The sequence below is a fragment of the Schistocerca americana genome, chromosome 1 (assembly GCF_021461395.2).
Source record: "Schistocerca americana isolate TAMUIC-IGC-003095 chromosome 1, iqSchAmer2.1, whole genome shotgun sequence".
Classification (NCBI taxonomy): Eukaryota; Metazoa; Arthropoda; class Insecta; order Orthoptera; family Acrididae; genus Schistocerca; species Schistocerca americana.
Genome location: NC_060119.1, coordinates 1,238,936,612 through 1,239,002,831, shown reverse-complemented (window position 1 = coordinate 1,239,002,831; position 66,220 = coordinate 1,238,936,612). Strand labels below are relative to the sequence as shown.

Sequence of the window (66,220 nt, the reverse complement as noted above, 5' to 3'; positions counted from 1 at the left end):
AATTGAAAAGATTATGTATTGGGACATTTCATGCAGATGGGTGTGACATTTCGACAGATTTTTTAAAACTATTTTGTCCATAGATTTGTTGTTGTATAATGATGAACTTCAAACGATGAATCACATTGAAGTAAAATTAACTCTTTACATCCAGTGTAGATACTATTACAAAATTATAATTATTTATTATATAAGCTTATTTTAAGATGTTAGGTGTTACAAAATATGCACTTGCATTAAAAACAGGTGATTTGTGTGAAATTAATGAAAAAAAAAGTTCTGAGACTTATTTGACAGATAGCTTTCAGTGTGAGAAAATATTTCCCTCAATAACTATGTTAACTTGAATTTTTCACTTTAAGAAAGCAGTTTAATCACAGAATGGGTGTGATCTAATGGAGTATGCAGTGGCCCTATGTTTCAAACAGTAATGTTTGTGGATACTCTGCAACATAAGAGCAATAAAATTGTTACTCTCTTAATTCTTGTTTTAATACTTCTTAGAATGAACACACTGTTCCAATTGATCGTAAGCATTCTTATTACTTTAGAACCCTTCTAGAATAAGGGGGCCTGATTCAGGCAAGACCTAATTTTCTTAATTTTGTCTTTATTTTGCAAGGAGGTCTTTCTATTATATTTTCCTGTGTTGAGGGAGGGGGAGGGGAAGAGAATGCAAATAATCATATAGAATTATCTATCTAGCACTACGAAGTACTGAATACAGTGATTACAGTTACACTTGGAAATCTAGGAAATTTCAAAAAATGGTTCAAATGGCTCTGAGCACTATGGGACTTAACATCTATGGTCATTAGTCCCCTAGAACTTAGAACTACATAAACCTAACTAACCTAAGGACATCACACAATACCCAATCATCACGAGGCAGAGAAAATCCCTGACCCCGCCGGGAACCGAACCCGGGCGCGGGAAGCGAGAACGTTACCACACGACCACAAGTTGCGGATTAGGAAATTTCAGTATTCATGTTACATGCCTAATTTTCATCAACATTTACCTTAATTATACAGTTACACTTTTTGCTGATTTGAACTGTGTACTACATGTTAAAAAGATTTTGTTTGGTCATAGTAATAAAAGCATTCCTTTTTTTTTCTTCTTTTTTTTTTTTTTTTTTTTTTTTTTTTTTTTTTTTAGGTCATATGTCCCATATGGAACTGAAATTATCAAGATACAATGACAAAGGAAGGAATTAACATTAAGGAATCTTACTTCACAGAAATTATGTAACAATGGTTACACTTTTTGCAAGTTAACTTTAACACAAACCATTTAGTTTTCCATTAAGAGTGAAAGCAGTTGCACGAGTCACGTAAAGAACAAAGTTTCCCATAGGGAACTAAAGTATTTTACGTTTGACTTATTGCAGACCCAAAGTATTGTGATCTTCATATTTCTATTTAAAAAAGTTCATCATCATCATCATCATCATTTAAGACTGATTATGCCTTTCAGCGTTCAGTCTGGAGCATAGCCCCCCTTATACAGTTCCTCCATGATCCCCTATTCAGTGCTAACATTGGTGCCTCTTCTGATGTTAAAGCTATTACTTCAAAATCATTCTTAACCGAATCCAGGTACCTTCTCCTCGGTCTGCCTCGACTCCTCCTACCCTCTACTGCTGAATCCATGAGTCTCTTGGGTAACCTTGCTTCTCCCATGCGTGTAACATGACCCCACCATCTAAGCCTGTTCGCCCTGACTGCTACATCTATAGCGTTCATTCCCAGTTTTTCTTTGATTTCCTCATTGTGGACACCCTCCTGCCATTGTTCCCATCTACTAGTACCTGCAATCATCCTAGCTACTTTCATATCCGTAACCTCAACCTTGTTGATAAGGTAACCTGAATCCACCCAGCTTTCACTCCCGTACAACAAAATTGGTCGAAAGATTGAACGGTGCACAGATAACTTAGTCTTGGTACTGACTTCCTTCTTGCAGAAGAGAGTAGATCGTAGCTGAGCGCTCACTGCATTAGCTTTGCTACACCTCGCTTCCAGTTCTTTCACTATGTTGCCATCCTGTGAGAATATGCATCCTAAGTACTTGAAACCGTCCACCTGTTCTAACTTTGTTCCTCCTATTTGGCACTCAATCCGTTTATATTTCTTTCCCACTGACATTACTTTCGTTTTGGAGATGCTAATCTTCATACCACAGTCCTTAGATTTCTGACATAGCTCTGAAATATTACTTTGCAAACTTTCAATCGAATCTGCCATCACAACTAAGTCATCCGCATATGCAAGACTGCTTATTTTGTGTTCACATATCTTAATCTCACCCAGCCAGTCTATTGTTTTCAACATATGATCCATAAATAATATGAACAACAGTGGAGACAGGTTACAGCCTTGTCTTACCCCTGAAACTACTCTGAACCATGAACTCAATTTACTTTCAACTCTAACTGCTGCCTGACTATCCATGTAAAGACCTTTAATTGCTTGCAAAAGTTTGCCTCCTATTCCATAATCACGTAGAACAGACAATAACTTCCTCCTAGGAACCCGGCCATATGCCTTTTCTAGATCTATAAAGCATAGATACAATTCCCTGTTCCACTCATAACACTTCTCCATTATTTGCCGTAAGCTAAAGATCTGGTCCTGACAACCTCTAAGAGGCCTAAACCCTCACTGATTTTCATCCAATTGGTCCTCAACTAATACTCGCACTTTCCTTTCAACAATACCTGAGAAGATTTTACCCACAACGCTGATTAAAGAGATACCTCTGTAGTTGTTACAATCCTTTCTGTTTCCATGTTTAAAGATTGGTGTGATTACTGCTTTTGTCCAGTCTGATGGAACCTGTCCCGACTCCCAGGCCATTTCAATTATCCTGTGTAGCCATTTAAGACCTGACATTCCACTGTATTTGATGAGTTCCGACTTAATTTCATCCACCCCAGCCGCTTTATTGCACTGCAATCTATTGACCATTTTTTCCACTTCCTCAAATGTGATCCTATTTCCATCATCATTCCTATCCGATTCTACCTCGAAATCTGAAACATTACTGATCGCATTTTCACCTACATTGAGCAACTCTTCAAAATATTCCCTCCATCTGCCCAAGGCATCCACAGGATTCACCAGCAGTTTTCCTGTCCAAAATACTTGTCATTTCCTTCTTACCTCCCTTTCGAAGACTGATAATTACACTCCAGAATGGTTTTCCAGCAGCTTGACCCATAGTCTCCAACCTGTTTCCAAAGTCTTCTCACGATTTCTTCTTGGATGCTGCAATTATCTGTTTGGCTTTGTTTCTTTCTTCAACATAACTTTCTCTGTCTACCTGGGTTCTGGCATGTAGCCATTTTTGATACGCCTTCTTTTTCCTTTTACAGGCTGCCTTGACTGTATCATTCCACCAAGCTGTTTGCTTCATCCTACTTTTACACACTACTGTTCCAAGACATTCTTTAGCCACTTCTAGTACTGTGTCCCTGTACCTTGTCCACTCCTTTTCCAGTGACTGTAATTGACTACCTTCAACTAACTGGTACCTTTCTGAGATCGCTGTTATGTACTTGTGCCTGATTTCCTTATCCTGAAGTTTCTCCACTCTTATCCTCCTACATATGGCCCTGACCTCCTGCACTTTCGGCCTCACAATCCCAATTTCACTGCCGATTAAATAATGATCAGTGTCATCAACGAATCCCCTGAATACATGTGTGTCCCTCACAGCCTTCCCGAATTCCTGATCTGTTATTATATAGTCAATGACAGATCTGGTTACCCTGCCTTCCCAAGTACACCGGTGAACGTTCCTATGTTTAAAAAAGGAGTTTGTGATTACTAAGCCCATACTGGCACAGAAATCCAAGAGTTGTTTCCCGTTCATGTTGGCCTCCATATCCTCTCCAAATTTACCCATAACCTTTTCATACCCTTCTGTTCGATTTCCAATCCTGGCGTTAAAATCACCCATGAGCAGAACACTGTCCTTGTCCTTTACTCTAACGACTACATCACTGAGTGCGTCATAAAAACTATCCATCTTATCTTGATCTGCCCCTTCACAATGCGAATATACTGACACAATCCTAATTTTCTTGCTAGACACTATCAAATCTATCCACATCAGTCGTTCTTTTATATACCTTATTGCAACTACGCTGGGTTCCATTTCTTTCCTGATGTAAAGCCCTACACCCCATTGTGCTATTCCTGCTTTGACTCCTGACAGGTAGACCTTGTATTCTCCCACTTCCTCTTCTTTCTCACCCCTTACCCGAATGTCACTAACAGCTAAAACGTCCAGCCCCATCTTACTTGCAGCCTCTGCCAGCTCTACCTTCTTCCCAGGGTAATCTCCATTGATATTAATAGCTCCCCATCTCATTACCATTTGTTTGCCAAGTCGTATCTTAGGAGTCCCTGGTTTGTCAGTTAGAGGTGGGACTCCGTCACCTCCAAAGGTCCGAGGCATTTTGCTCTGATTGTTGCCAGCATCATATTTAAAGTACCAGGGAAGCAGGTTGCTAGCCTTACTTGCCCCGAGTCCCATTGGGTTTTACCCCTAACGGCTGAGGGACTAGCCGGTGGATTTGGTAGTCTTTGCCGTATGAGCACAAAGGTGACCACGACTCAGAATATGTCCGAGATGCCCAGCCTTATTCCAAAGTAACTGGTATCCCGACTGTCGGGACCACTTACTTGGCCACTCATACGTTGCCCGTGGTTCATGAACTAGGACATGACTACAGGAACCCACACCATGAACCACAAGTTTGTAACTCAAATTCACAGACATTTTGGAATCTGTACATACATGTGTGTAACAAGGTACTTTTCATGTGTCATGTGGAACCTTTAATTTTCTGGTTTAAATATAATTTATTTCATGAATTACCTTTAATACTGACAATGTCTGAATGCAATATTTACCATTTAGAAGAAGAAATATTAGTGTACAGAATAACAAACCTCATGAAAAATGCGAGAGATTGTAATGTACCGAACTTGGAATGGCTCTTTATCAATAGCAGGTAAAATAAAGGCTTCTATTAAATGATCAACGAAACCAGTCAGTACCTCTTAATTCACCATAGAGGTGATACAGTAATAAAAGAATTTACTTTTTTCAGAATTTCTGCTAAGTATTAAAAGTGTGAAGACCTATTCAATAAGTATTTGCTTTACCAATAACCTGTAGTACAAGCACATGTATAAGCAGGTAATTAAGGGAGTCAAGACTTATGTTAAAATTAAAGATACTGACTGGTATTACTTGCTCACAAAACATTGTAGTTGCTGTACAGTTTATGCTGTAAGTGGTGTACCCAATGTGATTCCTGGAGGACATAATATTCTGTTATCCTATGAGAGTGCACTGCTACCACACCTGTTGAAAGTAAGTTTTGCTGTGGAATAGTTGTATCAGACGTCTGTATCAGAAAACAAATCTCCACTGTGACACCCTCATGTTCTTGGTATGCTATTAGCTATAATTACAGGAATACTCTTCACAGGGAGGGGGGGGGGAGGGGGGGGGGGGAGAGGGAGAGAGAGAGAGAGAGAGAGAGAGAGAGAGAGAGAGAGAGAGAGAGAGAGAGAGAGGAGGGGGGGGGGGGATGAGAGAGAGAGAGAGAGAGAGAGAGAGAGAGAGAGAGAGAGATGGGAGAAAATCATGTTCTTAGGAGGAGCAAGCTTTACAGCAGCATATGCTGTTAAAAGCATAGTGAGATTTTCTTTTTCATCATTTCCAACATTGTACACAACTTTCTTGCACTTTTATCACATTTTTCCCTTGAGAATGGAGAAGAGAGAGGAAGAAGAAAAAAAAGAAAAAGTAAGCGAGCTTTCATAAGAACTGAAAACTCTACTTGTGTCATTTGTTATTTTCAAAATGTTACTCTCTTTCCAAATGCTGTTCTATTTCTTCAAACCAATTCTGAATGTCTCAGGTTATTACATGTTATTTACTGTACATTGTCCAGCAATACTTCTGTTGTTACTGGATAGTTTGTAATTTGGCACTACCTTTGTACCACTGGTATTGTCTAGTGTACTTTTGCAGATAAGAAAATCCTGTCAGTATAGGACAAATTCAGACAATATGGAACTTTTTACACTAAATTTGCTATATAATGTCACCCTTGTCTAACACAGATTGTAGCAGCTATTGGGGTGCCTGTCGGGCCAGCTTCTACAGCTTTCGCTTTCAGGTTTGTCTTTTGCTTGGGCCATATCATGACAACCAGTCATTCCAGTGATTGACACCATGTCAAAGACTGGAACCAAGATTCACAGAAATAAAGTTCCATGGTTGTAATTCATAGTCTAATTAATTTTGCTCACTGACATGTTTTGAATTCAGTTTTAAAATAAAACCATGGTACCAGCCATTATTTGGGTGTCAGACTGAAAAATTACAGTTTTAAGACACCCCAACCTTAAAATTAACAGCTGTGATCGACATTATTTTCAACAAGTTCCTTCACTTCCTACATCATCATGGATCAGTCCAATATAATATTATTACTACACTTAACTTCCAAATGATAAGAGTTATGCATTTAAGAGGAGCCTTAACGTTGGCTTTGTGTTTGTCTCATTTAAATGTATTTCTTGTCTCGTATCGAAACCTAAGCACTGTCAAAAACTGGTGCTTCTACCTTATCACTCAGTTAAAATACACTGTCATGTACAGGCGTTAATAAAATTATGGCATTTAAATTTCTGATCAAAGTGAGAGCCAAATTCGTAAGTGAATGTTGCAATTACAGTGTCAGCATATATGCAGATCGGTAATGCATCACTTCAGATAAAGAAAAATAAGTTTTTCCGTTTATAACTAAGTAATACTTTAATAGTTCAGTTGTAATTTCTGTTGTCAGTAAAGATACCCCTAAGCAAACGATGTCAACTTTTTTTCAAGACACGTCTTCACTGTTTTCCACACTTGATTTTCCGAATTATACCTGTAGTTAAAAGCTTTGGCAACCAAGGTAGTTTGTTGAGCTCCATTGAATCTTAAATAGTATTTTAAAACGGGCAAATAAGTAAAGAACTCACAAAATTAATAGTTAACAATTTATAGGTCAGCTTGTCAAACTTCCAAAACACACTCGAATTTAGGAATTTCATAGCAGAACTGTCACTGTTTTTTCTCACTAGATTAGAAACACTTCATTATGTTGATGTGTAGATATCTAGAACATCCAATATAAAAGACTTATCAGGGTGCAGAACGAAAAACATTTTCATCCGTGTTTTGACACTTCGTTTTTCGCCAAATTCAGATATGGCGGACACTCAATGATATAATCTTTGGCCGGCACGCGCTAGAGCCATCTATCGGCAGGTCCGGTAGTTGAGCATCCCTCATTTCGCTAGCTTTAGACGCCTGCCAGAGTGCTTACCAAAGTCTCCAGATATTTCAGTCGCGACTGACAACAGAACAGAGTGCTTAGTAATGATGTTGTTTTGAGTTACGAGTAAACATTGTTATGAGAAGTTGAATGTTGAAAGGAAGTATCTAAACCTGATACTCGGAACATCAAGCATTGGAAATGGTTAGTTGTGCAGTAATGACAGCTAACTATGCGTGTCTTGTATATAGTTTAGTTGTTAAACGTAAAACTACAATAGTAAGAAGTACAATGCGAAATAATAAACTATTAGTATTATGGCACATTCATAATACTGTGCCTACAAACATATTCGTCAAATTATTACACTCGCCTAAAGAGCGACTGTTAGGCTAGACCTAGTTTACACATAGTTTGCTATGTTTGAGCTTGTGGAATCTTAGTAAGGCGTGTAGTATTGTTTGCGTAGAAGTTTATTCTGTGATCGTCGTCCTTTTTTTCCCTACACTGTACAATCATTTGCTGTCAGTTGATTGCCATGCTGCAGGAACAGTAAATGGAAGTTAATGAAAAATTACGTCTTTCACGGTAATGTTTATTTGCACATCGCAGTGTGATCAATTACGCAGATGTTATAAGTTTACTGCGACGTTGATAACCTCACCGTTGAGCGCATTTTTTGTATCTCTGCTTATCAGTGTCTTCGCTGCGGGATATTACCAAAGTGTCTCGCAGCCGTGGGTCTTTTAAATTGGCGAAATGAAAAATGATTGTGATTTTGCATGGTATACTAGTTGTTTCATGCTGCATCATTATTGGCTTTGCTTACGTATGACCAAATTACCATCTTTCAATATAACAAACACTATGTGCCATGCAACTGATCAGTTTCTCGCTACAAATTTCATACCACAAAATAGTAAAAAATGGGTCGACGGAAGCGTCCGATCCCACCCGAATCATCTCATTTTTTGGATTTAAGAAACGAAAACTGAATCTAATCTAATCTCTAATCATACAGATCCTATTGATGGTTTATTAGAGAATAATTATTACACTCAGCATGACAAATTAGTACTGAATTGCTCAGTACTGGTTGTCAGCTTTGCCATTCACCATAATCAAATTATCAGATATAATCAACTCACATAAATTAGAAGTGGCAAACATAAGATATTTACAAGTATGGTACCACAGATTTCTATACATGGAAATACTTGAAATAGCCAAAAAACTATCTTGACTATCCATCATAGTGGATACATACATGAACAGCAATTATAAAAAAAACAGCCTCCTACTGTGATATGGTTTTATAACTGTTATTATGTGAGCAACTTTGAGGATTCCATTCCCATCTCCAGATGCACTTGTGCATGTAACAAAAGTTACATGAATGCACACACAAGTTAACGTTTTTCATAAAGTATATGTTACAAGATGTCAGTTATACATAGGATCAGATAGTAAGCTCTTATAGTCAACTCAGAATAGGCTATATGCAGGATCACAATTACTCATAGCCCACACCAGTTATTAACACAGTGATATTTTCTGTCTCTGGAAAGTTAGTACTGTTACATATTATTGATAACCACTGTACATTTGAATTAAAACCTGTCATAGTGGAAGTTGAAACAACTCTCCACAAACAATAAACATTAGTTGATGGTGTTGACAACACACTTCTATACTGAACCTGAGTGAATTTTGTCATAAGACACTCTTAGGCATAAATGTTAACCTGAATTCGTGCTTTGATTGTGTAGACTGTGAGGCATAAAATAGTATTTCGTTACATCTCTGGGTCCAGTCACACTTGTTCATTCGCTCATGACCATAAATGTTTATTGATTGTGTAGTGTGGTTACACACTCCCACCATAACTGATGTTAATTCAGTTATAAAGTGGCTATGAAAAATATGTAATGGTATTAACATTTCAGATACAGAAAATGTCATTGGCTTAATATTTGATGTGGGCTATGAGTAACAATAATTCTGTGTATATTCTGACCTAAGTATAAGAACCTTAACTTGATCTTATGTATGGTAGGCTCCATATCGTGTAATTTAAGCTTTACAAGAAATGCTGTTTTATTGTATATGCATTGATGTAATTTTTGGAAAGTTTTTGTTGTGTGCAAGGTGTATCTGAAGATAATTCCAGAAATCAACCATGGAAAAAAAAGTCATAAAATGATCCCATATCTGGAAGATATTTTATTTATAGTAGATTATCAAAAAAATATAATGCAGCTAATGGAGCCCTACAGAAATTAGAGATGTTGGGTATGAACGAGCCACTAAAATTCACTGATCATTATGGAAAACTGATAAACTTAAATAAACTGGACCTCTTAAAAAATGCCGAAATACAGCAATAATTGGTGTTTATCATGACCGTACCATACGATGTCCACAAACCTTCAAATTATAATGTTAGCAATGAACGCAGTGTATACATGTTTCAAAATAACACTGGTATTGATACTTACACTTGACCTGTGTAGCTAATCTGAACTTCAAATATCCACAGAACATTTAATTATACATTAATAAATCACATTCAGAAACAATAAAAAGCCTAGAATAAACATCATTACCAAAAAAGGTCAAGACTTCTGGAAACAAAACAAAATGTAAACATCTTTCAATAGCTAATAACACAAAAAATAAATATCAAATAAAATACCTACTCCACCCCCTTTCCCAACAAACTTCCCTTAATTGCCGTGTTCCCTTCGTCCCACACACTAAAAACCAATTTCATCTTTCCTCCCTCAATCCAGTTGCTATATTTTTTAAAAAAAGTATAAAATAAGTCAATAGAAACAGAAACCCCATTTTGAAATAATTCACAGGCCTAACCATCAGAAAATACTTAAATAAAAAATTTTCTGCTGTTTCCCTGCCATCCTTAACAAACACTGCTGCCCCCAACCACTACAAAAAGAAATTATACCACCACTCCAAATTCCTAATGACAAATGAAACAGTGTTCCAAATAAAAATTCACAGATGCACGCGCGCGCGTACACACACACACACACACACACACACACACACACACACACACACACACACACACACACACACAAAAATTCAATTGACATACTTCGACCTATATGTCTTTGCCCCAAGCTTTATAAAATACTGGGAAATCTAAAAGTCTCAGGCAAATGCTTCCACTAACAGTACTCACCTCCCATCTAAACAATAGTGTAAGGAGAAGCTTGTCTCCGTCCTTCCCTAAAACAGATTTAACAGCCTGCTATATTGTCAATGTAAGCCCCTGTCCCATTATTTTTAAACTGTACTTTGTGATTAACTACTAAACCTCTTTTCCCCATTTTCCTGGTTGTTGGAATGAATCAGAAACTGTGATAGAACCCCCCCCCCCCCCCCCCCTCAAACTATTCTGTTAACTCGTCAAGTACCTACTTAGTTCTAATAATGAAGTAGAACCCTTTCTTGAAACCAAGACGCCAGACAACCAAGTAGACTTCTCTTCTGATCCCATACTTCACCTTCCCAAATGCAGATTCCTATATTTCCACCAACACCATGAAAAGTCTCCTTATCTGCCTCCTATACTTACATCTCCTGTTTTTCTTCATACAGTGTGCTGCTATTAAATTTAACCAAGCTGATCACATTGCAAGCAGTAGAATGATTTGAAAATACATTTTACAAATAACAGTATACTCAAAAGCTTACCAGACTTCGAAATTTAGCTCAGGAGAGTGCCCCGTCCAACAATGCACCTTCCGTGCAGTGCGGTCCTCACAGATGCTGACTTTCAAATACGCCACACTTCTGGAACGTTACACACAATAACTTTGTAATGTCATAATTCAAAGCTGATGCTTGGTACCAAATGCTATAGTTTGAGGTTGGCTTGGTAATATGTTGATGTTTTCATCAAACAACAGTATCGAGAAAATTGGTATCTTAAATTTTGAATTTTGTTTATTGATTTTATGCAGTAATTACGTCTGTCGGTTTATCTTCGCATCATGACATTGCAAGCCTTAATAAGATCTCGCAAGAAATTCTTGACTGCATTGAGCTGGTTTGCAGCCAGTAAACTTGTCTGTAATCCACACAAAACTCAAAAGCTTATGTTATTAAGAAAATAAACATGTCATACTTTTAGGAATGCATATTGATGCCGAACTCAGTTGGGAAGAACATATCAGTCGAGTTTGTGAAAAGATGAGCGTCCTAGCTCATATGGAAACTGAGAGGCATGGTCAGTAATAATTATCTGCGCATGGCGTATTTTTGGCTCTTTCAGTCACACACCTCATATGGCCGTCTCATATGGGGACATTCGCCTTGTATCAACATTTTAAAAGTCCAAAAAAAAAGTTGTCTGCATATTATGCAAGGCTGGTCATTAAGAGCACTGTCTTCCTCTTTTTACCAGGCTTAAGCTGCTAACAGTGGTAAACCTGTACATCTGTGAGCCTGCACTATTTGTCAAGAACATCATTAAGAAATATGTTTTAAGGGAAGCAATACACAAACATGATATCAGAAATAAGGCAAACATTGACATTCTAAGGCACAGGCTAGCTCTAACAGGAAACTCCCATTAGGCAAATGTCCTAAAAATTTTTAGCAAGCTGCCTCTCACTGTTCAATGCCTGCCATTCAAAAAATTCCATACAAATTTGTATGACTGGCTGACAAAACACTGTTTCACAATATGAAAGAGCTCTATGATATGCACAATATATTGTCATGTCTTCTGGTGTATTCTGTATTTGCTAGTATTGTACATCCGCTTGTGATGTGATCTGCTGTTTCTGTTTGTTGTTTGCAAAGTCTGCATTTGTCTGTTGTGGTATTGGGATCTTTAATAATATGCTTGCTGTAATATCTGGTATTTATTGTTTGATCCTGTATTGCAATCATGAATCCTTCCGTCTCGCTGTATATGTTGCTTTTCCTAGGCATGTGTTGGATGCGTCTTGATCAATGTGTGGCTATGTTAGATGATATGGGTGCTTGCCATGTAGTGTTTTCTTTTTCCAATTTACTCTGTTCGTGTCTGTTGATGGTATGTGATCTAAAGGGTTGTAGAAGTGGTTATAAAATTGCAATGGTGTAGCCGATGTATTTATATGAGTGATTGCTTTGTGTATTTTGCTAGTTTCTGCTCGTTGTATAAAGAATTTTCTTAAATTGTCTACCTGTCCATAACGTAGGTTTTTTATGTCAATAAATCCCCTTCCTCCTTCCTTTCTGCTTATTGTGAATCTTTCTGTTGCTGAATGTATGTGATGTATTCTATATTTGTGGTATTGTGATCGTGTAAGTGTATTGAGTGGTTCTAGGTCTGTGTTACTCCATTTCACTACCCCAAATGAGTAGGTCAATATTGGTATAGCGTGAGTATTTATAGCTTTTGTCTTGTTTCTTGCTGTCAATTCTGTTTTCAATATTTTTGTTAGTCTTTGTCTATATTTTTCTTTTAGTTCTTCTTTAACATTTGTATTATCTATTCCTATTTTTTGTCTGTATCCTAGATATTTATAGGCATCTGTTTTTTCCATCGCTTCTATGCAGTCGCTGTGGTTGTCCAATATGTAATCTTCTTGTTTAGTGTGTTTTCCCTTGACTATGCTATTTTTCTTACATTTGTCTGTTCCAAAGCCATATTTATATCATTGCTTGAATACTTATGTTATCTTTAGTAATTGGTTGAGTTGTTGATTCATTGCTGCCAGTAGTTTTAGATCATCCATGTATAGCAAATGTGTGATTTTGTGTTGGTATGTTTCACTAATATTATATACATAATTTGATATGAATATAATAGAGGGAAACATTCCACGTGGGAAAAATATATCTAAAAACAAAGATGATGTGACTTACCAAACGAAAGCACTGGCACGTCGATAGACACACAAACAAACACAAACATACACACAAAATCCTAGCTTTCGCAACCAACGGTTGCTTCGTCAGGAAAGAGGGAAGGAGAGGGAAAGACGAAAGGATGTGGGTTTTAAGGGAGAGGGTAAGGAGTCATTCCAATCCCGGGAGTGGAAAGACTTACCTTACGGGGAAAAGGACGGGTATACACTTGCACACACACACATATCCATCCACACATATATAGACACAAGCAGACATATTCAAAGGCCTTTGAATATATTTTATTCTCCATCCAGGTAAGTTATGTCAGTTCTTATCCCTTACGTAAGAGGCATTCAAAAAGAAACAAGCCAGAGGCATAATTACAGAAACGAGTACCTGTATGTTAGATGTATTGACCTGGCTGTTGACACACTTGTCCCACTGTGACACAAGGCGGTGAATGGCTGTCTCAAGAAATTCCTGGGGCTGCGATGTGAACCATTTCCGCTCATACAGCTGGATGTTGTCATCCAAGGGGCATTGTTTGCCCCTCAGAGCCTTTTTAACGGGACCAAAAACAGCGTAATCACAGGGAGAGAAGTCCGGAGTATATGGAGGGTGGTCGAGAACGTCACATTTGAATTTCTGCATGAGTCCTGCGACTGTGTTGGCCATTATGAGGCTTTGCATTGTCGTGGAGCAGAATGACTCCATGGGTGAGATTGCCTGGTTGTTTTGATTTGATCGCTTGGTGAAGGGTGGTCAAGGTTTGCGAGTAACGCAGGGCATTCATTGTTGTCCCGTGCTGCAGAAAGTGAATCAGAAGGGGTCCATCTTGGTTAAAGAAGAACATCAGCATAACCTTTCCTGCACTCATGCGGTTGACGACATCCGGCTGTACGTGCGCAATTGGTTCATATTGCAGCTCCGGGAATTTTATGAGACAGCCATTCACCGCCTTATGTCACAGTGGGACAAGTGTCTCAATAGCCAAGGTCAATACTTCTAACATACAGGTACAGGTTTCTGTAATTATGTCTCTGGCTCATTTCTTTTTGAGTACCCCTTATAATTTGTGTATTCATAAATAACTGTTGGTTATTGATGCAGAACTAACTGTTTCTTCGTATAACTGGTTATCAACTATGTGTCTTGAAAAAGGGAGTACTGTAACTCTGGATAAGTGTAATGTGCTGCGAATACATAGAAAGATAGATCCCTTATCATTTAGCTACAAAATAGCAGGTCAGCAACTGGAAGCAGTTAATTCCATAAATTATCTGGGAGTACGCATTAGGAGTGATTTAAAATGGAATGATCATGGAAAGTTGATCGTCGGTAAGGCAGATGCCAGACTGAGATTCATTGGAAGAATCCTAAGGAAATTCAATCCAAAAACAAAGAAAGTAGGTTACAGTACGCTTGTTCGCTCACTGCTTGAATACTGCTCAGCAGTGTGGGATCCGTACCAGATAGGGTTGATAGAAGAGATAGAGAAGATCCAACGGAGAGCAGCGCGCTTCGTTACAGGATCATTTAGCAATTGCGAAAGCGTTACGGAGATGATAGATAAAGTCCAGTGGAAGACTGCGGGAGAGACGCTCAGTAGCTCGGTACGGGCTTTTGTTAAAGTTTCGAGAACATACCTTCACCGATGAGTCAAGCAGTATATTGCTCCCTCCTACGTATATCTCGCGAAGAGACCATGAGGATAAAATCAGAGAGATTAGAGCCCACACAGAAGCATACCGACAATCCTTCTTTCCACGAACGATACAAGACTGGAATAGAAGGGAGAACCGATAGAGGTACTCAGGGTACCCTCCGCCGCACACCGTCATCTACATCTACATCTATACTCCGCGAGCCACCTTACGGTGTGTGGCGGAGGGTACTTATTGTACCACTATCTGATCCCCCCTTCCCTGTTCCATTCACGAATTGTGCGTGGGAAGAACGACTGCTTGTAAGTCTCCGTATTTGCTCTAATTTCTCGGATCTTTTCGTTGTGATCATTACGCGAGATATATGTGGGCGGTAGTAATATGTTGCCCATCTCTTCCCGGAATGTGCTCTCTCGTAATTTCGATAATAAACCTCTCCGTATTGCGTAACGCCTTTCTTGAAGTGTCCGCCACTGGAGCTTGTTCAGCATCTCCGTAACGCTTTCGCGCTGACTAAATGTCCCCATGACGAATCGCGCTGCTTTTCGCTGGATCATGTCTATCTCTTCTATTAATCCAACCTGGTAAGGGTCCCATACTGATGAGCAATACTCAAGAATCGGACAAACAAGCGTTTTGTAAGCTACTTCTTTCGTCGATGAGTCACATTTTCTTAGAATTCTTCCTATGAATCTCAACCTGGCGCCTGCTTTTCCCACTATTTGTTTTATGTGATCATTCCACTTCAGATCGCTCCGGATAGTAACTCCTAAGTATTTTACGGTCGTTACCGCTTCCAATGATTTACCACCTATGGCATAATCGTACTGGAATGGATTTCTGCCCCTATGTATGCGCATTATATTACATTTATCTACGTTTAGGGAAAGCTGCCAGCTGTCGCACCATGCATTAATCCTCTGCAGGTCCTCCTGGAGTACGTACGAGTCTTCTGATGTTGCTACTTTCTTGTAGACAACCGTGTCATCTGCAAATAGCCTCACGGAGCTACCGATGTTGTCAACTAAGTCATTTATGTATATTGTAAACAATAAAGGTCCTATCACGCTTCCCTGCGGTACTCCCGAAATTACCTCTACATCTGCAGATTTTGAACCGTTAAGAATGACATGTTGTGTTCTTTCTTCTAGGAAATCCTGAATCCAATCACAAACCTGGTCCGATATTCCGTAAGCTTGTATTTTTTTCACTAAACGTAAGTGCGGAACCGTATCAAATGCCTTCCTGAAGTCCAGGAATACGGCATCAATCTGCTCGCCAGTGTCTACGGCACTGTGAATTTCTTGGGCAAATAGGGCGAGCTGAGTTTCACATGATCTCTGTTTGCGGAATCCATGTTGGTTATGATGAAGGAGATTTGTATTATCTAAGAACGTCATAATATGAGAACACAAAACATGTTCCATTATTCTACAACAGATTGACGTAAGCGAAATAGGCCTATAATTATTCGCATCTGATTTATGACTCTTCTTGAAAATGGGAACGACCTGCGCTTTCTTCCAGTCGCTAGGTACTTTACGTTCTTCCAGCGATCTACGATAAATTGCTGATAGAAAGGGGGCAAGTTCTTTAGCATAATCACTGTAGAATCTTAAGGGTATCTCGTCTGGTCCGGATGCTTTTCCGCTACTAAGTGATAGCAGTTGTTTTTCAATTCCGATATCGTTTATTTCAATATTTTCCATTTTGGCGTCCGTGCGACGGCTGAAGTCAGGGACCGTGTTACGATTTTCCGCAGTGAAACAGTTTCGGAACACTGAATTCAGTATTTCTGCCTTTCTTCGGTCGTCCTCTGTTTCGGTGCCATCGTGGTCAACGAGTGACTGAATAGGGGATTTAGATCCGCTTACCGATTTTACATATGACCAAAACTTTTTAGGGTTCTTGTTTAGATTGTTTGCCAATGTTTTATGTTCGAATTCGTTGAATGCTTCTCTCATTGCTCTCTTTACGCTCTTTTTCGCTTCGTTCAGCTTTTCCTTATCAGCTATGATTCGACTACTCTTAAACCTATGATGAAGCTTTCTTTGTTTCCGTAGTACCTTTCGTACATGATTGTTATACCACGGTGGATCTTTCCCCTCGCTTTGGACCTTAGTCGGTACGAACTTATCTAAGGCATACTGGACGATGTTTCTGAATTTTTTCCATTTTTGTTCCACATCCTCTTCCTCAGAAATGAACGTTTGATGGTGGTCACTCAGATATTCTGCGATTTGTGCCCTATCACTCTTGTTAAGCAAATATATTTTCCTTCCTTTCTTGGCATTTCTTATTACACTTGTAGTCATTGATGCAACCACTGACTTATGATCACTGATACCCTCTTCTACATTCACGGAGTCGAAAAGTTCCGGTCTATTTGTTGCTATGAGGTCTAAAACGTTAGCTTCACGAGTTGGTTCTCTAACTATCTGCTCGAAGTAATTCTCGGACAAGGCAGTCAGGATAATGTCACAAGAGTCTCTGTCCCTGGCTCCAGTTCTGATTGTGTGACTATCCCATTCTATACCTGGTAGATTGAAGTCTCCCCCTATTACAATAGTATGATCACGAAACTTCTTCACGACGTTCTGCAGGTTCTCTCTGAGGCGCTCAACTACTACGGTTGCTTATGCAGGTGGTCTATAGAAGCATCCGACTATCATATCTGACCCACCTTTGATACTTAACTTAACCCAGATTATTTCACATTCGCATTCGCTAATAACTTCACTGGATATTATTGAATTCTTTACTGCTATAAATACTCCTCCACCATTGGCGTTTATCCTATCCTTGCGGTATATATTCCATTCTGTGTCTAGGATTTCGTTACTGTTCACTTCCGGTTTTAACCAACTTTCCGTTCCTAATACTATATGCGCACTATTTCCTTCAATAAGAGATACTAATTCAGGAACCTTGCCCTGGATACTCCTGCAGTTTACCAATATTACGTTAACTTTTCCTGTTTTTGGTCTCTGAGGACGGACGTTCTTTATCAACGATGATAATGTCCTCTCTGGTAAGCCGTCAGGTATTTTATCGTTTCGCCCAAGGGGGGGTCCCTCTAACCTAAAAAACCCCCGTGTGCACGCCACACGTACTCTGCTACCCTAGTAGCTGCTTCCGGTGTGTAGTGCACGCCTGACCTGTCTAGGGGGGCCCTACAGTTCTCCACCCAATAACGGAGGTCGATGAATTTGCAACCATTATAGTCGCAGAGTCGTCTGAGCCTCTGGTTTAGACCCTCCACACGGCTCCAAACCAGAGGACCGCGATCGACTCTGGGCACTATGCTGCAGATATTAAGCTCAGCTTGCACTCCGCGTGCGATGCTGGTTGTCTTCACCAAATCAGCCAGCCGCCGGAAGGAACCAAGGATGGCCTCAGAACCCAAGCGGCAGGCGTCATTCGTTCCGACATGTGCTACTATCTGCAGCCGGTCACACCCAGTGCGTTCAATAGCTGCCGGAAGGGCCTCCTCCACATTACGGACGAGACCCCCCAGCAAGCACACCGAGTGCACACTGGCATTCTTCCCCGACCTACCCGCTATTTTCCTGAGGGGCTCCATAACCCGCCTAACGTTGGAGCTCCCTATAACTAATAGGCCCGCCCTCTGTGACTGTCGGGACCTTGCCGGAGAATCGGCCACTGGCCCAACAGGCGAGGCATCCTGTGGTGGCTCGGAAACGATGTCATCACCACTAGGAAGCACCCCGTACCTGTTGGAAAGGGGTAAGGCAGCTGCCACGCGGCCAGATCCCACCTTCGCCTTTCGGCCAGGCACGCGCGAGCCCACCACTGTCCGCCATTCACCCTGGAGTGATGGCTGACCGGTAAGATGCTCACTGCCGGAAGACGCAGCGACATCAGGGGTTCCATGTGATTCCAAGGCCACCGAAGTAGGCATAGGTCTCACCACAGTTGCCCCAACGCCACTACGAGCCGACGCCTGCGCCTCGAGCTCGATGAGCCTAACAGACAAAGCCTCCACCTGCCCCCGAAGAGTGGCCAATTCTCCTTGCGTCCGCTCACAACAACCACAGTCCCTACACATGACTATGTTTACCCTACTCTATACGGTGACAAATTCCCAAGATAATTTTCTAATGAGCTACTCTGATAATCAAGAAACACTCACTGAAATACGAGACGCGAAAACTACGCTAGGTTTTCCCAGAAAAACTATTTAAAAGCTAAGCGCAGCAAATAAGTACAAAAACGCTTTATACAAACAGTACTCGCTGCTGCTGGTGCTCTCGCTCTGGGTGTCACAAGACAACTGCTGATTCAAGTGACTAGTGGCTAACGGCCGCGAAACAAACAAAAGACGGTTTTAGGGCGCTTTCTGTTCTAAACGATCAAGAAAACACTAAGAAATCTAACACGAAAACTACGTAAAGTTTTATCAAGAACTGTTAGTTACTATGCAGAGCAGATAAACACAAATAGAATCCCTTCCTTAGTGGAAGGTCGTAAACAAAATGCAAAATAAACGCTTTATACAAATAGTACTCGCTGCTGCTGGTGCTCTCGCTCTGGCTGTCACAAGACAGGTGGCTTGCGGAGTATGGATGTAGATGTAGATAAGCTTACAGCTCAAGGAAGGTGAAAAATTTGTTTATTTATTTATTCTCAGTAGATAAAAACAGGATTAATTTTGGATTGTGAACTTACTTTACACTTTCTGTCATAACTTCGTGAGAACAACTACAAACAGTAAACTAACATCATATAACTTGGTTGTTAGTACTTACAGATACAGGAAACTCCAGGTTAGAATGTCAATAATATTAGGAAAAGTATAAATTGCTACTCATCATAAAGATATGTTGAGTTGCAGAGTGACACAACGGCAAGACTTAGAAGCCCACCTCATGCCCACATGATCGAGACCATCAGCTGCTCTGACCAATATCGGAACTGCTGGTGGTAGCGGTCATGTGTGCATGAGGTGTGCTTGCTAATATTGTTGATATTCTACACTTCTGAAAGGAATTCCATAATACTATGAAACATTTATTGTTAAAAAACTCCTTCAAGGCCATTTCAAAGAAGCTTCCACTTGAGCTTTTTTCAACTCTTTACAATGCAGACCAACAGTGCATTAGCTGGAGGTAATGAAGGCCTTCAAAAAGAAAGCTTTGCAGACTAGAATGGAACTGGTATAACACCAGTAGAAAAGAAGGAAATCATCCACTCAAACACCAAGTTTCGAATATTCCATAATAGGAGAGTCAACAGAGATGTAAACAGATTAAAATTTGTGTGATGCTATCATGAACTGATTATGTTAATTACATTAACAACAGTAATTAAATACAGGAAGCTTTTATTGCTTTTTTAAGGCAGTTGTACACTATTAATCTTCAATTCTGAATTATGGAAATATTGAAATATGCAGTATAACCAATCAGCTTTGACTATGTGTGCCATCCACCAGTATGGTGTTTGATGTAGTACCATCACAGGTATTATAACTATGAAACTATCAGGGCCCTGCAGGCTTGTAGGGATTGTGGCAGGGAATTTTCTTTTTATTAAAAGCTTGAAACTATCAGACCACAGCAGGGTAATAGATGTCTTCATTTTGATGTAAATAAAATTATAAACAATGGATGGGGGCGGGACATTATCATGGCCCTTCATCACCTTTGCCAACTTGCAACTTAATGCAGACCTAGGGCTACGTTACAGAGCAGTCTCTCCACACTCTCAAAAAAATAAATAAAAATAAAAAAGTTGACGATTATGGCACTGGTAAAAGCAGAATTGCCATATCAGTGTCTTCAGTACACTTATTAAAGGTATCTAGGAATATTAGTAGAAATTCTGTACTTTCAAAGAAGCTGTGGCTTTTTTGAGTAGAGTAATAAATTGCCGTTGCACAGCTGCTAGATGCCTGGCATTTTATTGAGTTTACTCATTACTGCTGAAAAAATAAAATATTTAATGGATGCATCATGAAAAGTTATTTTCAGTTAAATCTGTTGCAATCCAAAAACAGTTTACAGATTCTTGCTCCAAATGTTCATAAAATTTGTAGGGTGGATGATTAATGACATAAGTGTTTGACATTGATTTTGTGTTGACCGTCCATCATCACCACCATCACCTCCAATGTGAAGACTGGTTTGATGCAGCTATCCACACTAGCCTGCCCTGTGAGAGCGTTTTCAGTTCTGCATAACTACTGCAGCCTAAATCCATTTGAACACAAGGTTGGAGGCAGATACCTCTGGAAAACACTCCCCAGAGTTTAAATTTATAATCTGTGTTAATAAATTACTCTTTTTTTGTGTATTTTCTTTTCTGAAGAAGGCTTTAGCCAAAAGCCAAATGTGGAACAGTCTTTTTGTTGTGCCTATTTGCAACTCAATTTGCCATCTTTGTGGTGAGTAGCAATCTATCCTTTCCCTTATATTGTTGATATTTCAACCTGTAGTTTCCATTGTTTGTTTTCTTTTTCAGAAGTGCTTTTCTTGCCTTTAGCAATCTGCCTTTTACATCTCCTCAACATTGCAAGGCCATGATGGCTAATGTTACAAGGTCTGATCGCTCAATCATCCAGCCCAATGCCCCTGCAAATAATGAAATGACTGCTGTCCCTCTTCAAGGGCTGCGTGTTTGTCTGGCCTTTCCTAAGATACCTCTCTGACGTGATTGCACCTACAGTACGGCTGTCTATATCGTTGAGGCACAGAAGCCACCCCATGTCCGCAAGGTCCATGGTTTGTGGTAGCAAATTCTGGATAAATTGACAGCTTAAGATCTCCATATGCTGCACAATACAATACTTGTGTTAAGTGGAAAACCGTCGATTCATCAGCTGTGAGTAGAATGGCAGAAATTCTCAGAAATCCAATAGATATTTATAAATTCTTTCTAGTATTTGATACAGACTAACTAAGAAAAGATTGTGTCAGTTGTTTCTCTAACTCTTTTAGTATTAGAAGTCAGTGGTCCTGCCAGAAGTACTTTTTAATAAGAATGTCATTTGCAGCCGAATGCTTGGTGTTATTGCCTTTGGTGTAGAAGGGCCTGTGTTTGATTCCCAGCACGTCCTAAGACTTTTTTCTGAGGCAGGGACATCGGCAACTGGCTCCACTCAGCCTTGTGAGGCCAGATGAGAAGCTGTGTGAATAAAGAAACAGTGGCATCACCAGGATTCTTCTACTGGCAATAATGGCTAGAGGGATTGCTGAATCACTGATCACATGTCCCACGAACATAAATCACTCCTCATATTGCCTTCTAGGCAGTAGTCATAACAAACCGAGGGCCTAATCTGTGAGTCGTGTTTACATTAATTTCTAACAACCATTGTTGTTTCCTGACACTTTAGTTAATTCCAAAGGACAGAGAATGTATGTGCACAATCATGCAGGAAACCGTACTTACCAGAGATGATGTACCAAGGTTCATGCAAACAGAGAGTAATGTGACTGAACTCAAGATTTCCCGCTGCTGACTAAATCTGGAACAACCAATGTTTCTAAGACAGGCTTAATTGTCAGCTTCACCATAACAGTCATGCATGATTCTATCGAAGCTTCAGTCAAATAAAATAAAAGCTCTTTGAAATCCATACCCCAGTTGCCTATTCCACAAATATGACACATTCTCTTGCTCTATTTATGCCACACATTTTATTTCCAGTTTATTCTTTGTTGTATTTTTCTAGTCTGTGTTTCTAATTATGTTATTCTTACAGGAGACAACATCACAACTACAGAAAAGTTCCGTATGTGGCGTGACTACCATCAAGCAAGAGCCAGTAAGTAATATTCAATTGAATGTAGTATTGTGCTGATGAAAAACTCAGCTTGCCCTTTTCTCACATGATCTATAGCAAACTATGAATGAAGGGCTGTGGGCAGATTCCATATTTCTAGATTTATGGAAAACATTTTACACCCTCGCCCACAGAAAGGTATGAGCATATAAACCAGTTTCAGAGAGATGTGAGTAGCTTGAAGACTTTTTAAGTTATAGAATACAGTATGTTGCCCTCAATGGCAATTGTTTATCAGAGACAGGGTATAGTCTGGAGTGCCCCAGAAAGTGTGATAGGACTGCTATTATTTTCTATATACATAAATGAATGGGCGGACAGGGTGGGCAGCAGTCTGCAGTTGTTTGCTGATGATGGTGTGGTTTACAGTAAGATGTCGAAGTTGAGTGACTGTAGAAGAATACAAGATGACTTACACACACTTTCTAGTTGGTGTGATGAATGGGAACTAGCTCTACATGTAGAAAAACTTTAAGTTCACCTGGATGAGTAGGAAAAATAAACCGGCAATGTTCTGTCACAGCATTAGTAGTGCCCTGCTTGACACAGTTACGTTGTTTAAATATCTGGGCATAATACAATAAAGCAGTATGAAATGGAACATACATGTAAGGACTACGATAGCGAAGGCAAATAGTTGACTTTGGTTTGTTGGGAGAGTTTTAGGAAAGTGTGGTACATCTGTGAAGGAGACTGCAGAATGCATGTACGATGCTCGTGCAACCTGTTCTTGAGTACTGCTTGAGTGTTTGGGATCAGATTAAAGGAAAGCATCGAAGCATTTCAGAGGTGGCCTACTAGATTTCTTACAGGTAGGTTCAAACAACATGAAAGTGTTACGGAGCTGCTTCAGGAACTCGGTGAGAATCGTGAAGCAAAGGCATCATTCTGTTTGAGTAACACTATTGAGAAAATGTAGAGAACCGGCATTTGAAGCTGACTGCTGAACGATTCTACTGCCGCCAACTTACATTGCACGTAAGGACCACCGAAATAAGATACAAGAAATTAGGGCTCATATGAAGGTGTGTAGACAGTTGGTTTTCTCTTGTTCTGTTTGCGAGAGGAACGTGAAAGGAAATGACTAGTAGAGATACAGGGTATCCTCTGCCATGCACCGTATGGTGACTTGTGGAGTATCTACAAGGTCTGTTCAGAAAATTCTGGAACATTCATAATTTCGTGCCAATGGTGTGACTGAGCGAAATGCAGTTGGCATCTCGGCACTGGCCTGTGCGACACAAGCAATACCTTCACTGCGCGATAACAACAGTGAAGTCACTGATGACAGTGCCACTAAAGCAGAGTTATTAAACACGGTTTTCCGAAACTCCTTCACCAAAGTAGCTGAAGTAAATATTCCTGAATTCCAATCAAGAAAAACTACCAAGATGAGAAACATAGAAGTAGATATACTCGGTGTATAAAAGCAGCTTAAATCACTTAATAAAGGCAAGGCCTCTGGACCAGATTGTATACCAGTCAGGTTCCTCTCAGAGTATACTGATAAAATACCTCCATATTTAGCAGTTATATACAACCACTCGCTCACAGAAACATCCGTACCTAAAGGCTGGAAAATTGCTCAAGTCACACCAATACCCAAAAAGGGAAGTAGGAGTAATCTGCTGAATTGCAGGCCTATATCACTAACGTTGATTTGCAGTAGGGTTTTAGAACATATACTGTATTCGAACATTATGAAGTACCTCAAAGAAAACGATTTATTGACATATAGTCAGCACGGATTCAGTTGTGGGTGTTAGAGCTGTACCTTTTTTAGATTGAAGTCAGCTGATAGGTATTCCTGCTTAAGGGAAGTCTCTCTAACAGAGAAACCACTTTTGACAAAGCTTAGATATCCGATTAATGAGGGAATTAGTATATTTCATCAAAATATACAAGGTATTAGAGATAAAGTTAGTGAACTGCTTATAGATGTTGACTCTGAAATTATTGTTATATCTGAACACTTCTTAAATAAGTAGATAATTCAGAGGCTTCCTTTACCAGGATACAGGTTGGCTGGCAGGTTTTCTAGGAGCTCTTTGCGGTGTGGGGGAGTAGCCATGTATGTGAAAAACGGTATCCCACTTGAGTCAATTGATGTTTCAAAGTACTGCACTGAAAAGGTGTTTGAATGTTGTGCAGGTGTGGTTAAATTTAGTGGAGCTAAACTTCTTACTGTTGTTATTTATAGATCCCCAGACTCCGATTTCACAACATTTTTGCTAAAGCTAGAGGAGGTTCTTGGTTCACTTTATAGGAAATACAAAAAGTTCGTTATATGTGGTGACTTCAATATTAATTGTATAAGTGATTGTGCTAGGAAAAGGATGCTGGTAGACCTCCTTAATTCATATAATCTTATGCAGACCGTATTCTTTCCAACGAGAGTGCAAGGGAACAGTAGAACAACCATTGACAATATTTGTGTTCATTGCTCATTACTAGAAGGGCATTCTGTTAGCAAAAAGGTGAACGGCCTTTCAGATCATGATGCACAAATTTTAACTCTAAAAGATTTTTGTGCTGCAACACATGTTAAATATAGTTATCAACTTTTTAGGAAAGCTGATCCAGTTGCTGTAGAGACCTTTGTAAACCTTATCGAGGAACACGAGTGGCAAGATGTTTACAGTGCTGATACATTAGACGATAAATATAATGCTTTCCTCAAAACTTTTCTCGTGCTCTTTGAAAGTTGCTTTCCGTTAGAACGTTCAAAACAGGGTACTAGCACAAACAGGCAGCCTGGGTGGCTGACTAAAGGGATAAGAATATCTTGTAGAACAAAGTGGCAATTATATCAAAACGTTAGAAACAGTCACAATCTAAATGCAGCAGCCCACTACAGACAGTATTGTAAGATGCTTAAAAAAGTTATTAGGAAGGCAAAAAGTATCTGGTGTGCAGATAGAATAGCTAAGTCTCAGGATAAAATTAAAACCATATGGTCAGTCGTAAAGGAAGTGGCTGGTCTGCAGAGACAAGTCGAGGATATAGAATCAGTGCGTAGTGGGAATGTCCGTGTTACTGATAAGTCGCATATATGTACAGTATTTAATAATCACTTTCTGAATATAGCAAGTGAACTAAATAGAAACCTAGTCCCAACAGGGAATCGTATAGCGCTCTTAGAAAAAAGTGTCCTGAGACTGTTACCTGAAATGCTCCTCCATGATACTGACAAGAGGGAGATTGAGTTAATAATTAAATCACTAAAGACCAAGAACTCTCATGGATATGACGGGGTATCTAGCAGAATACTGAAGTATTGTTCTGTGTATGTTAGCCCAGCACTTAGCCACATCTGTAACTTTTCCTTTAGGAGTGGTCGGTTTCCTGACCGATTAAAGTACTCGGTAGTGAAGCCACTTTATAAAAAGGGAGACAGAGATAATGTTGACAATTATAGACCTATTTCTATGCCATCGGTGTTTGCTAAAGTTATCGAGAGGATTGTATATTCAAGGTTACTGGAGCATTTAAATTCACATAATTTGCTGTCAAATGTACAGTTTGGTTTTAGAAATGGCTTAACAACTGAAAATGCTGTATTCTCATTTCTCTGTGAGGTTTTGGACTGATTAAATAAAAGGTTGCGAACGTTAGGTGTTTTCTTTGATTTAACGAAGGCTTTTGACTGTGTTGACCACAAAATATTACTGCAGAAGTTGGACCATTATGGAGTAAGGGGAGTAGCTTACAATTGGTTCGCCTCTTACTTTAAGAACAGAAAGCAGAAGGTAATTCCCCGCAATATTGAGAGTGGTAGTGATGTTCAGTCCCAATGGGGCACTGTTAAGTGGGACATTCCCCAAGGGTCAGTGCTTATTTATATAAATGATATGCCTTCTAGTATTACAGGTGATTCAAAAATATTTCTGTTTGCTGATGACACCAGCTTGGTAGTGAAGGATCTTATGTGTAATATTGAAACATTATCAAATAATGTGGTTCATGGAATAAGTTCTTGGCTTGTGGAAAATAATTTGATGCTAAATCACAGTAAGACTCAGTTTTTACAGTTTCTAACTCACAATTCAACAACAACTGATATTTTGATCAGACTGAATGGGCATATTATAAGTGAGACGGAACAGTTCAAGTTCCTAGGCGTTCGGATAGATAGTAAGCTGTTGTGGAAAGCCCATGTTCAGGATCTTGTTCGAAAACTAAATGCTGCTTTATTTACCATTAGAACAGTAGCTGAAATAAGTGACATTTCAACATGAAAAGTAGTCTACTTCGCATATTTTCATACGCTTATGTCATATGGTATTATTTTTTGGGGTAATACTTCTGATTCAAAAAGGGTATTTTTGGCTCAAAAACGGGCTGTTCGAGCTATGTGTGGTGTAAGTTCGAAAACCTCTTGTCGACACCTGTTCTATTGTCTGGGAATTTTGACATTGCCCTCACAGTATATATTTTCTTTAATGTCGTTTGTTGTTAGCAACATTAGCTTATTCCCAAGAGTTAGCAGCTTTCACTCAGTTCATACTAGGCAGAAATCAAATCTGCGTGTGGAATGCACTTCCTTGATTCTTGTGCAGAAAGGAGTGCAGTATTCTGCTGCATCCATTTTCAATAAGCTACCACAAGAACTCAAAAATCTTAGCAGTAGCCCAAACACTTTTAAGTCTAAACTGAAGAGTTTCCTCATGGCTCACTCCTTCTATTCTGTCGAAGAGCTCCTGGAAGAGATAAAAAATTAAGCAAATTTCAGTGTTACATTGTTGATTTTCTTTATTTAAACTTACGACTTGTCGCCCGAATATGTTTCTTATATTTCATTTTATCTGTTTCTACAATCGTGTTATAATTTCATGTATTGACTCGTTCCATGACCACGGAGACTTCTCCTTAATGTGGTCCCACGGAACAATAAATAAATAAATAAATAAATATCATTCTTGTGAAACCAACTAGCTCTTTATACTCATGAAGTAATAAGTGCTATCGAAAGGGGATGTCAAATTGATTCCATATTTTTAGGTTTTCAGAAGGCTTTTGACACCGTTCCTCACAAGCGTCTTGTAATCAAACTGTGTGCCTACAGAGTATAGCCTCAGTTGTGCAACTGGATTTGTGATTTCCTGTCAGAAAGGTCACAGTTCGTAGTAATAGACGGAAAGTCATCGAGTAAAACAGAAGTAATATCCGGCGTTCCCCAAGGAAGTGTTACAGGCCCTCTATTGTTCCTGATCTATATTAATGACACAGGAGACAATCTGAGTAGCTGTCTTAGATTGTTTGCAGATGATGCTGTCATTTACCGTCTTGTAAAGTCATCAGATGATCAAAACGACTTGCAAAATGATTTAGATGAGATATCTGTATGGTGCAAAAAGTGGCAATTGACCCTGAATAAAGAAAAGTGCGAAGTTATTCACGTGAGTACTAAAAGAAATCAGCTAAATTTCGATTACTCGATAACTCACACTAATCTGAGGGCTGTAAATTCAACTAAATACTTAGGGATTACAATTACAAATAACCTAAATTGGAACGATCACGTAGATAATATTGTGGGTAGAGCAAACCGAAGACTGTGATTCATTGGCAGAACACTTAGGAGGTGCAACAGGTCTACCAAAGAGACTGCTTACACTATGCTTGCCCGCCCTGTTCTGGAGTACTGCTGTGCGGTGTGGGATCCGCATCAGGTGAGACGGACGGATGACATCAAAAAAGTACAAAGAAGGGCAGCTTGAAACTTCCTGGCAGATTAAAACTGTGTGCCCGACCGAGACTCGAACTCGGGACCTTTGCCTTTCGCGGGCAAGTGCTCTACCAACTGAGCTACCGAAGCACGACTCACGCCCGGTACTCACAGCTTTACTTCTGCCAGTACCTCGTCTCCTACCTTCCAAACTTTACAGAAGCTCTTCTGCGAACCTTGCAGAACTAGCACTCCTGAAAGAAAGGATATTGCGGAGACATGGCTTAGCCACAGCCTGGGGGATGTTTCCAGAATGAGATTTTCACTCTGCAGCGGAGTGTGCGCTGATATGAAACTTCCTGGCAGATTAAAACTGTGTGCCCGACCGAGACTCGAACTCGGGACCTTTGCCTTTCGCGGGCAAGTGCTCTACCAACTGAGCTACCGAAGCACGACTCACGCCCGGTACTCACAGCTTTACTTCTGCCAGTACCTCGTCTCCTACCTTCCAAACTTTACAGAAGCTCTTCTGCGAACCTTGCAGAACTAGCACTCCTGAAAGAAAGGATATTGCGGAGACATGGCTTAGCCACAGCCTGGGGGATGTTTCCAGAATGAGATTTTCACTCTGCAGCGGAGTGTGCGCTGATATGAAACTTCCTGGCAGATTAAAACTGTGTGCCCGACCGAGACTCGAACTCGGGACCTTTGCCTTTCGCGGGCAAGTGCTCTACCAACTGAGCTACCGAAGCACGACTCACGCCCGGTACTCACAGCTTTACTTCTGCCAGTACCTCGTCTCCTACCTTCCAAACTTTACAGAAGCTCTTCTGCGAACCTTGCAGAACTAGCACTCCTGAAAGAAAGGATATTGCGGAGACATGGCTTAGCCACAGCCTGGGGGATGTTTCCAGAATGAGATTTTCACTCTGCAGCGGAGTGTGCGCTGATATGAAACTTCCTGGCAGATTAAAACTGTGTGCCCGACCGAGACTCGAACTCGGGACCTTTGCCTTTCGCGGGCAAGTGCTCTACCAACTGAGCTACCGAAGCACGACTCACGCCCGGTACTCACAGCTTTACTTCTGCCAGTACCTCGTCTCCTACCTTCCAAACTTTACAGAAGCTCTTCTGCGAACCTTGCAGAACTAGCACTCCTGAAAGAAAGGATATTGCGGAGACATGGCTTAGCCACAGCCTGGGGGATGTTTCCAGAATGAGATTTTCACTCTGCAGCGGAGTGTGCGCTGATATGAAACTTCCTGGCAGATTAAAACTGTGTGCCCGACCGAGACTCGAACTCGGGACCTTTGCCTTTCGCGGGCAAGTGCTCTACCAACTGAGCTACCGAAGCACGACTCACGCCCGGTACTCACAGCTTTACTTCTGCCAGTACCTCGTCTCCTACCTTCCAAACTTTACAGAAGCTCTTCTGCGAACCTTGCAGAACTAGCACTCCTGAAAGAAAGGATATTGCGGAGACATGGCTTAGCCACAGCCTGGGGGATGTTTCCAGAATGAGATTTTCACTCTGCAGCGGAGTGTGCGCTGATATGAAACTTCCTGGCAGATTAAAACTGTGTGCCCGACCGAGACTCGAACTCGGGACCTTTGCCTTTCGCGGGCAAGTGCTCTACCAACTGAGCTACCGAAGCACGACTCACGCCCGGTACTCACAGCTTTACTTCTGCCAGTACCTCGTCTCCTACCTTCCAAACTTTACAGAAGCTCTTCTGCGAACCTTGCAGAACTAGCACTCCTGAAAGAAAGGATATTGCGGAGACATGGCTTAGCCACAGCCTGGGGGATGTTTCCAGAATGAGATTTTCACTCTGCAGCGGAGTGTGCGCTGATATGAAACTTCCTGGCAGATTAAAACTGTGTGCCCGACCGAGACTCGAACTCGGGACCTTTGCCTTTCGCGGGCAAGTGCTCTACCAACTGAGCTACCGAAGCACGACTCACGCCCGGTACTCACAGCTTTACTTCTGCCAGTACCTCGTCTCCTACCTTCCAAACTTTACAGAAGCTCTTCTGCGAACCTTGCAGAACTAGCACTCCTGAAAGAAAGGATATTGCGGAGACATGGCTTAGCCACAGCCTGGGGGATGTTTCCAGAATGAGATTTTCACTCTGCAGCGGAGTGTGCGCTGATATGAAACTTCCTGGCAGATTAAAACTGTGTGCCCGACCGAGACTCGAACTCGGGACCTTTGCCTTTCGCGGGCAAGTGCTCTACCAACTGAGCTACCGAAGCACGACTCACGCCCGGTACTCACAGCTTTACTTCTGCCAGTACCTCGTCTCCTACCTTCCAAACTTTACAGAAGCTCTTCTGCGAACCTTGCAGAACTAGCACTCCTGAAAGAAAGGATATTGCGGAGACATGGCTTAGCCACAGCCTGGGGGATGTTTCCAGAATGAGATTTTCACTCTGCAGCGGAGTGTGCGCTGATATGAAACTTCCTGGCAGATTAAAACTGTGTGCCCGACCGAGACTCGAACTCGGGACCTTTGCCTTTCGCGGGCAAGTGCTCTACCAACTGAGCTACCGAAGCACGACTCACGCCCGGTACTCACAGCTTTGGAAGGTAGGAGACGAGGTACTGGCAGAAGTAAAGCTGTGAGTACCGGGCGTGAGTCGTGCTTCGGTAGCTCAGTTGGTAGAGCACTTGCCCGCGAAAGGCAAAGGTCCCGAGTTCGAGTCTCGGTCGGGCACACAGTTTTAATCTGCCAGGAAGTTTCATATCAGCGCACACTCCGCTGCAGAGTGAAAATCTCATTCTGGAAACATCCCCCAGGCTGTGGCTAAGCCATGTCTCCGCAATATCCTTTCTTTCAGGAGTGCTAGTTCTGCAAGGTTCGCAGAAGAGCTTCTGTAAAGTTTGGAAGGTAGGAGACGAGGTACTGGCAGAAGTAAAGCTGTGAGTACCGGGCGTGAGTCGTGCTTCGGTAGCTCAGTTGGTAGAGCACTTGCCCGCGAAAGGCAAAGGTCCCGAGTTCGAGTCTCGGTCGGGCACACAGTTTTAATCTGCCAGGAAGTTTCATATCAGCGCACACTCCGCTGCAGAGTGAAAATCTCATTCTGGAAACATCCCCCAGGCTGTGGCTAAGCCATGTCTCCGCAATATCCTTTCTTTCAGGAGTGCTAGTTCTGCAAGGTTCGCAGAAGAGCTTCTGTAAAGTTTGGAAGGTAGGAGACGAGGTACTGGCAGAAGTAAAGCTGTGAGTACCGGGCGTGAGTCGTGCTTCGGTAGCTCAGTTGGTAGAGCACTTGCCCGCGAAAGGCAAAGGTCCCGAGTTCGAGTCTCGGTCGGGCACACAGTTTTAATCTGCCAGGAAGTTTCATATCAGCGCACACTCCGCTGCAGAGTGAAAATCTCATTCTGGAAACATCCCCCAGGCTGTGGCTAAGCCATGTCTCCGCAATATCCTTTCTTTCAGGAGTGCTAGTTCTGCAAGGTTCGCAGAAGAGCTTCTGTAAAGTTTGGAAGGTAGGAGACGAGGTACTGGCAGAAGTAAAGCTGTGAGTACCGGGCGTGAGTCGTGCTTCGGTAGCTCAGTTGGTAGAGCACTTGCCCGCGAAAGGCAAAGGTCCCGAGTTCGAGTCTCGGTCGGGCACACAGTTTTAATCTGCCAGGAAGTTTCATATCAGCGCACACTCCGCTGCAGAGTGAAAATCTCATTCTGGAAACATCCCCCAGGCTGTGGCTAAGCCATGTCTCCGCAATATCCTTTCTTTCAGGAGTGCTAGTTCTGCAAGGTTCGCAGAAGAGCTTCTGTAAAGTTTGGAAGGTAGGAGACGAGGTACTGGCAGAAGTAAAGCTGTGAGTACCGGGCGTGAGTCGTGCTTCGGTAGCTCAGTTGGTAGAGCACTTGCCCGCGAAAGGCAAAGGTCCCGAGTTCGAGTCTCGGTCGGGCACACAGTTTTAATCTGCCAGGAAGTTTCATATCAGCGCACACTCCGCTGCAGAGTGAAAATCTCATTCTGGAAACATCCCCCAGGCTGTGGCTAAGCCATGTCTCCGCAATATCCTTTCTTTCAGGAGTGCTAGTTCTGCAAGGTTCGCAGAAGAGCTTCTGTAAAGTTTGGAAGGTAGGAGACGAGGTACTGGCAGAAGTAAAGCTGTGAGTACCGGGCGTGAGTCGTGCTTCGGTAGCTCAGTTGGTAGAGCACTTGCCCGCGAAAGGCAAAGGTCCCGAGTTCGAGTCTCGGTCGGGCACACAGTTTTAATCTGCCAGGAAGTTTCATATCAGCGCACACTCCGCTGCAGAGTGAAAATCTCATTCTGGAAGGGCAGCTTGTTTCGTATTATCGCGAAATAGGGGAGATAGTGTCACAGACATGATAAGTGAATTGGAGCGGCACAGACATGATACGTGAATTGGAGTGGCAATCATTAAAACAAAGGCATTTTTAGTTGCGATGGGATCTTCTCATGAAATTTCAATCACCAGTTTTCTCCTCCGATTGCGAAAACATTCTGTTGGCACCCACCTACATAGGGAGAAATGATCATCACAATAAAATTAGAGAAATCAGGGCTCACATGGAAAAAATTAAGCGCTGGTTTTTCCCGTGTGCCGTTTGAGAGTGGAACGGTAGAGAGACAGCATGAAGGTGGTTCATTGAACCCTCTGCCAGGTACTTTATTGTGAATAGCAGAGTAATCACGTGGATGTAGAATATTGTGTTGCACGGTTTGTGAATTTTGAGATGGCAGAGTTAGACCAACAATGCGTCTGTATTAAATTTTCCATGAAACTCAAGAAAACCCTTACAGAGAACCAACAAATAATGCAGGAAGCCTATGGTGATGAGTGCTTAAGCCATGCTTGTTATTATGGATGGTTCACATGGTTTAAAAATGGACAGATGGAAGTTAAAGATAACCGTTGGATGCCCTTCAATGTCTACTGATGACGCTCATGTCAGGAATGTCAACAAAATTGTGCGTGCCATTTGAAGATTGATTGTTCGAGAAATTGCAGATGAATGTAACATTTCAGTTGGATCATGTCATGATCACACAAATGAGAACGAGATGTCCCTTAAGAGAATCATAACTGGTGATGAGACGTAGGTGTGTGGTTCTGATATTGAGACCAAGGTTCAACCTTCACAATACCCAGGAAAGGTTCTCCAAGGAAAAAAAAGACTTGTCAGGTCAGGTCAAATGTCAAAGCCATGCTGATAGTTTTCTTTCACTTTGAAGGAGTAATTCATCATGAACCACATTAAATGACAAACTCAAGGAACGGTACAAATACAAAACAGGCAGCCAACCAGCATTAACCAATAGTGATTAGATTAGATTAGATTAGATTAATACTAGTTCCATGGATCATGAATACGATATTTCGTAATGATGTGGAACGAGTCGAATTTTCCAATACATGACATAATTAGGTTAATTTAACAACATACTTAAGTTAATATAACAACTTTATTTTTTTGTGTTTTTTTTATTTTCATTTTTTTTATTTTTTTTATTTTTTTTAAATATTTGTTTTCTTAATTTCTATCTAAAAATTCCTCTATGGAGTAGGAGGAGTTGTCATTCAGAAATTCTTTTAATTTCTTCTTAAATACTTGTTGGTTATCTGTCAGACTTTTGATACTATTTGGTAAGTGACCAAAGACTTTAGTGCCAGTATAATTCACCCCTTTCTGTGCCATAGTTAGATTTAATCTTGAATAGTGAAGATCGTCCTTTCTCCTAGTATTGTAGTTATGCACACTGCTATTACTTTTGAATTGGGTTTGGTTGTTAATAACAAATTTCATAAGAGAGTATATATACTGAGAAGCTACTGTGAATATCCCTAGATCCTTAAATAAATGTCTGCAGGATGATCTTGGGTGGACTCCAGCTATTATTCTGATTACACGCTTCTGTGCAATGAATACTTTATTCCTCAGTGATGAATTACCCCAAAATATGATGCCATATGAAAGCAATGAGTGAAAATAGGCGTAGTAAGCTAATTTACTAAGATGTTTATCACCAAAATTTGCAATGACCCTTATTGCATAAGTAGCTGAACTCAAACGTTTCAGCAGATCATCAATGTGTTTCTTCCAATTTAATCTCTCATCAATGGACATACCTAAAAATTTGGAATATTCTACCTTAGCTATATGCTTCTGATTAAGGTCTATATTTATTAATGGCATCATACCATTCACTGTACGGAACTGAATGTACTGTGTCTTATCAAAATTCAGTGAGAGTCCGTTTACAAGGAACCACTTAGTAATTTTCTGAAAGACAGTATTGACAATTTCATCAGTTAATTCTTGTTTCTCAGGTGTGATTACTATACTTGTATCATCAGCAAAGAGAACTAACTTTGCCTCTTCATGAATATAGAATGGCAAGTCATTAATATATAATAAGAACAACAAAGGACCCAAGACTGACCCTTGTGGAACCCCATTCTTGATAGTTCCCCAGTTTGAGGAATGTGCTGATCTTTGCATGTTACGAGAACTACTTATTTCAACTTTCTGCACTCTTCCAGTTAGGTACGAATTAAACCATTTGTGCACTGTCCCACTCATGCCACAATACTTGAGCTTGTCTAGCAGAATTTCATGATTTACACAATCAAAAGCCTTTGAGAGATCACAAAAAATCCCAATGGGAGGTGTTCGGTTATTCAGATCATTCAAAATTTGACTGGTGAAAGCATATATGGCATTTTCTGTTGAAAAACCTTTCTGGAAACCAAACTGACATTTTGTTAGTACTTCATTTTTACAGATATGTGAAGCTACTCTTGAATACATTACTTTCTCAAAAATTTTGGATAAAGCTGTTAGAAGGGAGATTGGACGGTAATTGTTGACATCAGATCTATCCCCCTTTTTATGCAAAGGTATAACAATAGCATATTTCAGTCTATCAGGGAAAATGCCCTGTTCCAGAGAGCTATTACACAGGTGGCTGAGAATCTTACTTATCTGTCGAGAACAAGCTTTTAGTATTTTGCTGGAAATGCCATCAATTCCATGTGAGTTTTTGCTTTTAAGCAAGTTTATTATTTTCCTAATTTCAGAGGGAGAAGTGGGTGAGATTTCAATTGTATCAAATTGCATAGGTATGGCCTCTTCCATTAACAGCCTAGCATCTTCTAATGAACACCTGGATCCTACTATATCCACAACATTTAGAAAATGATTATTAAAAATATTTTCAACTTCTGACTTTTTGTTTGTAAAGTTTTCATTCAATTTGATGCTAATACTGTCTTCCTCTGCTCTTGGTTGACCTGTTTCTCTTTTAATAATATTCCAAATTGTTTTAATTTTATTATCAGAGTTGCTGATTTCAGACATGATACACATACTCCTGGATTTTTTAATAACTTTTCTTAATATAACACAGTAGTTTTTATAATTTTTGATAGTTTCTGGGTCACTACTCTTTCTTGCTGTCAGATACATTTCCCTTTTCCGGTTACAAGATATTTTTATACCCTTAGTAAGCCATGGTTTGTTACAAGGTTTCTTACGAGTATATTTAACTATTTTCTTGGGGAAGCAGTTTTCAAATGCATTTACAAAAATGTCATGAAATAAATTATATTTTAAATTGGCATCAGGTTCACGGTACACCTCATCCCAGTCTAACTGCTGTAGGCTTTCCCTGAAATTTGCAATTGTTAAATTGTTGACTGAACGTACTACTTTGGAGGACTGTTTAGTATTGCTGAATGGAGCTATGTCATATATTGTAACTAGCTGTGCACCATGATCAGAAAGACCATTCTCAACAGGCTGAGCATTTATCTGGTTAAACTTATCTTGGTCTACAAAGAAGTTATTTATCAGTGAGCTGCTATCCTTTACCACCCGAGTAGGAAAATCAATAACGGGTGTCAAATTGAAAGAACCGAGTAATACTTCAAGGTCATTTTTCCTATTACCCTCTTTCAGAGAATCTACATTGAAGTCCCCACAAATAATAATTTGCTTCCCCCTGTCTGACAGATAGCACAACAAGGAGTCCAAATTTTTCAGAAATAGATGAAAATTTCCTGATGGGGACCTATATACAGTTACAATTATAAATGTGCCTTTATTTAATTTAAGCTCACAGGCACATGCTTCTATATGTTTCTCTACACAAAACTTTTTTGTTTCTATACTTTTTGCACAATGATAACTTTTGACATATATGGCAACTCCTCCTTTCTCCATATTTTCTCTCATTACATGTGCAGAGAGCTTATAACCACTTACATTTACCTTATCCATATCAGTAACAATGTGATGCTCAGACAGGCATAGTATATCTATTTCATTCTCAGCTTCTAAATCTTCTAAACAAACCAGAAGCTCATCTACTTTATTCTTTAAACTCCCAATATTTTGATGAAATATACTTACATTATTTTTAATTATACTTTTATGAGAACCTTTCCTTATTCTAACATTTGCAGTACTCTCCTGTCTGAGTTTCTCATTGTGCTTAGGCCTAGTTCCTATACCAGTGGTCACATGGTGTTCAGAGAGGCAGATTATGTCAACTGGGTTGGGTGACTTTAATTCATCAATGGAATTACCTAGGACTGAGATACAACTTGGTGGAGATAAAATTTCTGGTGATTGGTGAAAATTTATAATTGGTAGCTGTGATTGGTGATCCAATGTGCTAGAATTGTGCTGTTTAATTTCTTTCCTAAACTGAAGATTTGTTTCAATCCTGACCACTCGTAGAACTTGACATCTTTCTGTCTTACCTATCCTAAAAAAGGTGCTGCTCCAACACCTGTAACCACTGGTATTTTACCATTCATGGCAGTGCCTCCCCCCCTTAAATTTCCTGCTATTACCCCAGCCAGTTTCCCCTTCCCTTTCCTGTTGAGATGTAGGCCGTGCCTGGTATAGCCCCACCTACTGAGATAATCAACAGGAACCACACCAATATGAGCCCCCGCACCCGATCCAAGCAGCCGTTCCAACTCCAAATTAACTCTCCCAACAGAAAAAACTTGTTGAAGGATTATTGTGTTCTGCGAAATGGGGGTTGCCTTTGAGAAATAATGATGTTAGGGATGGTGTGCAGGCATATCTCAATTGAGCAGGGAGGACTGAAAAAAGATTTCATGACAATCGACCTGGGCACAAGCGGGTAAAATCTTTTCTGAAAAGAGATAAAGAACCAATGGTTAGAGTAAGGGAAAATGTGAAGAGGGCAAAGGCAGCTGTTACCTGAGAAGCAGTGCTTGATTATTTTAAAAACCTTGAAGTGACCTTCAGTGGTGGCCTTCCCTCCAACATTATAAACTACGATAAGACAACCTTTTTGTGACTATCCTGGACAAGTGAAAGTAATAGTGAAGCGAGGCACAAGACATCCTGGAAGGGTAGTTCTAAGTCAACAGCTCAGTCCTCCCACCATACACAGTTTATAGGGCAAAACACGTCTGTGATACTTGAACTGAAGGGGGCATAACTGGTGCAGGTTATAATAGGAATCGAAGTGGTTGGTTTGACCTAACAATGCTTGAAACATGGTTTTTTGAAGTTGTCTTGCCTTATGCCTAGCAATTAGAGGGACCTAAAGTGATAATAGGTGACAGTCTCTCGGGTCATCTGTCATATAATGTGATTAAACTGTGCCAGAAACAGGACCTTAAATTTGTGCTTCTACCACCTAATTCTACTCATTTGTGTCAGCCACTTGATGTGACCTTTATCAGACCTTTAAAACTTGCTTGGAGAAATGTGTTAGATGATTGGAAAAGGAAGACTAGAGGGAGGAGTGGTGTCAAAATCAGAATTTCCTAGGTTGTAATAAAAAAAAAAAACCACCTCCTTTGAAAATGTAGCTATCACGTCCAAATCAAATGTAATATCTGGGTTCATAAAAGCAGGAATTTTTCCTTTCTGTCCCGATAAAGTAATTTCACAAATTCCAGAAGGAACCGATAACAGTGCACATGGCACCAGTTCATCAGAAGTTTCATGGGCAGCAGAATAATGCAGTTGAAATAGGTTTGCTCTAATGAAACAAAAGAAAAGCCATGCCATGTTTAGCATTAACCCCAGGAAAAGGAATTGTTATCAGCAACTTAAATGAAAATGATAGTGACAGGGCTGAAAGCAGGGAGTCCCTATCGGGAACATCTAACGGTGATCTAGAACAGCACGAGTTAAATGAAAATGAAGAAATGGACAAGGAGAAGGGTAAAGATAGGCATGAATTTAAAGGAAGTGATTTCACCATAGTAAAATTTCCTATGGATAAAAGGTTCAGGTTTTTTAGTGGTAAAATTGAAAGCATCTCTAATGACACCTATGAAATGACATTTCTGGGCAAGAAAGTTCTTGATGCTACTGTTTGTCTTTCCAGAAATTGATGATGCAACTGAGGTAGGAAGAGCCCAAATTATTAAAAATGTTGTTCTGGAACATAGAAAGCAAGGTAAATTTATTTTTGAAGGGATAGATGATTACGACAATGAGTAAATAGCTTCTGTATCGGGTTCTTCGGCTGACGTTCATCTAATGATTTTATAGACGTTTGTCAGCAAGTAGCCACAAAAGCCTTAACAATTTTGTAATGAGTAAATATTTTTCTCATTGATTGTGACATACAATAACTAAAAATTAATATTTCTTTGTCAAATTTTGTGAATGCGAGTGTTTTTACAGCAAAAATCTCAAGTTTAATGTGTTTGTAAAAATTTGTTTAGTCTAGAAAGTGTAAAATTTTGCTGCAGACTTAGCAGTACATTTTTTAAAAATCAAAATAATGATTTGATTCAATCCACTGGAAGTCTGATTTTGTCCCTACATACAAAATACAATGGTGATCGGATTCACCCCAACTGAGGAGGTGAAACCGATCAACAATTAACTTAAAATAATAACTGCAATTATAAGATAGAAATAGCCTAGTACATGAATATATCATTATCCAGGTTGTGAAATTAACATACAGAATTATTATTCGAATATCATAACAGTAAATGGCCAAAATTTAAAAAAAAAATGCTGTTTTTGATTGGATTCACCTCATTTTGTGGTAATTTGTTGTAATTGGATGGGAGACGAACAGTTGAGCAGCTTACCTGTGTTAATGTTGCACTTTCTTTTTGTTGAGCCACATGCCATCTGTGAATTCCAACTTTCTCTGCAGAATTTGTTTGTCCTGCCTCCAGAAATTCAGCCTGCAGATGACATGCTGCTCTCCAAGATACAAAGTAAATCAGTTACTGAACATTTCTCGTATTGCAGAAATAATAAAGATTTTCTGTAAATTGGTTTCTTCTGGATTTCATATTGATTCTGTACCTATTCATTTTCTTTTATTCAGGTGGAAACTGATGCAGTCGACACTCCTGAATTTGAATTTGTATTCATTGAGGAAGAAATTCTGGTAAGTTCTAAATGTTATCTATCTTTACATCTATATGCAGTCTCTGTAAGCCACAGTACACAGCATGATGGAAGGCAGTTTATATGTCTAGTAACTACACTTCTCCCATTTCACTCATAAATAATGCAGAAGAAAGTGATTGGTTCTGTATCAATCGTCATCTCTTGCCTCATTTGTAATGTTCGTGTGTGCCATATATAATGGAACAACAAGAATTGTATTCTAGTGTGCCTTAATTACTAGTTTTCTGAATTGATGTTCTGGGTAGAGTTGACATCTCGTAGAATAAGATAGTGAAGTGATTAAGGCACTGGACTATTATGTAGAAGGAGTGGGATTTAAATTTATAAGGCTGAATGCAGGATAGTTCCATTGAGGAGGACATAAATTACTTTCCCCATCCTTGTGCTGTGTGAGATTGTGCTAGATTTGAAATGAGCTTGTCGTCAGTGTGACATTAGACTCTAACCTTCAGTTCTTCCCTTGATCTCCTTTATTAGATGTGATGAGATTCTACACAGAACTTAAACTTTACGCTAACTTTGTACTGTGCATGGTGAAAGAACCTTTTACGGTGTTATGTATGAGCATTTCTTCCCACACCATTCACTGTTTGTTTATATGCCTCTTCATATGCTGCTACCAGTTTAATTTTATTTCCAGTGGCTTCAGCAGAAACAAATGGAAGGCTGGACAGTATTTATACATTCCTTCACAATAACTGAATAGAGGACTTTCGTTAGCAGATTCCCTGAAATGTTTGATATCTTACCAGTTGATTACATTCCCTCACAACACAGAGCAAATGTCCGTGCTCATTTGTGCTGTTTGGTGATCCTTGCTTGTTTACCCTGTTATGGGTCACACACAGTTAAACAGTATTATAATATATGCCAGCTAGCTGCAAATCTTTGCATGAGGTTTACTTTTCTAGTCACCCAGTTTGATGTTACTTCAGTTTTTAACTAACAACTTGTATGCATATTATAAAGAGGACCGACTGGTGCTCTCCATGTAGTGTACATGTTGAGTCACAGACAAGCACAACAGAAAGACTGTTTAACAAGAAAGTTTTCAGTCAAAAGGCTTTCTTCTGAAGTAGACAACACACACACACACACACACACACACACACACACACACACATTCATGTGAACACAACTCACACACACATGACCACTTTCAAATGAAACCACTTCACACTAAATGCGGTGGCTTCAAATGAGACCACCACCATAAACTTCATGACTTTCCGTGATAGGGCACAAAACAGTTCCTTTCTGCTGATAAACAATAAGCAACTTGGCAAGAAGAACATGTCCATCTGCTTCTATGTGGATTACTTTTTGTGCTGCAGTGTACACATCGCTTCGATGTGCCATGTACTGGCAGATGTTTTGATACTGTTGTGTGTTTTCCCACTGGAACAATAGTTTACACTTTTTCTCACAAGGTTCAGATGATGCACTTGGACGACCAGGACTGTCTTTGAAAACACAGGATCCTACAAGGCCAGCTACAACACACCGCCGAAATACCGGCATAACATTGCAAAGTGATGTAAAATGATACTAGCGTGTGTGGATTATAGTAGAAAAGGTGACTAGTTGACTTAGGTTTACTGGGAGAATTCTAGGAAAGTGTGGTTCAACTGTAAAGGAGGCCGCATGTAGGATGCTAGTGTGACCTATTCTTGAGTGCTGCTTGAGTGTTTGGGATCCTTACCAGGTCAGATTTAAGGAAGACATCAAAGCAGTTCAGAGGCAGGCTGCTAGATTTGTTACTGGTAGGTTCAAACAACACCCAAGTGTTATGAAGACGCTTCTGTAACTCAAGTGGGAGTCCTTGGAGGGGAGGCGACATTCTTTCTGAGGAACAGTATTGAAAAAATTTAGAGAGCCAGCATTTGAAGCTGGCTGCTGAAAATTCTCTTGCCTCCAATATACATTGTACACAATGACCACGAAGATAAGGTACGAGAAATTAAGGCTCATACGAAGGCATGGAGTTGGTCATTTTTTCTCCGTTCTATTTGTGAATGAAACAGACCAGGAAGTGAGTAGTAGTGGTATGGGGTACCCTCTGCTACGTGCCATAAGGTGCATTATGGAGTATTGATGTAGATGTAGACATAGATGTCATGTGGAGGTGCAATACTCTGGACAGCTGACATTTTTGGTTGTTCTTTATCCTTATGAGTCTTATTCTCTGTTAGTTTTTCCAGTTCCTTTTAAACAGTCTGATGTAGATAAATTTCTCTACACTGGGACAGGATGTGGGAAACCTCATTTGTGGAGTCTTAAGTCATCCTTTATAGACACATTCAAGCCTATAAGTTGTGAGTGAATTAAGCATTTGACAAAGTACACTGAAGAGCCAAAAACCTGGTACACCTGCCTAATATCGTGTAGAGCCCCCACGAGCATGTGGAAGTGCCGCAACATGACATGCCATGGACTCAACTAACCTCTGAAGTAGTGCTGGAGTTAATTGACACCATGAATCCTGCAGGGCTGCCCATAAATCCGTAAGAGTATGAGGGGGGCAGAGATCTCTTCTGAACAGCACATTGAAAGGCATCCGAGATATGCTTAATAATGTTCATGTCTGGGGAGTTTGGTGGCCAGTGGAAGTGTTTAAACTCAGAAAAGTGTTCCTGGAGCCATTCTGTAGCAACTCCAGACGTGTGAGGTGTCGCATTGTCCTGCTGGAATTGCCCAAGCCCGTCAGAATGTACAACTGGAAATGAATGAATGCAGGTGATCAGACAGAACGCTTACATACATGTCACTTGTCAGAGTCGTGTCTAGACGTATTAGGGGTCACATATCACTCCTACTGCATGCACCCCACACCATTACAGAGCCTCCACCAGCTTGGGCAGTCCCCTGCTGACATGCAGGGTCCATAAATTCATGAGGTTGTCTCCATACCCGCACACATCCATCAGCTCGATACAATTTGAAACGAGACTCTTCCGACCAGGCAACATGTTTCCAGTCATCATTAGTCCAATGTCGTAGTTGATGGGCCCAGGTGAGGCGTAAAGCTTTGTGTCATGTTGTCATCCAGGGTACACAAGTAGGCCTTCAGCTCCGAAAGCCCATATAGATGACGTTTCGTTGAATTGTTTGCATGCTGACACTTCTTGATGGCCCAGCACTGAAATCTGCAGCAATTTGCAGAAGGGTTGCACTTCTGTCATGTTGAATGATTCTCTTCAGTCATCAGTCCCATTCTTCCTGGATCTGTTTCTGGGCCCAGTGATGTCAGAGATTTGATGTTGTACTGGATTCCTGATATCCATGGAACATTTGTGAAATGATCATACGAGAAAATCCCCACTTCATTGCTACTCCAGAGATGCCGTGTCCCATTGCTCATGCACTGTCTGTAACACCACATTCAGATTCAATTAAATCTTGATAACCTGCGATAGTAACAGCAGTAACCGATCTAACAACTGCACCAGACACTTGTTGTTTTATGTTGGTGTTGCCAACCGCAGTGGTGTATTCTGCCTGTTTACATATCTCCGTATTTGAGTACGCATACCTATACCAGTTTCTTTGGCCCTTCAGTGTATTTGTGAAGTATACTTTTGATTTTTGTCATATCATCCCTATGTAAATGATAAATTCCGTCACAACAGGTTTCTCTTTTTCCTCTGCAGGCTGTCACCTGGGCTCCTTTGGCTTTAGGGTACACTATATCTGGCAGTTGTTATAACCAAACTGTTTGTCGGTGATGAAACTCCACTTCTAAACCGTCTTGTTCAGACATTCCGGAAGCCCTGTGCGCTAATGAGCTTAGGACATCCTCTTGTTAAAAGGGGACGTGACAGCTGTAGACATGCAAGTATAAGTCTGTATGTGTTAGTTTCCAGTGAATACTGGGTCTTGGTGTTCCATTCTATCTTCTCTTGATGAGAATTTCCTGAAATGAAAGTTGGTTTTCTTTCTTATACCTCTTTTGTAACTCTCATGTTTTGATGTAACAATCTCAGATGTAGGAATGTCATAGACTGTGTAGTCCATTTGGCTAAATTATTAACGTATCATCTGTATATTAGAAGAAACATGAGTTATTGTGGACTTATGACTCCATTGCTGCACCCATAAACATGTTGTTAGTAACAGTGGGCATTACACAAGCTCTAGTAGTTGATTTTAATACGTTTCAGCTGCATTGCTATCTGCTGGACTGACTGCCATATCCTAGAGTACAGTATATCTTTGAAATATGAACATACTGTACCACATTCATAGAAATGACTTCTTCTCCAAAGGCGTTTGTTAGATACATGTATATCAAAGGAAATGGGATGATTAATTTTTGCATGATTTTTGCCTGACAGCTGTATCATTGTCACTCACTTTGATATTTTTTCTTTTAACTGTTTTAGGAATGTTCACCTTCAGAAGATCTTCAGGGAACTAATACATTGGATGCTGAGGGAAAGAAGGATGAAGAAGATGAGGAGGCAGCAGTGAGCAAATATGACGCAATGGTGAGTTGTGCTCTAAGTAGGTTGTGTACCACTGGCCGATTGACAAGAGCTGTGCATGATGAAGTGAAGTAAATATTTTTAAGGTTTTTTTTTTTTTTTTTTTTTTTTTTTTTTTTTTTTTTTTTTTTTTTTTTTTTTTTTCCCCGTGTTTGATATGGTTGTGAAGTCTCAGCAAAGAGTAGTTTAGAAGCAAGTGACTGTCACTAATGAAAAGATGGACTGCTCATTGCTGTTTGCTACCGCAGTAGACATATACAAAAGGCACTGCTGGCCATAAAATTGCAGCACCGGAAAGAATTACAAATCGCAAAAGCTTACTTATTGTGTGTGTAAAGGTACAGTGGGAGGAATACATGGTTTGTAGATGATTGGGGTGTACTGGGTACATAATTTAGCACACAGAGCTGCCACATGTGGCAGCAAGAATCACTCTAAATTGGCTGGTGATCAAGTCAAACTGAGCTTGATGACAGATATGGATTTGTCATTCATTGCTGCTTCATCTCTGTGCCAGAGTTTATCAGTTGTAGTGGGTGGTGATTGGTGGTGCCCCAGCCTTTCAGTAACGTGTGAACTGATGTTTTCAATGAATAAGAGATTAGAAGGATGTGCTGGCCAGGGCAGCAGTTGAACACTCTCCATATTGAGGTAGATCAGGACAGCACAGGCAATAAGCAATCCTGTGTTACCATGTTTTGAGAGTGTCACGTAGACCTCGAAGATAGGGCATGGCCACCACCTTAAATGTCAGAAATTTAATAGCTACTGTTCAGAAGACCAGCTACACAAGCAAGAGGTAATTACGTTGTGTAGCCAGTGGCACACCATACCATCACACCAGATGCTGAGCATGTACAAGGCTGATGAATAGGATTTGGCAGTGTTAGTTCTCCTCGGAGCCTCAGTATACTGATACATTCACTATGAAGCTATAAGCAGAACCAGATGGAAATGAAAAATCAATATGATGTTAATCGTGCGCACAGAGTTGTCAGTGGGCACACCACTGTCATCAGTGCCTCGCTCCCTCCACTCTCTCTCTCTCTCTCTCTCTCTCTCTCTCTCTCTCTCTCTCTCTCTCCCCGCCCCCTCCCCCTCTCCCTCTCCCCTCGTCCCTCCCGCCCCACTGCTGTGTCAAGGGATGGGACAAAAATGGTCACCACGCAGAAGTACTTGGTGCACCAGACATCATCATATGATTTGTGTGGATGCCTTTCTCACTGCAAAAATGCCCATTTCCTGACTTAAGATATGTGACATGGCTGTATGAACCTGCATGAATGAGCAAACAATATATCTGTCACTCTCAGACACTAGTTGCATTGGGCCACTGAGATCCAGCATAGTATTTATTACCATCTTTCCAAACCCATCAGTTCCATGTTTTGCTTGACAGTCATGGGATCCTGACCAACACAAGCAACAATATTGTGGAATGTTAAACTGTAGTCTCTGTATGCCTCATTCATGTTTGTGTCTAATGCTGACACATGCTGATGCACACTCTCCTCTTTATATGAGGCATGACACACAACTTACCAGAAACAAATAAAGGTGAATTCTGTATGGAAACTAGCTGCATAACCGTTCCATGTGTAGAGACTGAACGTACATTATATTTCTTCTACGTAATTTGTGAGGTTTTGCTGAAGTGCTAATCCAACCATGTAGTAAATGTCTTACCAATATGACATTTTTTAATATCACTGTAATAGTGTTGCAATTCTAATGGTGAGCACTGTGTGTAATCGGACATTGATAAAAAATGCTTTAAATGAAAAAAGAATACAAGCAGTAGAGGTAGGATGACTCATCATCACAGCTGGGCAAAGCACCCCCCCCCCCCTCCCCTCTCCCTGCCACCAGATACTGGAAAAGGGCTGTGGCATCCACAATAGCTAAGAGGATGACCCCACATATGTGACCAGGGATAATGTTTTTCAAGCCTTATTGTGTTTCTCTCTCAGGTGCTACACAACCTGGTGCCTCAATTCAGGGAAGCAGCCCTGCTTTCATCCCATGACACAATAAATGAATATTTTCCTCGTGCTACACCAAATTTTTGTCCTGCTGCACAGCCCACACAGAAGCATACCGACAATCCTTCTTTCCACGAACAATACAAGACTGGAATAGAAGGGAGAACCGATAGAGGTATTCAGGGTACCCTCCGCCACACACCGTCAGGTGGCTTTCGGAGTATGGATGTAGATGTAGATGTAGAGGCGTTTATGATCTTTGCTTCATTGAAAATTTTAAGCATTGTATTGCAACTTGTGAAGTCTGAATCTCTTTAAAGGAACATCTGTGAATAGCATCCATTATTGACCTCTGTAAAGTGCCAACCTTATGTTTTTGACAATGAAAGCAAGCTGGGAGCAGAAAGAGTCATGTAGGAACAGTGTGCGATTTGTGCTTTTACCAGTGGGGGGGATGTCTTAGGGGGTTAGTATAATTATATATTGGACCTTGGCGTTACCCATGGTTATTTATAAATAGATGTTAATGCCGAAACCCACTATTCACGTGTATGCACTATCAGAAAAGCCATCCCTTGTTATATCTTTAAAAGTACATTATAGGTAAAGCTTATTTACAAAATCATCTACGTACAGGTATAAGAGGGCAATTCAAAAAGTAAAGGCACATTTGTGAAAAAGCTGTACTTATTCTGATGATAGAAAACTGAAACATGCGTTATTTTTCTACGTAACCTCCCTGGACTTCAATGCAGTTTTCCCGACGTTGTATGAGTTTCTTTTCTTTATTTCATCAGAAAATACGTTTTTCGGTTGCATCTGTAACCAATTTTGCACCGCAGCAATGACGTCTTCATCACTTTCAAATCTTCTTTCCTCTAATGCTTCCGTTAAGGGTCCAAACATGTGAAAAGTGCTTGGAGCCAGGTCTGGGCTGTATGGTGCATGTTCCAGCACCTCGAATCTCAACTCCTTTATTGCGACCGGCTGTCCATTTGGCAGAATGTGGGCGAGCGTTATCTTGCTGCACGATGACACCTATTCACAGTTTTCCACGACGTTTGGATCTGATTGCAGGTTTTAGTTTCGTATGCAATACATCACATCCACCATGCAATACAGACCTGGCTCTAAAGCCTCGTTTACGCTGGGGCGACGTCTTGCAACATTGTGGCATGCTACGGAAATGTGGCGTGCGTCGTCTTGTAGCATGCTACAACAGGCAACGTCTTACGGCGTATGTTGCATGCAGCAGGTTAATTTATACCAAAGCAACAGAATTTGTGCCACATGTGTGTCGGTCTTGCAGTATAATGGATGATAAAGTGATAGCAGCAGCGGCCTACTTGGTACTTGCACATGCAGCTAACAATGGAAATGAAAACCAAAGGAAAAGAAAAGGCTGGTGGAAGAGAAGAGTATTACTTTATTACTGTATTACTATATCTTCGTCGTTTACCAGCCATGGCTGGACAGCTTGCGTCACAAATACAATGTTTATCAACTAACATTTATACAACACCATAACTAAATTTATATTACAAATAAAAGAAAATATTTATTCAGTACACAAAAACACATAGAACATAGAGAAAACGAAATATAACTAAACAGGAAAGTAAAACTTCATAGCAGTAAATGAAAATACCGTAAAGCAAAATGTTTACAAAACCATGTAGATCACACACATAAAGTTTCATTTTGGCAAAACATGTACTTTAAGTAAAACACAAAATTAAATGTGCAGTTAACTGAGAACATAAAAAGAAGATTAGCTTTAGGCAAAATTATATATAAAACACAACAATATTTATTTTGTCGATTCACTAGAACCACTGTTGAAAAACTCCTCCAAGGAATATAGTGGATGTTGTTTCAAGTCCTGAGCAATTTTTTTCCGAAATAATTCAGGTGGCAGGGATTTCACTTCTGGAGGCAGTTGATTGTACATTTTTAGGGCGACTGTTGGAAAGCTGTCTTGTGTACTTGATAGGCGACACCTTGGCTCTTCAATGTTCCTCTTACAGCGAGTGTCATGATTATGCATTTCTTGTCTTATGCTAAAATTCCTTTGATTTTCTTTTATATAAATGTGGCAGAAAAACACATACTGGCTGAAAACAGTCATTATGCCTAGCCTGGTGAAAATAGGCTTACAGTGGTCCACTCTTTTGCTAGAGGATATGATCCTGATGACTTTTTTTTTGTAATAGCAACACATCTTTGCAGCCTGCAGTGTGTCCCCACAACAACAGTCCATAGCTAATGTGGCTGTGGAAGAGTGCATGGTAGACTATTGTGAGAAACTGGTCAGTTATAACCCTCTTCAGCTTCCTCAGGAGGTATATCACACGAGAAAGTTTGGTGCATTTAAAGAAGGTGCACGAAATAGTATCCTAGGAACTAGAAGCAGGCGATGGCGTGTTATTTAATAATTTTACGAGATTGTCGATTGAAGACTTTAATTACTTACTGCAGTTAACTACACTTCTTACTGTAAAGAAAGATAACAACTGCCAAGACAGTATTTCACTAAGAATTCGATGGGCCATCACATTACGATTTTTAGCCACTGGCGATTCATACAAGTCACTAATGTACTTCTTTAAAGTATCATATTCTGCTATTTCCCTCATAGTGCCACAAGTATATGAAGGTTTTTCATTGGTGTTGACGAATTACATAAAGGTAAGCACGCAACATTCAATACTGATTTCATTTAAGCAATGTTTTATTGGCATTTTTAAGTAAATTAAAATGGATATTAAGGAACTGTTAAAAATACTTATTTCTAAAATTGAATTAATTCGAGCTCTTCTGTTTCTGTTTGAACAAATTCGTCAAATTATTATTGTCCACATATACAATGTCACAGCTAGGTTTTGCAACCAACGTTTCGATGCTTGGAGTTTGCTGTTCATATTCCCCCAAGGCCGCTTTAAAAAGAACATTTGAAAATATGTGCTTGACGTATGTGGGAAGTACATGTTCTTCAAGAGCTACAGCGCCGTCACCTTTTGATCCTGTGTCCTCTGTGTCATCAGTCTGAAAAAATAGGGAAAGTAATGAGTATGTTTTACTTTTCAGATTCCAAAGGATACTGAAGAATGGCAGAAGGTAGCAAGAAATTTCGAAGTGAAGTGGAATTTCCCTCACTGCATAGGAGCCATATATGGCAAACATGTGCAAATTATGTGTCCTCCGAATACTGGAAGTGAATACATCAACTACAAAAAAACATTCAGCATTGTCCTTATGGCAATTGTAGACGCAAATTACTGCTTTCAATATGTAAATGTTGGATGTCACAGGGACAGAAAGAGAGGGGAGGAGGAGATTGACTTAGAGGGGGAGAGAAATTTACCTTAGCGAAGGGGAGAGTGACGGAGGGGGTAGGAGATAGAGAAGATAAGCAGATGGACAGACAGAAGGGCAGGAGAAGATGGGGAGTGGGAAAAGGAGATGGACATAAGGGGAGGGTAGAGACATCCGAGCAATGCCGAGTTTATTTACCTCATTTATAAAATTAATAAATTCATATGTTGTTAATTAACAACTTTGTAAATGATTCATGTAATATATGATACTCAAACTATACTAAAATATGAGATGAATAACAAGTAAAATTCAAATTTTTGTGTTGTTTTGTGCTTAATTTTAACACTCTGAAATTATAAGTGAATGTTAATTTGTTAAATCATTGTATTATGACAAAGCCACAGCAAAGTGTGGCCGGTTCAGCTAGTACTAAGGTATATAATTGTCATTTTAACTTACAGAGTTTAGTTGAAGAGATGAGATGAATGAGACTGCTCCTGAAGATTTGAGGGTTTGCCTGTTGGTGTGTCAAGGGCGCTATAGTGCTGAGGCTTGATCCACCTTGCTGCAATTTTTTCTGCATCGAAGCAATGCAGTGGAGGTCCATTTATTGGAATGAAAAGTAGATTTGAAAGTGTCGGAATTTGTAAGTGATTTCTCTGATCAGTCAGTGTTAAATTCGTGGCACTAAATCCGCGTTCACATTCAGCCGTAGATATAGGTATAACTTCGACTGCTTTCACACGTTCCTTCACAGAATTGGGCATGTGTTGAGGATTTTCTTTATAGATTCGAAAATCTTTAACTAGTGATGCACACGTGCTTTCACGTAATTTAAAATCCAACTTATTACACAAGCGAGAAATTGACATGTCTCCATAAAACATCTGAGGGCCATGTATCTGAATTTAATACGACTACACCCGAAAAGAAATCCAGGTCCTCAAAGCGTTTTTTTATATTATCTACCAAAGACTGAAAAACTTTCTTCCGAAATGTCTGAAATCTGTTATATTCATCACAAGATGGTTGTTTAATTAATACCGCTTTGAATGCATGCTTTTCCTCCAACTCTTGTACTATCATCCTAATTCGTGGGGAGTCATTTGTTTTCAGTGTTTAAAGAGTTCTTACAGCCACATCAGTTTCCAGATTTGCTTTAAGGACTGAAGAATTTCTGTTCTGCATAAAGGATGATAATACTTGCAGAACTTCTGGGGCCTCATAAAGCATAACTAATTCCATTACAAGCAACCACTTTGTGAGATGTTTATGAAACCTTCAAATTTAGATCTCTCCTGAGTTGATCGGGAACCATCATGTCTCAGTTTTTCAAAAAGATGGACAAGAGAACTGTGACTGTCAAGAAGAGCTCGAACAGCATTAAATGAAGAAGCAACCCAATGTACGCGAAAAATACGGCGTAGTTTTAATAGCTGCGAGAATAATTCTTGTGAAACACTTTGTAGTAGTCTCTGATTTTTAGAAAACACAGAATATAAGGAATCTAAAAAAACCTGTATGTGGTATACATCTGCTACATCATTCATAACATCGTGGACAGCTAATTCCATTTTGTGGTTCATACATTGAACGACAGTTTTAAATGACTACGCAGTAGAGCGGCTACGCCTTTTTAAGGTGCAAGCATTGTTGAGGCACCATCTGTTGCGATACCTACAAGGTGGTTTTTTAGTACATCATTTGTAATGTCATACTTTTCAAAAGCTGCTAACAATGTGCTGAAAATGCATTCTCCTGTCCCACTTTCTAATTTAACAATGTCAAAAAAATAATTGCAAGCAACTCACTCAAAGGACAAACGTAAATATATTATTAAACAAGTTTTATTGGAAACCGTTGTACTTTCGTCCATCATGATACTGAAGTTTGTACCCTATTCTACAAGGAAGTGAGCAAGATTCTTTTTCATTCCTTCTCCTACAAACATAATGATATTTCGGCATGCATGGTCAGAATGAAGCATATTACCGACTGATAAACCGTTCAGCTTTTGTAGTTCGTTTACTGCAGGATACGATTTGAATTATAATTTCTGTTTAGCTATTACATATGCAGACCTGAACAACAAAGCAGTTGCGATTACTTTTTCTTGATGCTGCTTTCCCCACAACTTTTCACTTTCACTCACGCATTTTTTTAAAGTTTTCTTTTCTTTTATGCTCATGATTTCTACGCACTTAATTTGTGATTTGAATTTTTATGATCCCTGATTTTATCATTTAGTTTTTTGGTGTTATTAGCAGAAACAACAGCTACAAATGCGTTATCGATACGCACACGTTCACTGCTTTCCACCTTAAGTTCACGAACTGGTGAACACACTGTGCATATTACTAAGTTTTTGTCATTTACGAACAGCCACGGCTTAGCCTTTTGCCAGTTTTGGAAACGTGATAAGGCAACACAATTTGCTACTATAATCTCAAGGGTACTGTTACTCCCATTCCTACCTTGAGACGTGTCACAGTTGTCAGTCACCGGAGATTCAGTCTCTTCTCCTGTATTAGCACCATCATTACCGTTTTCTTTCTTTCATTCACTGTCTATTTTAACTCTTTTAGCACCACTGTTAGTATACTAACTGTCAGAGTTTGTACATGTATCAGGCTCTTAAGGAAATCAGAAATTTTGCTTTGTTTGAATGACATCCTGAAATTCCGTAGTTCTTACAGGCCCGGACGCATTCAACTCCCTAATGAAGCTACTGGAGTGGGAACATGTGAAGTTCGCCGTGTGTTTGGCGGACGCGAGGCAACGAACGAACGGCACCAATTAATTTGGAGTACATGATGCTGGGGAGCCTGTGTCAAGCTCCACCCACGTGGTTCGCAGCTAGCGAAGTCATACTGTCCGATCCCGTCTGGTAGGTACCGTTGCTCACTTCGCACTACTTTGTGCTTTCGTCCCAGGCGCGTTAGTCCGCGTCATACTGTTGCCAAAAGGTGACCTAAAGGTAAATGTTCACACAGGTACCGGGCCGGTCACCACCCTGCGTCAGGGCTCGGGGTGGGAATTTCAGCCCCCAGTTCACCCATCTCTGTGGTATTACTGTTGCGGTGTGACTGCCACACTACTTCCCTCGCAAGTAAACGGATGACGCACCTTAGACGAAAGCAACAATGACAGCATAAGAATGATGATTTAGTTCTAAATGTTTTGAAATGCTTAACTACTACATAACACTTTTTCAAAATTAATAAGCAAACATATTAATAGTAAGACTGTATTAAAAACTTTCAGTGTTCGGCTCCACAAATTTAAATTATATGTAAAGTTCTACACCAGTGCATGGGAAATAAACATCCCAGGTTGGGATGCATAAACTAAAACCAGAGGAGGGGATGGTCTGCTGCAGAGGGGGGGAAATCCCCTCCATCCCCCCCTGCAAATCGCACACTGTGTAGGAATTAATAAGCAATCAGTCACATGACAGATTGCAGACACTATGATAATGAACAACCCATTGGTGCATACATTATTTCCCTATTGGTTCTATTTTGAGTTACTTGAAAGTATAATCACAATTTAAAATGTTAACAAAATTTCTGAGAGAAAATAAACTTCCTGCTAGTGTTGCCTAACATACTGAGAAACCAAAATCTGGAAACATTTTTTGGCTGCCTCCATTATGAGAGGGGTTACTAATTTATTCAAAATGGTGGCAACCATTAAAGACTACTCAAGTTTTGTCACTTTCCTTCCTCGTGGAGCTGTAGGGATATGGTGTGAATCATGTCACTGACCATTGAAACTGAGCCATGACAGGAGGCATCTGTTAGAAAAAAAAAAAAAAAAAAAAAAAAGTGGTGGTTCATATGTCTCAGCAAGCAGGCTTTGGCCCTTGCTCTTCTACATACAAGGTGCAACCCCTCCTTCCACAATGATCTCCACCTGTTCAGATTCTGCCAATCCTTAGCCCTCATCAACATAGTCCTACAAAACCATTTCAACCAAGCCCAATCCTCCTTGCAGTACCTTCTCTCCATCCACAAAATTTTCCTGAAATGTAATCCCAAATTCCTGGAACCCATAACACACATTGAAACTCTTGCCCTGCAGGAACTTGAGCAACATGCACAACGCCACCTCGAAAAGCTCTCCATCCTGCTCACTCCCACCTCGGAGTACCACTGTCCACCACTTCCACAACAATCTCCAAACTTCCCTCACGCTCCCTCATAGCTGACAAACCCTGTCTCACAGACCTACTACAATTACCCCACCCTCCAAAGCTCCCTCCCACCACCACACAGAACCCAGAACGTAAACATACCTGCAACACAGTTATGAACCTTTCCTCCAGAAGCCTTAGTCCCACAGAAATATCAGCCCTTTCCAAAGGCATCACCTTTTGCCCCACTCCCAAATTCAACCATGCAGGACTAGTTAAAGACCTTCTCTCCTTCTCCCGGTCCCTACAGTGGAAACACTTTTTCGCCACCAACCCAACCAATCAGACTCAACCAAAGACCAATATTGAACCTTGCCTAACTCAGTTCACTCCTCCATCCAACTGTGATCCACCCCCACTGCCTTAAAACCACCCCCTGTTAACTTTCCAGAATTTCTTAACCTCGAACCTTGCCTCACCATCATTCCCCAAATCCCTCAACATGCAAACTAACCTTACAACATGCAAACTAACCTTACAACATGCAAACTAACCTTACAACATGCAAACTAACCTTACATCCGCAGAAAGAACTGCAGTCCACCATCTAAAAACTGATCCCGACCTTATAATCCTACCTGCAGACAAAGGCTCCACCACCGTTGCTTTGAACTGCAAGGATTACGTGGTAGAAGGACTCCGTCAGCTGTCAGATACTTCCACCTACAACACATGCCCCAGTGATCCCTTTCCAGTAATCCACCAGGATCTATAGTCACTACTAAAATCCTTAGGTCCATCCCTGGATGCCTCCCCAGAGTCCGTCTCTCTACTTAACCCTACCACTCCCCGCACTCCCACCTTCTACATGCTTCCTAAAGTCCGTAAACCCAACCAGCCAGGATGCCTCATTGTGGCCGGTTACTGTGCCCCCACTGAGGGAATCTCAGCTCTCGTAGACCAACACCTTAAACCTATTACCTGGAACCTATCCTCCTATACAAAAGATACCAACCATTTCCTTGACCGGCTCTCCACAGTTCATGTCCCTTTACCACACGGTGCCCTGCTCATCACTATTGATGCCACCTCCCTGTACACTTAACATTCGTAATGCTCATGGCCTTACTGCTATCGAACACTACCTTTCCAGACGCCCTATGGATTCTAAACCAACAACCTCCTTCCTAGTCTCCATGACCAACTATAACCCCCAATTACTTCTCCTTTGAAGGCCTTACCTATAAACAAATCCATGGTACGGCTATGGGGACCCGCATGGCACCATCCTATGCTAACCTATTCATGGGCCATGTAGAGGAATCCTTCCTCAAAACCCAGAATCCTAAACCCATCACCTGGTTCAGATTCATTGATGACATCTTTGCTATGTGGATTTAAAGTTAGGACACCTTATTCACATTCCTCAAGAACCTCAACAACTTCTCCCCCATTTGCTTCACCTGGTCCTACTCAACCCAACAAGCCACCCTCCTAGATGTTGACCTCCACCTCAGAGATGGCTACATCAGTACCTCTGTCCGTATCAAACTTACTAACCACCAGCAATACCTCCACTTCAACAGCTGCCACCCATTCCATGCCAAGAAGTCCCTTCCGTACAGCGTGGCCACTGGTGCCCCCTCTAAATATACTGAGGGTCTCACTGAAGCCTTCACTGACCGTAATTATCCTCACATCCTTGTACAAAAACAAATCTCTCATGCCTTATCTTTCCAGTCTCTCACCACCTCCAAAAGTCCCACAGTCCGGCCACAGAGGAGCATTCCCCTTGTAACTCAGTACCATCCGGGACTGGAGCAACTGAATTACATTCTCTGCCAGGGTTTTGATTACCTTTCGTCGTGCCCTGAAATGAAATGTCCTACCCGCTATCCTTCCCACCCTTCCTACCATGGTATTCTGCCGTCCACCGAACCTACACAGTATACTCATCCATCCTTACACAACCCTGCTTCCAATCCCTTACCTCATGGCTCATACCCCTGTAATAGACCTAGATGCAAGACCTGTCCCATACATCCTCCTACCACCACCTACTCCAGTCCTGTCAATAACTTCACCTATCTCGTCAAAGGCAGGTCTACCTGTCAAACCAGTCATGTCATTTACAAGCTAAGCTGCAACCACTGTGCTGCATTCTATGTAGGCATGACAACCAACAAGCTGTCTCTCCGCATGAACAGCCACCAACAAACTGTGGCCAATAAACAAGTGGACCACCCTGTCGCTGAACACGCTGCCGAACATGATATCCCTCATCTCAATGACTGCTTCACAGCCTGTGCTATATGGATCCTTCCCACCAACACCAGCTTTTCTGAACTGCACAGGTGGGAACTTTTCCTGCAGTACATCCTATGTTCCTGTAACCCTCCTGGCCTCAACCTTCATTAGTCACAGTCCTCACCCACCCAGCCCCCTCCCTGTTCCCATTCCAGCACTACACAGCCATCATTTCACCCCCACACCCAGTCTTTTAATTTCTTCTTTTTATTCCTCTCCTTTCTGCTACTTACCCCCTCTGTACCTTCTCTCCTGCCCTCCGTCCAAACTGCAACACTTCACTGACCGCCACTCCCACCATACTATCCCTCCCCCTCCCCGTCCCAGCCTCCTCCTTACCCCCACTCAGTCGCCACTCCCCATCATGCACTGGTGGTGCTGTTTGCAGTGTGGTTTCAGCTCTCTGAGACTGCAGACTTTGACTTTCAAAGGCACTCCTGTTGTTCCACAGCCCCTTATTTATCTGATCTGTGTCCTTGTGAATTCTTTCTTTTCCTGAAATTGAAAAATGTCTGAAAAGAATGCCATTTTGGGACCCGTGAGAGCATTCAAAAGAATGTGACTGCAATGTTAAAAGCCCTACCAGTTCGGGCCTTTAGCACTGCCACCAAGACTGGGAATGATGACTCTATCACTGTGTAGGTGCCATAGGGAACTGCTTTGTAGGGGACAGTACTGTTGGTGGAAAAAAAATAAAAACTTTGGTTTATAAAATACCAATCTCATTACTTTACTCACAAACCTCATAGTTCGCAACACCTCTATTTGAGTCTAAAGCTTACAGGAGTGTGGTGCCAGTGTAGCCATAAAAGACCTAGCCATAGGCACATCCTGTCCTCTTAGTTTCATGTTTGAGATGGAACAGCAGCTTCAGCGCTGCTGCTGCAGATTTGGTGCTGTTGCGGACATGTCTTTTTGCACGTTTACTGTCTTATAGTTACTAGCAGTGTTGCTGTTCATCACCTTTAGCAGAACACAGCAATGTTGCTCACTTACACACATGTTTTCAATTAGTTCAGTGAGCAGAAGTATCTCGTGCAACAACCACAAACCAACAACACCTGCCAGAGGGAAGATTTACCAGAATCTCCTCCTTTATCACCTTGTTCTGCTTTCTTGTTCAGTACACACTTTCCAGCTTGATCGAAGTCATGTGTACCTAGTATGTATCAGTACATGTGCTGTGTGTCATTTATCATTGCACAAGTCACTAAGGCTGCCCTAATCCAAATATTGTATTTTGCTTCCACACTTTGACCCGTAGAATTCCTGCCTTACACTCTCTCTCTCTCTCTCTCTCTCTCTCTCTCTCTCTCTCTCTTTCACCGTTTCGTTATTCTTCCAGAACTGATTTGAAGTTTACTTTCTTACTGATTACCTCACATACTCTAGTTGTAGAATCACTGTGATGATATCGGATGGTGGTGGTTATTATTATTGTTGTTGTTGTTGTTGTTGTTGTGGTCTTCAGTCCTGAGACTGGTTTGATGCAGCTCTCCATGCTACTCTATCCTGTGCAAGCTTCTTCATCTCCCAGTACCTACTGCAACCTACATCCTTCTGAATCTGCTTAGTGTATTGATCTCTTGGTCTCCCTCTACGATTTTTACCCTCCACGCTGCCCTCCAATGCTAAATTTGTGATCCCTTGATGCCTCAAAACATGTCCTACCAACCGATCCCTTCTTCTAGTCAAGTTGTGCCACAAACTTCTCTTCTCCCCAATCCTATTCAATACCTCCTCATTAGTTACGTGATCTACCCACCTTATCTTCAGCATTCTTCTGTAGCACCACATTTCGAAAGCTTCTATTCTCTTCTTGTCCAAACTGGTTATCATCCATGTTTCACTTCCATACATGGCTACACTCCATACAAATACTTTCAGAAACGACTTCCTGGGACTTAAATCTATACTCGATGTTAACAAATTTCTCTTCTTCAGAAACGATTTCCTTGCCATTGCCAGTCTACATTTTATATCCTCTCTACTTCGACCATCATAAGTTATTTTACTCCCTAAATAGCAAAACTCCTTTACTACTTTAAGTGTCTCATTTCCTAATCTAATCCCCTCAGCATCACCCGATTTAATTTGACTACATTCCATTATCCTCGTTTTGCTTTTGTTGATGTTCATTTTATATCCTCCTTTCAAGACACGGTCCATTCCGTTTAACTGCTGTTCCAAGTCCTTTGCTGTCTCTGACAGAATTACAATGTCATCGGCGAACCTCAAAGTTTTTATTTCTTCTCCATGGATTTTAATACCTACTCCGAATTTTTCTTTTGTTTCCTTTACTGCTTGCTCAATATACAGATTGAATAACATCGGGGAGAGGCTACAACCCTGTCTCACTCCTTTCCCAACCACTGCTTCCCTTTCATGCCCCTCGACTCTTATAACTGCCATCTGGTTTCTGTACAAATTGTAAATAGCCTTTCGCTCCCTGTATTTTACCCCTGCCACCTTCAGAATTTGAAAGAGAGTATTCCAGTTAACGTTGTCAAAAGCTTTCTCTAAGTCTACAAATGCTAGGAACGTAGGTTTGCCTTTTCTTAATCTTTCTTCTAAGATAAGTCGTAAGGTTAGTATTGCCTCATGTGTTCCAACATTTCTACGGAATCGAAACTGATCTTCCCCGAGGTCCGCTTCTACCAGTTTTTCCATTCGTCTGTAAAGAATTCGCGTTAGTATTTTGCAGTTGTGACTTATTAAACTGATAGTTCGGTAATTTTCACATCTGTCAACACCTGCTTTCTTTGGGATTGGAATTATTATATTCTTCTTGAAGTCTGTGGGTATTTCGCCTGTCTCATACATCTTGCTCACCAGATGGTAGAGTTTTGTCATGACTGGCTCTCCCAAGGCCGTCAGTAGTTCTAATGGAATGTTGTCTACTCCCGGGGCCTTGTTTCGACTCAGGTCTTTCAGTGCTCTGTCAAACTCTTCACGCAGTATCTTATCTCCCATTTCATCTTCATCTACATCCTCTTCCATTTCCATAATATTGTCCTCAAGTACATCGCCCTTGTATAAACCCTCTATATACTCCTTCCACCTTTCTGCCTTCCATTCTTTGCTTAGAACTGGGTTGCCATCTGAGCTCTTGATATTCATACAAGCGGCTCTCTTTTCTCCAAAGGTCTCTTTAATTTTCCTCTAGGCAGTATCTATCTTACCCCTAGTGAGATAAGCCTCTACATCCGTACATTTGTCCTCTAGCCATCCCTGATTAGTCATTTTGCACTTCCTGTCGATCTCATTTTTGAGACGTTTGTATTCCTTTTTGCCTGCTTCATTTACTGCATTTTTATATTTTCTCCTTTCATCAATTAAATTCAATATTTCTTCTGTTACCCAAGGATTTCCATTAGCCCTCGTCTTTTTACCTACTTGATCCTCTGCTGCCTTCACTACTTCATCCCACAGAGCTACCCATTCTTCTTCTACTGTATTTCTTTCCCCCATTCCTGTCAATTGTTCCCTTATGCTCTCCCTGAAACTCTCTACAACCTCTGGTTCTTTCAGTTTGTCCAGGTCCCATCTCCTTAAATTCCCGCCTTTTTGCAGTTTCTTCAGTTTCAATCTGCAGTTCATAACCAATAGATTGTGGTCAGAATCCACATCTGCCCCTGGAAATGTCTTACAATTTAAAACCTGGTTTTTAAATCTCTGTCTTACCATTATGTAATCTATCTAATACCTTTTAGTATCTCCAGGATTCTTCCAGGTATACAGCCTTCTTCCATGATTCTTGAACCTAGTGTTAACTATGATTAAGTTATGCTCTGTGAAAAATTCTACAAGGCGGCTTCCTCTTTCATTTCTTCCCCCCCCCATCCATATTCACCTACTATGTTTCCTTCTCTCCCTTTTCCTACTGATGAATTCCAGTCATCCATGACTATTAAATTTTCGTCTCCCTTCACTACCTGAATAATTTCTTTTATCTCATCATACATTTCATCAATTTCTTCATCATCTGCAGAGCTAGTTGGCATATAAACTTGTACTACTGTAGTAGGCATGGGCTTTGTGTCTATCTTGGCCACAATAATGCGTTCACTATGCTGTTTGTAGTAGCTAACCCGCACTCCTATTTTTTTATTCATTATTAAACCTACTCCTGCATTATTATTATTATTATCATTATTATTTTATTTTTATAATGTTTCAGGTCCTCAAATTTGAAATGGAGTCAATAAGTTGTGGCAGTGAATCTGAAAGGTATTGTACAGCTTCCTTCAGTTCTTCTTTTTAATTATTCTGATATGTAGTTCCTTGTTCAAGTATTTGTTTAGACTTAGAGTGTACAGAGAACTCCTTTTTTTAATAAGAGGGTTGTCCAGAAAGTAAATTCTGACTGGTCGTGAAATGGAAACCACTGAGAAAATCCAGTAAAGCTTTGCACAGATGTGCTGGGTGGTGTCTAGTATGCCTGTTGATAGTGTCGTGTCGCTCTTGTCAGTTTTGAGTGAACAGTGAGCATCTCATCTCTGCTCACAAGAACCGCTGGCTATGGAGACAACATTTTTCCACAGACAATGAGCTGCAGATAACTGGCGAAAAGCACAGGCAGCTGCTTTCTATGATTAGGATATTGGAAAGTTGATACAACACTGTGACAGAATTCGAAGTTGGAGTAGCGACTATGTAGAGAAGTGGGTGGAAGGTGTACCTAACTGTTTAAAATAAAATGTTTCTGGTTTTCACTGTGGTTTCCATTTCGCTACTGATCGGAACTTTCTGGACAACTCTCATAGATATCCTTGTACTTAGATAAGGAAATCCTACAGAAATGACATCTGTTTACTGTGACTGACATAAAAGCAGCTTTTGCTAAATTAGCAGTTTTCCTGTTAATTAGGACTCTCTTCTCGATAAGCAGAAAGAATTTAAAGCAGTTTAACAATAGTTAACTGGTAATACAGTTTTTGACAGCTGCTTCCTGTATAAAGAACTGTATGTTGACTCATTCACTGTTATTGAAGATTCTCGTTCACAGTACAGTCCACAGAACATGATGAGTGAGTGAGTGCAAATTTTGTACGAGTTATTAAACTTGTTGTACCTATAATTGTACGCATATGATCCACAATTGGAGAAGAAAGTAAATCTGCAATGTCAAAGTATTCTGTTGCTCATTTATAGCCTTGTTTACAGTCTTTGATACATGTAGTTTCTTGTTGAGAATTATGTGAGACAGTTTATTATTATTTTTCGTTTAGAATATTTTACCATTTAACAAAACTTACTGACATTTTTTTCCCTTTGCAATTTTGCAGTTTTCACCCTGATGACATGGAGGATGGCAGCAGTATTAATATCAGTGGCAGTTTAATTGCCAGAGTTGGACTAACTGCAGGAACAGACCACAACGTACCATGCACCTCCAACCGGGAAGCCTCCTGTGGTAATAAAAGAGATGACATGCTGCATTCTTGCAGTGTGTGCCACAAAATATTCTCAAGGAGTGACAGCTTGAAGAGGCATTCCCGTCTGCATGAGCACCCATACAGCTGTGACATTTGCAGAAAAACATTCAAGAACAGAAACAACTTGAAGATCCATTCCTGTGTACACAGTGCAGAACTCCCTTACAGTTTTTATGTTTGCAACATGACATTTCACAACAGCAGCAACCTGAGAAGGCATGTGTTGCTGCATACAGGTGAATGTCCACATAGTTGTAGTGTGTGTCATAAGGGCTTCACAAACAGTAGTGACCTGAAGAATCTTTCACATCTGCACACGCGTGTGCGTCCATATAGTTGTGGTGTGTGTCAGAAGGGATTCATGAACAGCAGCGACCTGGAGAATCATTCTCATCTCCATGCAGATGAACATCCATACAGCTGTGACTTTTGCAGCAGGACTTTCATATATGCTAACACGCTAAGGCATTTGCTGCAGCACATTGATGAACGCCCGTATAGTTGTGATATTTGCAACAAGACATTTACAGAAAGTGGCACCCTGAAGAGGCATGTGCTGCTGCATACAGATGAACGTCCACATAGTTGTAGTGTGTGTCATAAAGGCTTAACAAACAGTAGTGACCTGGTGAAGGTCCATATAGTTGTGATGTGTGTCAGAAGAGATTTAAGACCAGCAGCAACCTGAGGGATCATTCATATATGCACGCAAATGAACGTCCGTACATCTGTGATGAGTGTGGCAAGTCATTTAGGAGTCAGATCCACTCGAAGAAACACTCACAAGTGCACATTGGTGAACATCCATACATCTGTTGTGTCTGTCACAAGACATTTACACGGAGTACCAGCCTCAAGCTCCACTCACAGAGGCACACAGGTGACAGGCCATTCAGCTGCAGCGTCTGCCATAAGAAATTTACACGGAAGTCTACCCTGATGCGGCACATTTGTGTCCACACTGGAGAATGCCCATTTGGCTGTGATGTGTGTCAGAAGAGGTTTAAGAGCAAACATAGCCTTAATAACCACATGGAATCCCATGTATAGTACACATTTTATTACTGTCTACATAGTACAAGGTAATCTGTGCAAGAGCGCGGACAAAAAGTGTCCATAGATGCTACATGTAAGGGTAGTCAAATGAAAACGACACAAACTACAGGAAACTCGGTCGGGAAATATAGGAACAAATATGCAGACTTCAGTAACTACAATCCTTGAAGCTCATCTGAGCAAAACTGAGAAAGTGACCTGAATGAAAGTACACTATTCCTGATTGTGCAAAATCCCCTAGAAGGAGATACGTGGCTAACAAGGGGACCATCAGAAATTTAAGTAACGGTTTTCGATGGGTCTTGGATATGTTGTAGTAGAGGGACATGCCCTGAGTATGAGGCTATCCGCTTTTTTAGTGAAGAGCCTTGGTTTTCAAGAAAATTGATTCTGAAGTTCACTGTGCACTGTAATATGCGTAACGTTAGACATGTTCCAGCCAAGTGAGCATGGCGCAGCAGTTACGGTCTACAGCTACCACACTGGATAAACCGTGTTCAGGTCCTTTCCATATTTTTGCTTTTTTTAAAATCAGACTAGTCCAACATTTTTCAATTTCATTTTACAGAATATCAAAAAACAGTGTAAATTCTCTGAAATGCTCTCTCTCTAGCCAGAAGTGTTGTATGCTTATTAGTTATAATTCCAGTCCTTATTGAGGACTCCTTTGTTAGAAGTACACATGGCCCTCTTTGTGTGTTTATGGCTTACGGCTTTTGACTTGTTATGCATAGCTGCCTATGAGCCAGGCTTCGGCCAGCCTGCTTTCAGGTCTGTGGCTCATCTTGCCATGCCTCAAGACCTTACCATTGTCTCTTTTGTTATTACAGTTGCCCTGTCATTGACAATGTATTTCATACTTGGCTTTTCTCATAGATCTAACATAGTACTAAAAGTCCAGGCTGGGGTGTGAGCTGCACAGATGTCCCTCCTGGGCGGCTGTCTGAACTGAAATGTCATCTGGATGATGACGCTTCCACCTTTATATTGTGCAGTAGGCCACATTGCCCCTTCCACATTACTGCTTTCAGCCACTATCCTGCGGAGTCTCTTGTGTGACCATATACAGTCACTGCCAATGCACTGCTGCACCCTGTGCCCTCTCCATGTGATGTCACGTGATACCTCATGAGTAGAGGCACCTGTTTGTGGCGAAAATTTTTGCCCGATTTTGTCATTTTTAAAAAGTTATGTCAGTATACTTTTTGCTAGTTTTTTTTCCATTTCATCAATAATTTCGCTAAATTTTATTTCCACTTTTCAGCAGTAAAAGGTAAAGGAAATACATTTATGGCACATTTGCAGTGAAAAATCTTTTATTTTACATAAATTGAAAAAGCATAAAAATTATAAATCTTATTAATACACAAATACCAAACCATGAAAGTTTGGAAAACATTTATCTTGTCCTAGTCTGTGTACACAACACACAAGTCAATCTGAGAAAGACAAGGATACCATTACTTCCATATTACTGGGAGTCAGAGCTGTTCTCCTGTCAGGCATTATATTGCAATATCTAGAAAATAATCTCTCACTGTCAACATTACTGACTGGGATCCACAAAGCCTTCACTGCAGCTTCCACAAAAAGTCCATACTCTGCTTTCAGGGATAGAAGAATACCAATCACATCAACATCTTTACCTTCTCTACAAGAACTAGCTACTAAATCCCTAAACAATGTGTATGGTACAAGAAATTCTGACGTTGGAAGTTCTTGCAGAATGGGAATTTTCTTTATCAGCTGAGAGATTTCAGCACTGTCTAAATTGCCTTTTATTATGTTTCTCGTATCAAACAATTTACCTATAGAAGAAATGACAATTTTTCCTGAATCACACTCCAGCAAGTGGTTCAGTTTTGTAAGACCTGCTCTACCTACTGACTGGAAGAGTGATGTTAACTGTACTTGAATATGCTCTGGCAGTTTAAGAAGTTTTTCTGAGGTTGTCTTGGGTTGGGATGGGGGGATGCATCCTGTAGTAACTTAAAGCTCTGAGCAAGGGCACCAAGCTTAGACTGCAGAAGATGAATTAACGGTATCTTGGAGCCCTCTAATGTCAGCAGCAAATTGCAACATTTTGAGCAGTGCTCAACAAGAAAAATAGCTAGCCATTGAATTTTTTTTGCTTCAGCACAAGTCAAAGCTTTAAAATAATTGACAGCTACACTCTCATCTTCAACAGTTTCAACAAATCCTACTATATCACAGAGATATTCTCCAAGTTACTCGACACTTTCAAACCACGAGTTCCACCTGGTGATGACAGTGAAACACTCCCGATTAAATTCTTTACTGGGTTTTATGTATAATTTACCAAAGCCGCCAAACAGTTAATTATTATGATTATATGACCGTGTGCTTAATGGATGAAAGGTTATCGGTTTTTCTGCTGTGGTTTCGGGGGTATTTCAACCGAGTGCAGCTGTTTTGCAACTGAATAGTGGAATGATGGAAAGTTTGTCTATTATTAAGGACCACAAATGTGATTCTTGAGTTTCTCCCAGTGTATTTGATAGTCAAAATATCCACAGGTGTACTGCCGGTCTACAGTGTCCAACGGGCACAATATTTCGGCGATCATACATGTCGCCATCATCAGGTGAACTGACGGACTGAGCTCCTGTGAACGTGCCGTCACGGAGATCCGTACACTATGGCTGCTCAGGGGGAACTGGGTTCGGTTGCGGCGGCGGCCGATTTAAATACCCTCCGTGCCCGCGGCGCGCTCGCTCCGCCGTCCACGCCCCGCGCCACGGTCGCGTGGTGGAACAGATTGCGACTGCGTCTGAGATGACGTCGGTGTGATGGCTCTGTCCGCCGTGGTCGTCACAACTATACGTTTGCTCGATTTACTCTTGATTAACCCAATCGCTGGTTCCCAAGCCTTGCTAAGATTATAGCCACAGTCACGGTTTATGAGGTCGTCATTGGTGTGAATTTCGATGGCCTCTCTAACAACGCTGTCCCAGTATCTCGACGTCTGTACCAGAATCCTTGTGTGTCACCTCGGAAGACAACGCACACTGATCTGTATTTGCACGCAGACAGCTGCCACCACCCTTCACAGAGGAATGGGGTGCTTAAAACTCTAGTACATAGGGCGCGCACTATCTCTGATGCAGAGAGTCTACCGCAGAAATTGGAACATCTGAGAACTGTATTTCGAAAAAATGGGTACTCAGAGTGGCAGATTCAATGTGCTCTCCGCCCACCCACTACAGCACAACCTGTGGAGATGGATGAAATCACGAGGGAGGAGGTAGGCACTGCGTTTATCCCATATACAGGCGTACTCTCGGGGAAAACCTCCCGCATTTTGAAAAAACACCGGGTCGGAACTGTGATTTGTCCTCCGAATAAAACTCATGCACTGGTGGGGAGTGCCAAAGATGACCTCGGTTTGAGGAAGGCCAGCGTGTACCAGATTCCGTGTCAATGTGGCAAGTCGTATATTGGTCAGACCATGCGTACCATCGAGGATCGATGCCGTGAACACCAGAGGCACACTCGACTGATGTGTCCGAGCAAGTCGGCGGTCGCTGAATATTGTTTGTCGGAAAATCACGCTATGGAGTATGAACGCACGAGGATTCTGGTACAGACGTCAAGATACTGGGACAGCGTTGTTAGAGAGGCCATCGAAATTCGCACCAATGACGACCTCATAAACCGTGACTGTGGCTATAATCTTAGCAAGGCTTGGGAACCAGCGATTGG

The 66,220-nt window shown here is 40.8% G+C and overlaps 2 protein-coding genes across 3 annotated transcripts; both read left to right on the top strand.

Annotated features, from left to right (window-relative positions):
* Positions 1 to 7,435: 7,435 nt before the first annotated feature.
* On the top strand, positions 7,436 to 52,341 carry LOC124621712. Of its 2 annotated transcripts, none has more exons than XM_047148314.1 (5): positions 7,436 to 7,555; positions 22,613 to 22,675; positions 39,692 to 39,754; positions 44,160 to 44,264; positions 52,249 to 52,341. In XM_047148314.1, the coding sequence occupies exons 1-5, from the start codon at positions 7,553 to 7,555 to the stop codon at positions 52,279 to 52,281; spliced, it is 267 nt and encodes an 88-aa protein (XP_047004270.1). In that variant the 5' UTR covers positions 7,436 to 7,552; the 3' UTR covers positions 52,282 to 52,341. The 2 variants fall into 2 exon arrangements, with proteins under 2 accessions (XP_047004270.1, XP_047003495.1); XM_047147539.1 differs by lacking the exon at positions 52,249 to 52,341 and adding an exon at positions 49,331 to 49,799.
* Positions 52,342 to 52,380: 39 nt separating this feature from the next.
* Positions 52,381 to 62,129, top strand: LOC124598485 (zinc finger protein 596-like). Its single transcript, XM_047136004.1, has 3 exons — positions 52,381 to 52,448; positions 60,184 to 60,233; positions 61,292 to 62,129. Exons 2-3 carry the CDS (start codon positions 60,199 to 60,201, stop codon positions 62,127 to 62,129), a joined length of 873 nt encoding a protein of 290 aa, XP_046991960.1. The 5' UTR covers positions 52,381 to 52,448; positions 60,184 to 60,198.
* The last annotated feature ends 4,091 nt before the right edge of the window (positions 62,130 to 66,220 follow it).

Bases quoted from the DNA above. Each gene is read 5' to 3' on its own strand.
- LOC124621712 (XM_047147539.1), top strand. The intron at 22,676-39,691 runs GTAAGTAATATT...TCTTTTATTCAG, and splicing joins CTACCATCAAGCAAGAGCCA to GTGGAAACTGATGCAGTCGA. The intron at 39,755-44,159 runs GTAAGTTCTAAA...TAACTGTTTTAG, and splicing joins TCATTGAGGAAGAAATTCTG to GAATGTTCACCTTCAGAAGA.
- LOC124598485 (XM_047136004.1), top strand. From the start codon at position 60,199: ATGGAGTCAATAAGTTGTGGCAGTGAATCTGAAAG. The intron at 60,234-61,291 runs GTATTGTACAGC...GCAATTTTGCAG, and splicing joins TGTGGCAGTGAATCTGAAAG to TTTTCACCCTGATGACATGG.